The 71343-nt window shown below is 33.9% G+C and overlaps 1 protein-coding gene and 1 long non-coding RNA gene across 2 annotated transcripts; both read right to left on the bottom strand.

Moving 5' to 3' along the window:
- Positions 1 to 16978: 16978 nt before the first annotated feature.
- LOC132630653 (uncharacterized) lies at positions 16979 to 20481 on the bottom strand. Its single transcript, XR_009578649.1, has 3 exons — positions 20087 to 20481; positions 18464 to 18530; positions 16979 to 17529 (listed from the first exon to the last, which is right to left on the bottom strand). It is a non-coding gene; the product is annotated as an uncharacterized LOC132630653 (long non-coding RNA).
- A 6976-nt stretch (positions 20482 to 27457) lies between these two features.
- LOC132630652 (protein TORMOZ EMBRYO DEFECTIVE-like) lies at positions 27458 to 37785 on the bottom strand. Its single transcript, XM_060346209.1, has 14 exons — positions 37343 to 37785; positions 36490 to 36672; positions 35967 to 36125; positions 35018 to 35235; positions 33916 to 34198; positions 32030 to 32164; positions 31752 to 31870; positions 30404 to 30560; positions 30038 to 30284; positions 29866 to 29942; positions 29448 to 29567; positions 28818 to 28948; positions 28523 to 28694; positions 27458 to 28029 (listed from the first exon to the last, which is right to left on the bottom strand). Exons 1-14 carry the CDS (start codon positions 37646 to 37648, stop codon positions 27661 to 27663), a joined length of 2676 nt encoding a protein of 891 aa, XP_060202192.1. The 5' UTR covers positions 37649 to 37785; the 3' UTR covers positions 27458 to 27660.
- Positions 37786 to 71343: the final 33558 nt, after the last annotated feature.

Raw genomic sequence — 71343 nt, 5'->3', positions numbered from 1 at the left:
CTACATTTTTATTTCGTAGCTACATGATACATCAAACGGTCGGGGTTGGAGTGTTTATTAGGTGTGGGCTCTGGCCCTTCCCGCACAGGTTCGAACCTAGCCGACCACATTATTTTTCTTACATATTTTTCACAGCTTCTTCTCCTTGTATTTGAGTGTATTTCATCATATGTATTTGGCTCATATGTCTTGTATCTCTACCTCATAGGTATTTGGCTTCTTATCTTGTATCTGAATGTATTTTTGCTTCTTTTCTTGTATCTGAATGTTGTATTTGGCTTCTTGTCTTGAGATTCAAATATCAGAATACATTTAAATTCGCGGCAGCTCGAATACGTTCAAATACAGTCAAATACATGTGACATCAGATAAGGTTAGATACAACTAAACAGTGTATTATGGATGGTTAATTGCTCCCAAAAGGCAGCTATTTAGGTTAGTTGCCCTAAAAAAAAGGTACCTTTTTTTTATTTTTTTTGGTTCTTTTGCAATACTATCTAATATCTACCATTTTTTAACTATAAATCACTACTTCATTGTGTAGCTAAGAATGTTTTAACTAATGGAGTATGTAAATGTTGTAGTCTATGAAAAATAATGACTTGTTTGAATACAAAGATCAAACTTTTAAAATTTGGGGGTCTTAATATTTTCTTAAAAATAAAATAAAAGTACATATTTATTTAAATACTACATAAGGACTAGTAATATTTAAAGGTCTTTACCCTATTCAAACTTGTGACCTGAAGCAATTCTTGAACCACATTTATCACTATATTTAAAGTTTTCCTTATGTGCAGGGAATCTAAAAAACTTGTATGTATACAAAGGGTGTGTTTGATATGAAGAAAAATGTTTTTTGGGAAAATAAGTGTGTTTTTTACTTATTTTCTAGTGTTTGTTAACTGAGTAAAAAATTATTATCCCAAAAGCATCTATATGTAATCTAGTCAAATACTATTAGGGTGGGATGGAGAGAGTGGGGTTCGGGGGTGGGGATTGAGTGGGTGGGGAAGAGACAATAAACTTGAAATGTCACTTATGTAATTTGCTTTCCTACTTCCGTTAGGGGAGTCATTTTCCTCATTTTTAAGGAACTTATTTTTTTAGAGAAAATGTTTTCTTAAAACTTTCGCCAACTAAACATGAGAAAATTGAAAAATTCCTGCATATCAAACTCACCCAAAAAAAAACGATTTTTCATATTTATGCACTATATTTTTTCGATGCAAGGAATTCCATTGAACCCCCTTCATTGAACTTAGTTTCGCCGCTGATCAACCTCGTTGGACAACAACCATCATAAACATTACAACAACAACATACTTAGTGTAATTCCACAAGTGAGGTCAGGAAAGGATAGAGTGTACACAAACCTTACCCCAACCTTGGGAGGTAGAGAGGTTGTTTCAACACCATCATAAAAATTAGTAAAATAAAATGAGATAGAGGGTAGTGTTATTAAATTGAAGATATCTGATGAAATATTATCTATGCTACTGGTAGTAACATTTCAGAGTAGCTTTGGACTTGTAAAATTGTTGTGTGATGTTGTGCCGGCCTTGGTGCTTGCGTGTTGTCATTTGATGTACTGTAGTATTATAGCATGTTTGGCCAAGCTTATTTTTTCTAAAAGTACTTATTTTCTAATAAATGTTTATTTTAAAAAAAAGTGAGATGTTTGGTTAAGTTTTTGGGAGAAAATAAGTGCTTCTAGAGAGTAGCAGAAACAGTTTTTTAGAAGCTAAAAATTTTTTTGCCTAAAAACACTTTTTTGAAAAGTATTTTTGAGAAAATAAACTTTGAAGCACTTTTTAAAAGCTTGGTGAAACACTAATTGTTGTTCAAAAGTGTTTTTAAAAATAATTGGTCAAACACAAACTGTTTTTCGCCAAAAGTACTTTTTTGAAAAACACTTATGAATCAAAAAAGTATTTTTCAAAATAAACTAATTTTAAAAATTTGGCCAAACAGGCTATATTAGTGTTTTATTAGTATTTTGATGTATGGTGGTATTAGGATGTTTTATTAGTATATATTTGATGTACGGTGGTATTAGGATGTTTTATTAGTATAGTAGCAATACATGCCCGTGTGAGGCACGAGCCGAACATGTCTATTCATTTTAATTAGCCAGTTTTTAAGGTTTGTATTTTGAAAATAACTTTTAAAAATATTGTAATTGTTATTATATATAGCAATATATACAAAATGTATGTACCATCACTTTAGTTATAATTAAAAAATGGAGTTGATGGAATTAAGTCTTTGAGATGGAAAGAGTCGGACTTTTTCTAAATTTTTTCTTTTAAATTCTTTAATATTTTATATGTATACCAAGATTGATATCTATTTCTATTAAGTAACTCTTCAGATCCAAACATAAGAACCATTGTTGTATATATTGGATTTTTTAAAAGCAAAACTAATAAAATATTTTTAGTAAATTAATTAAAATATATATTATAATTTTTTATGTTAACAATTATAGATAAAACAAAGTGGTACAAAGAAATCAAAATTAGAAAGATATATGTTATATCGTTAATCACCAAATTTTAATTCTGAAATGAAAATATAAAGAAAACAATAACCAGAGACTGCAAAGGAGAGTAAATAAATAAAGTATTGACAATGAAGGAAAACGGGGATAAAAGTCACTCCCTCCCTTCACTTTTACTTGTCGACGTTAACATATCAAGAAAAAAAAACTTTTTTATTTTACCCTTCACATTAATTATTCATTTTCAAATCATTTTTTGAGGCTATTGAGACTATACACCAATAAATATGGATATTATGATAAAATATAGTATACTTTATTTATAAATTCTCAAAAAACGTGAAAAGTGAACAAGTTATGTGTAAGCAAATTAAAATAATTTTTGGTACAAATTTACATTGCTACTGTTCGTCATCTCTTCATGTTTAAAGTATTGACAAAGAAGAAAAACAGAGATAAAAGTCACTCCCTCTGTTTATTTTTACTTATCCACGTTAACATATCAAGAGAAAGAAACTAATATGGTAATTATTAATTAGTATGAAACTTCAATTATGTTGATTGTGTATAAAGATAACGACTACGCATATATTATAGGCATATATATTTGTATACATGTCATCCTTTTTCTTGTATTCTTTTATTTATCACGGTGACCATCAAACTAGACAACGCAAGAAAAGTGAGGAGAATCATGCAGAAGGGGCTAGCCATTAATTTCCATGGAATTAATGAGTGAATATTTGTGTATTCTTATTATTAATTTTACCCTTTAATTATTTATTTTCAAATTATTTTCGAAAGCTATTGAGACTTACACCAATAAATATGAACATTATGGTAAAATATATACTTTTTTTGTCCCATATTACTTGTCACTTTTCCTTTTGCACGACCGTTAAGAAATCATAAGTAAAAGATGTATTTTACTATATTACCCCTATTTCTCTTCAATAAATACATTTATTTTCAAGAACATTTATTACTAAAGGTAAGATGGGAAAGATTTAATTAATTTTATCTTGGTTTTGTAAATGAACAAGTAATTTAGACATATATTTTTAGTTATATGGCCAAGTAATATGGGACGGAGATGATAAGATGTAAAACATTTAATTAATTTTATTTTGGTTCTGTAAATGAACAAGTAATTTGGACATATATTTTTAGTAATATTGAGTACTTCATTTATGAACAAGTAAAAGTGCACGGACGAAATAAATATATGTCAGACAATTAAAATTAAAATGCATACTTGTATACATGAGCATAGAATAAATATTCAGTAAAAAAATAGTTTAGCAATGTGGCCAAGTAATATGGAATGGAGGGATTACTTCATTTATTAATTCTTAAAGAGCTTGAAAAGTCAAAAGTCAACAAGTATAAGTACACGAAGGAAATAAATGTATCGGAGAATTAAATTTGAAGTGCATACATGTATACATGAGAAGATATAAATATTCAATATTATGACATATGACCACATGGGATAAAAAAGAAGTTGGTTAAAATGTACAATTTATATAGCTTGTGGTACAAATTTCTATTGTTGTGTTAGTCCTCTCTTCACACTTAGATCTTCACACTTAGATATATTAGAAATAGAAAAGAAAAAAAATATAGAATAGAAAAATAGACATATATTTTTAGTAATGTGGCCAAGTAATATGGGACGAAGAGAGTACTTCATTTATTAATTCTTAAAGAACGTGAAAAGTCAAGTAATGTGGCCAAGAAATATGGGACGGAAGGAGTACTTCATTTATTAATTCTTAAATAACGTGAAAAGTCAAAAGTGAACAAGTAAAAGTGCACGCAGGAAATAAATTTGTGTAGGAGAATTAAAATTGAACGGCATATGTCTATACATGAGAAGAAAATAAATATTCAGCTAGAACACGAAAAGTTAAATGTGAACAAGTAAAAGTGCACGGAGGAAATAAATGTGTCGAAAAATTAAATTTAAACTATATACGTCTATACATGAGAAGGGAATAAATATTAAGTATTATGACATATGTCTATGTGGGATATAAAAATAGTTGGTTAAACTGTACAATTTATATAACTTATGGTACAAGCATTCATTACGTGTATAATTTTTAAAGCCCATAGTACAGTCATGGGAAGCTTTGTTCGTCCCTTTACCACATTTATATATAATGGAAATATTTATTTTGGCATGTGTATTTATGTTATCCCGGATAACATAGTGTTGATTTAGGTACTATAGAAATATATTTGTCAAATTTAATTGCTTAAGAATTGTGTCCCCCTTGTACATATCTTATCTAGGCTATCTAGTTTATGTACCTCTTTCCTTTCTGGAACAAACTTTTACATCTTTTACTTTGAGAGCTAGAAACTAATTACCCTTATCTTGATTCTGGACTGATTACTTTTCTAACTCAGATCAGCCAGTAGTTTGCCAAATGATTTGAGCCTTACAAGTTAACTGCTTTAAAATGGCTAACGAGCAAGACACCAAGGTTCTGTTGAAGCTTTGGGTGGATGAAAAGAAAAATAAAGTAGTTGCAGCTGAATCAAAAGTAGATTTTAAGGACATACTCCTGAGCTTTCTCACTTTACCACCGGGAACAATAATACTACTCATTAAAGCAGAGGCCTTTGCTGTTGATTGTATGAAGAACTTGTACCAAAGTGTTGAAAACCTTGGTGAGGAAAATCTGTTCGCAGAGTTTTGCAAAACCATGCTGCTAAATCCAAGAAATCCCTATGCAAAGTATTGCACGAAATTGAAAGTTAATGTGGATGATTCAGGGTTCGAGAAGCAGAGGCGGAATCAAAATTCTAAGCTTGTGGGTTCGGAGTTTTATTTCTTTAAAGTTATTAGGTTTTTAATTAATAAATTGTATGACAAAAAAAAAATACAAATATATAGTTCGGGCAACACGCTCGAAGGGCTAGCTCCGCCCTACCGAGAAGTATTTTCAGTGCTCAACTTGCTCATATAAGTGTCATTACAAGAATGTTAAGTGCATTTGTGGAGGGATAACTACTCTGTTAGAAAATTAGATATCAGAAGTGGGGAAGAAATAATCTGATTCTGATAGAGTAACCTTTGTCCTTCAAGAATTTAAGCCTCCCACTTCGTTGCCGCAGGATGGTAGCAAAATTCCTCCAGGATTTTACAAAGCCTCCGAAATTTGGATACCAGCAATTAATTGGAATTTCCCACAAGAACATAGTTTTGTGATTTGTAGTGAAAGTGAAAAAAATCTTATTCATATTTGGGAATAATCAGGTATTTATAATACCTAGGTGTCTGTTCAAACCAACAAATACATCTCGCAGCAATAGCCACCTTTTAACTTAAACCTTTTCAGAATGGGTACATTTTAATCACATGACTGAAAGCATATTCACCAAACCTCTTCTCAATACTTCCCCATCAATACACTAACTAATAATAGCAATCCCTCACTTAGTTAGTGATTGATGTTGTTTATGAAATTTATGCATATAGTAGGTCTCTTTCGAGTTGAACCTTCTACTTGTATAAACGATTCAAATCCTTGTCGAAACTGATAGTTAAATTAATTCTATTGAACTACAATTCCTTAATGACAAAGACGGAAAATTTTATACACATAAATCATACCAACTTCACAACTTGTTCATCGTGACTTTTTAGCACCCGATTATGGCCTTGCGCTTCCTCCTGAATTCATTAACACTTTACCAAGTTTGTCTCCCAACTCTAGCTGAAGCGGCAGCACTTCAAGTGTTTATATAGGTGAAGTTTTAAACCAAGTCCTTATCTTGGACTTACCAAGTCCTTACCCTGGACTTTATTTAGTTCTTAATCCGAACTCTGGTTTCTTCAGTAATAGCACTTTTGTACTCACCCTCCTTTTTCTAAGTACTAAATTTCAGTACTTGCTAACTGTCACGGATAACTTCTTGCTACCTTTTGAACCTTTAGTATTGTTGTAGATCAATAGTAGAGGTAAGGTTTCCATTACCCGTGACAATTTAATTTTTCCTTAGACCCACAACACTCATAGTGTTATAATCATACCTCTCGAGAGTATATTAGACGTCAATAGGTCGGCATAGTCATTTAGACATCATAAACAACTGATGATAACTCCACCGTTCAGTTGTCTTATACATGATTCAAGCAATATGTCTAGATTTCCATTTTTTGCTAAATGCCTTAGACACAGTTGCTTCACTATAACAGTGCAAAGAGAACAATTGACTTCCGTTGTGGCCACAATTTTTTTAATAACTTTTTCAGCCATTTTATCTCTCTTTCCACATATATAAATCCAAATTTCATGAAGATACGAGTAACACACGTCTGTTACTTAGAAGCTCGTGAAACTGTTTCTCCATCCAAAATATGATCCAATCAGACGTTAACATATTATCATTTGCACTAGTTATCCAACTAGTATCACAAAATCCTTCAATGTTGAAGACAAAATCCTTCAATAAGGCAAATATTTTGTCCTGCTAATATAACCAAGTATCCCTATGATATTTCTCCAATGTTCACTTCTAGGATTATGAGCTTCTTTCGATATTTATAAATAGCGAAGGCAAAACCTAGTGCAATTAAACTCAGGATCCTATTAAATTACCACTGCACTAGCATAGTCGTGTTGACTAATAAATCTTTTCCCTTTCTCAATCAGTTTTATATTTCCTAATACCCAAATGATTAAATAGCACGGAACGAACCTTTTCAATGTAGTAATATTCACACCAATAAACCCCACTACATTTTTAATTTGATACCTAAGAGATAGTATAAACTTCTCTCAAATCTTTCATCTTAACTTGAGAGTTCAAAACTTCTTAGTTTCATTCATGGCATATTAGTTCTTATAGCATGTCACCAATATAAAGATATACTATTACTTTATAATCCTTTATGAACCTGAAATCCTTTCATCTACTCTGTTATGTTTAAAACAATTTGATAATATTATCTTATCAAATTTTCATACTTTTTGGAGCTTGTTTAATCCGTACAACGACTTTATAATAATCATAAAGTACAACCTGAAGCCATCTTTTGAACCTCATCCAGATTCAAGACAAAATTATTTGTTAAGCCATGCTACCTTGTGTTTTTGGTGTTTTGATGACTTGACAAACCTACTCGAGGAACCAGTTACGATGATAGGAAGACCAGATCTCTTGAAGTGTCGTACAGTCAACTCTACAGTTGTAAAGTTGATGTCACTGTATTAGTACAACAGAGCAGTATACAGCAGCAGAGTTACTTTATGGGCTGTCATCTTCACGTTTTCTCTACATATTCAAACATCATGCTAAAGTGAAGATTTGATTCATGCGAAATCCAGAAATTATTCAGATCTAAACGTGCAAGTCTCCACACATCAAGGTGTGTTCAAGAATAAAAAGCTTCAACAAATCCAAGGACCGATACTTCTACAACTGAAGTTGTGTTAAGTCCTAGGAGTGTTAAGTTTCTGTTCTTTTGTTCTTAAACTTGTAAACCTACTCTTCTCGAAAGGAAGTTGTTGTAGGTACTCTGAATTCTCAGTAGTTTTGCATAGGTATTTTACCTTCATTATATTGAGTGGTACTCTTGGCTAGAGTTAGTCAAGGTGTATTAGTGTGTTTGGTTGGAGGTAGTCAAACAGTGTTGAACTCTCAAAGATTGTTTGTAGTAAGTGAATCTTCACAAGCGTTTGAGTGGTACACTAGGCTAGAGTTAGTCTAGGTGTATTAGTGGCTTGGCCAGAGGTAGTCAAGAGTTCCTTGCAGTAGTGGTAATGTAAGGGTAAAGGGATTATGAGAGTTAATTCCTAGATTGCAAGAGTCGTAATCTGAAATTGATCGGTGTAGTAGAGTTAAAATCCTACGTGGTAGGTCGTGGTTTTTAATCCCTTGAACAAGGAGTTTTCCACGGTAATATCCTGTGTTATTTACTTACTGCACTGTATCAGGAAACTAGTAAGCAATCAGGTCTCTCATATATTGTTTGGTGGACACACAGCCTCTATCAATTGGTATCAGAGCAGGTTCTTTTTAAAAGGTTAACACCTAGAAAGGATTGTCCACATGGATGCTCTACTAAACAAAGAAGAGAAGAGAAAGAATTTGAATGCTGAGGGAAGAAGTGAGCAAGTTATGATGACGAATTAAAAATAGCATACCTCACTCACACATTCCAAAGAATCGTTCGGAGAAGTGCTGAGTCCCTAAAAAGGAAAAGTCACAGCGAAAATCTCAAGGACAACTCCAACAAGACATCTACAAGAAATCTGGTGCTCGATAAAAGGCTCAGAAGAAAGGAGGCAACTGAAAACTTGATGAGGCAGGCTCTTACCGCATGGAGAGACTCGATGAGGGAATCTAAAGACGAAGCGGACTCAAGTGATACAACCAAGTCTGGAGTCAATAATGAATTCTCAACAAGTGATTCAAATTGTAGTCTCTTAAAGAAATCTTGCGCTGAAAATAAAACCAAAGAAAAGGTGAAAGACCCTCTTAAAGATCAAACCAAACTGGAAGATCACTCCCACAAAAGGCTGGTCTCCTTGGTAAAGATCTGATAAATGAGCTTCGTGGACTCACTAAAGATAAGGAGGAGCTAGCTGAGAAACTTAACTACACAGAACAAAAAAAAATGATATGGTCATTTGCATCGTAGATCTACAAGAGCAAGTTGAGAAAGTTACTAAAGAAAACTTTCTTCTAAACAGCCATATCAAAAAACTGATGAATACACCTTTTGAGAGAAATGAGATAGCAGTCAAAGCTCAGAACGAACATGAGAGCTATTCTGAGCAAACCAAAGTGGATCCTATAGCTGAGATGAAGAGGTATGAGGACACAGCTAAACAGAAGACAAAAAAGGAGGGACTTGGTCCTTACTAGGAAGGAGAAGACCTGCTTGAATGGAGAAGAGGAAGCCTAGTTCATCATATTCACCACTCCAAGGGACCCAATTCTGTATGGGTTCCCGATTGGAGTCAGTAGTCCAGCCAGAAGACTTGAGTGAGAAGAGGGCAGTCAAAAGGAAATATATGAAACTTTGACTATCCTTTGATAAGTGAAGAAAATCCTTCTCACTCAAGGGTTCCTAAGGAAAGTTTATGTGCTTGAATGACACCTTCCCGTGTTTTTGAAAATGGAACTACGGAAGAAGATATGTAATCAAAAATGCCGTGTTGAATGAACATGATCCCTCCTACCTCTCAAGAAAGTGTGATGTCCCTGAGCACAGTTGTTGAGTGCATAAACTTATTCAACAAGGCAAGAATTCTATGCAGTATAAATGACCGGGCTGCTAACACTGATTAGACAGCAGTTCTAGAATAAGCTTCTTCCTTTCTACAATGGCAATGACAAGAGGAGATAGTGTCTGCCCTGATCTCTAAGATAGCTTGTCTCTACAACTCAAATTAGTAGCCTCTTCAGCACCTGTATGAAATTGACATTGGCATTTAAGTGCCAAGTCACCAAAATCTTTTTATTTTTAAAAAACTCGTTAAAGGCGTTACACCTCTTCTAAACCCTTTCGATCAAACGACTCGCAACCCGACCTAGTCATCACTCTACCAAATTAAATACCCTTAAAATAAAATTCCACTTTCCCTTTCCTACTTGAAATTAAAATCTCAACTCATTCCATACTTTTCTTTCTCAAACCACAAACCTGCTCTCTCTCTCTCTCTCTCTCTCCTTCTTTCACAGAACCCTCTTCATCCTCTCCAACAAAATCTTATAATGTCCAACGAAGAAGTCACCACTCAAGCCCCTGTTGAAACAAACCTTGCCTCCTCACCATCTAAAGCCAGAATTCCATTCTAATCGAACCAGCCTACTTTTTCCCCAAAACCCCAAACTCTCTCAGATCAAAATCCCATCATCACTTCCTCTGAGTCTCCTGTCACAAGTTGCAGTCCTAAAACATCAGTACCTCAATCAAAGATGTTAGACTCAGTTGAAAAACCTGACTCTGACAGTAGCGAGCATACCGCTTCTATCTCAAAATACTTCCAGAATACTGATGAGATGGAAGGACAAGACAATAGAGTAGAAGTTACCGGTCAATCCATTGAGAAAATAGAAAAGTCGAGTCAAAGTAACGAAAACCTGGTCTCTCAAGTCATGCATAAGGAAGAGACTGTGAGTGACAAGGGGAAGAAATCTGTAGAAATCAACAAAGAAACTGAAGAAGCCAAAAATGCACAAAAAGGTAACTCTCTTTCCTCTGAATGTCATAAAGAGATAGAAGAATCTCCCATAAAAGTATATGGCACCATTTCTAGGATGGTTCATAATCAATCTAGTGAGTTGAACAGGGATGCGTCTCTCATGGTAGATTAGCTTGAGTGAATTGAGGGGTGTAAGACCTTCCGAAGAAGTAAAGGAGAAGGGTCTGAATTCGAATTCAGGACAATTTCTGTGAAGGATAAGGCACCAGGTTCTTCCAATCCAAACTTAGAGTTAGTCATTAGCTCTAAACCTGTATCCTATGATGTTGTACCTTTGGCCAAAATTTCCCCTGAAAGGGATCACGGTCATAATGCTCATAAAGATGAATCTGATGAAGACAAGGTACCACTTGCTTTTGGGATGAGAAAACGATCTAGGAGTAAATCTGCATCCACAATAAAGACTTCATCCGCTCGAACAGTTCCTAGAACCAGACTAAGGAAGAAGGCTGAAAAAATGGCTCTAGAATCAGCTCTTAAGGCAAATAAAGCAAAAGGTACCAAAAGGACCAGAAGTTCTCTGGTAAAAAGTCGTTTGATCGATGAAGTAGAGCCGATAGATGTGGAAACTGCAGCTGCAAATAACAGCGATGAATATTTAAAGGAAAAAAGGGATGATGCTCCTCTTGAGAGGAAAAACTCTAAAAAAAAATGAAGAGTAGTGAAAAGGGAGTCACTTATGTTGAGGGTGATCAGTGGAATGCGTCCCATGCCGAAATATCACAAGTACCACCTCGTCCTGGGCCATCTAGAAGAATCCAAAATTTCAAAAAGGAGGAAAAACAGAAACAATGAGGAGTCATACTCCTCAAAGAAGCAAAGGGTGGATAAAACTGTGGCTCAAAGTGAAAAGGAAATAAGAGAAAATATGAAGAAACAAATGGTGTTGTTGGGTAGGGTGTTTGATCCTAAGACCACTGACAACTTTGGAATGAGAGGACGGCTTGAAATCATTGAGTTTTAAAAATGGGGTCTCTGTTTGTCCCACCTGTTCCAAGTGTCTACGAAGCACAGATGGCTGAGTTCTTTGAAAAACTCCAATACTCAGATGACCATGGCACTCTCTTTTCATCGATCAGCGAAACTAGACTCAAGTTGACTAAAGAGGTACTTGGAGCAATTCTGGAAGTTCAGGAGGAATGGGAGCTATTGAAGGCAAAATGAAAGCTTCAAGCAACTTCAAAATCATAATTGCCAAAGAGGTAGTAAAATATGCAGGTGCAAGGGCAAGACTAAACAAGAAAGAGCTAAAACTAGGGTACCAACTCTTATTTGAACTGGTCAACAAAGTACTGCTTCCCGGGACCGAGGGTCTCACCATTGCCTCCATTGCAGACATGGTGCTTATAGAGGCATTGGCTAATTTCCAATTCATAAACCTTCCTGCAATCATGATTCAGCACATAATCAAAGTGGTGAATGTACCAGATGGAAAACATGGGCTTTCCTACGAATTCTTTCTGACCAAAATGTTTGCACACTTCAAGGTTAAGATTGACAATGCTACAAAAGGATCCAAGAAGCATATGTTCTATATGGCCACCTTAGAAGAATGTGATTGTGTACCTAGGAAAGATGTCATTAGAAGTACTTCCACAGTCTCAACTCTGCTTGAGACGCAGGATAGGATCACTAAAATTGCGAAAAATTAAGGTCGACAATGCTCTTCTTCAGTCGCAACTAACTGAGAAAAAGAAAGCTGCTGGCTCTCAAAGTGCTTTAGAGGCTGCAAGAAGTGAGATTGAGAAGCAAAGCAGAAAATGAGAAATTGACGCAGAAAGTAGATAAGCTCAAGGACCAGATGCTCCAGGACTGGCGTGTCCATAGTGAACGCGTGGATAAACTTCTGACTGCTCTGACTCAATGCTCCTAAGATCTCCAGCTTCCCTAGTTTCCTTATGTCAACATTTCTTCTCCCTGTTTTAAGTTTTTTTTTATTTGACAATTGGCACCTATGACAATCTGTATTTTCATACACTTTCTGACCTGTCTACTATGCCTTGCTTGATTATTTGCTTGACTAGTTTTCTTACATCTCATGTTGTGTTGTTCTTATGGCTTTGAGTTGATTAGTTTGCTTGACTAGTTAATCTTTTTTTATGATGCCAAAAGGGGGAAATTACTTTGGTTGTTTCTATGGCCTGGTTCTCAGGTGGAATAGGTAGTTTACCTTCATTCCATTGAGTGGTACCCTTGGCTAGAGTTAGTCAAGGTGTATTAGTGTGTTTGGCTGGAGGTAGTCAAACAGTGTTGAACACTCAAAGGCTGCTTGTAGGAAGTGAATCTTCACAAGCGTTTGAGTGGTACACTAGGCTAGAGTTAGTCTAGATGTATTAGTGGCTTGGCTAGAGGTAGTCAAGAGTTCCTTGCAGTAGGAGTACTGTAAGGGTGGAGGGATTATGGGAGTTAATTCCTAGATTGCAAGAGTTGTAAAATGAAGTTGCTCGGTATAGGTTGAAATCCTACGTGGTAGGTCATGGGTTTTAATCCCTTGAGCAAAGAGTATTCCAAAATAATATCATGTGTTATTTACTTACTGTACTGCATCAGGGAACTAATAAACAACGAGGTCTCTCATATATTGTTTGGTGGACGCACAGCCTCTATCAGTATTTCATTTAATACTTTATATGTACAACCTTCAACTAAAACATAATTTGCTTGAGAAGAAATAAAAATCAGAATTTTAATTTTTATTCTTGGTAAGTCTTTCATTCCTCCTAGGTTCAATAGGAGATTCAATCTCTTTTTTTTTATCCCAAAAAGAAACAAGTTTCATACTACACATAGTCCAGAGTTAGTAAACTTTTATTCATAACTATCATAGTATCATTTTAACTTACTATATTCTGAATTGTCGTCGTTGTATTATCTTGGGTTACTTTCCGATTAGAAATTTCTATATCCTTTATTGGAAAGGATTTCACTTCCTCGAGCACTTTGTAGGATTTTAATTTCCTTTCCAATGGCTATGTAACCCATATACATCAACAGTTTGACATTTTGCTCAAACGAACATATATATATCTTCACTCATCCAAACTAATATACAAACTATTTCACGATCTCAAGAATAAATATTTCAAGTATTAATATGTAAGCATAATTTACAATCTTTCACATATTTCATGTATGCTACCAAATTGTATATCAACAATTAATTCTACGCACACAAATAGAACATACCTTGAGATCATCAAAAATGAACATCTGCCCTAACATTCATAAAAATAAACTTTCATAAATCATAAATCATAGAGTGGAAAAATAAAAACGAGTAGAGTGAAGAAAGTAGAACCCGATTTTTGTTTACATCAAACCACCATCTGTGAACAATGAAACGATGCAAGACAGTTCCTTAGATATGAACCTCTTCGGGATGTTTACCCTTTTTACTGCGTTGTATTTGTGAAGTTCAAAATTATAGCCACTGAATTCCCACATTTTGTATTGAGCCTGTAGGTTCATACAAGAAGTATAATGGCGGTGATTTTCAGATTCATCGCCAAAGTAACCATATATTAGTCCACGCGGATGAGACTGTTGGAATGCTAAGAGCCATTATCAAACCAATCTATTGTGGCTTTAAGATACCAATTTAATCTTGTTCATTCCACTTTCGAATAACCAAGAAAACATGGAGATTAAGTTCCGTGTCTTGTAACTCAACCTTCTGATAAGAGTTTCAGTAGTGTGTCCCCATATGTCGAGGCAGAATAAGATATACTAGAGAAACTGAATTCGCAGCGCAAAATTCATGGGGCTTGAAAGGAAAAAAAAAACAGAAACAGCATCCGCGACCATATTCACTATTATCGACTTTTCCCAATTATCAAATTAGTTCAACGCTACCACCCCATCATATGTAGTAATTAAACAACAGCGCTTGCAGCGATGTAGAAACCAGTACCATATTTACTGTTCGACGCAGACCATCGCTACTTCTCCTACCAGTTTTTCCAGTTCATAAGTTCATTGAATAATTAAATTCTTTAAGATTGTTAGAAAATTAGGTTCCTCCCACTTCGTTGTTGCAGGGATGGTGGCAGAATTTCTCTAGGATTTTACAAAGCCTCCGAAATTCGAATACCAACAATTAATTCGAATTTCCCACAAGAACATAGTGTTATTTGTAGTGAACGTGAAAGAGAGGTGTTATTTGTAGTGAACGTGAAAGAGAGTGAAAAAAATCTTATTCATATTTGGGAATAATAAGGTATTTATAATACGTGAGTGTCTCTTCCAACCAACAAATACATCTCGTAGGAATAGTCACCTTTTAACTTAAACCTTTTAGAAATGGGTATTTTTGAATCACAACCAGTCATTTTAATGACCGAAAGCATAGTCACCAAACCTCTTCTCAATACTTCCCCATCAATACACTAACTAATACTAACATACTAAATAGCATTTTTGGAGAGATTCATCTGAAAATATTTGTCGTGATGAATATGTATTTCTCAAAGGAGGGATATCACTTCTAATCAGTGACTTTTTGCAATTCAAGTGTGCTTCTCCAAGCTCTCTTGTTCAGATGCTTTCTAATGTTGGCCTGAGTGAGACGAACCAAATTAAGGAGATGTATGTAGAAGTTGGCTATGATGAGGTAATATCCTTTACCATATCTTTGCAGTAGGATCAGGAAAATTAATGATTACTAACTCTGTTTTTCTGGTGATTGGTTTCTTTTTTGTTTTATATGTTTTATTGTATTTTCAGTAGATTGTCATTTGCAGCTAGTAACATGTTCCTTTTCTCGACCATTTAGGTAATTGATCTACTTGCAGTTCATTGATTTCAAAGACTCCCTTCTCTGATGTGTTTCTTCCCAAAGAAAAACAAAAACGAGCAAGATTAGACACCATAAAAACGCCCGTGTTTGGAGATCCGTCCACCAATTCTGAAAATGGAACAAGTAGTAACACCAAGAAATTAGATCTGAAGCTAACACCAAGAAAGTCTACAAACATGGTCTTGTGTGCCTCAGGCAATGAATTCATTGATTTTCTCTTCAACTTCTTGACCATCTTAATTTCCTATAGGATCAATTGAAGATGCTCTAAAGGGAGTTCTGGTTTGGGATGCATAGATAACTTGTACAAAAGTGTGGAGGCTTTAGATTCGAAATGGTTCAATACCTATCCAAATATCAACGGTTATGAAGGTGTGGAGAATCATGGTCTGAAGAAGATATTACTCAAGCCTGGTATTGCCCTTTACCATAAATCTGAGAATCAGCTGTTGCAAATTTCTGAAACTACAGAAACTCAATTCTTTGACCCAAGGGAACCTGTAAGGAGTAGATACCCTCGGAAGTTCGGAAAGTTTGCTAAGGCACCCTCCCTTTTCTATGTTATGGACAATTTAGAAGTGAGACCTTTCTCTTCTGCATCAACTATGCGCTTTCTCAAAGAGCTAAATGTGCCTATGTATGACGTTTAAGAGCAAGTGATCAGTGTTGCGAGTCAGAAGTTAAGCCTGCTCAAGGCGTCTTGAATGTCACCGGCAGCTTTGACAGTGAGCCTAAATCACATGTTGAAGAAGCAAACAGAGGAAGATGTGAAGTGTAACTTGATATTTTCTCAGGCTGGTTAGCAAAGACTGAAAGACATGTATAACTTTTTGCAGTACTTCCATTGTATTTAGACTAACTTGCCTATGCTTCTTGAGTTTAACTTCAAAACTTGGCCCCACTGTACATCAAAACCGTAACGCAGACTTGAGTGCTTCCTGACTGAATCAGATATGGATCACTGTATTGTAGTTTTATCAATTTTACCGGTGCTAGAGGTTCTTTCAATGGATTATCAGTCCACAACATTTTTTCTCCTAGTTGGTAAATCCATTTCCCTGCCACTGGGCTCTTAGCTTTCCTTCAACAGTCTCAATAAGCCACTCAATTGAGTGGTTGCTTGACACTAGTGACACATCATGAAATGCCTAGTGATAAAGTTTTATATTTTCCACCTAAATTTTTGTTAGTGAAGCTATTTATTTTGTTTTACTTCTCAAAGGTTTTATTGAGTGGGTCCATCTCTCTCTCTCTCTCTCTCTCACACACACACACACACACTCTCTCTCTCTCTCATGCCCATTTTCTAGTGGTCATCAACTCATGTTAATTGAGATTTGAATGTGATATATCTAAATGATCAATTCTACGCCAATGGTTTACCACATAATTTCATTTGTATTCCTGCTTAAGACACTAATCCGGATGGAAACCTTGATCAGGCATGTCACGACCCAGCCCCGTGGGCCGCAACTGGTGCCCTACTTGGACACCCAGACAGACAAACATATCAAATCGTAACACACTTATCCAAATCGAATCACAAACAGATAGCATATATGGCTATAACTGCTATATGTCGTCTCAAACTATATCAAACTGCATCAGACACATTTCAGCGCAACATATACATAGACATATATCAAAAAGCCGGCAAGGCTGTCAAATGGCACAACGGCCCAAAACACATATACAAACGCACGCCGACAAGGCTGCCATATACATATACAAAATGCAAGCCGACGAGGCTGCCATAGCGAATAGGGACATATACACACATCTGTACAGAAGCAGGCACACACACCCACAAATACGTCTACAGACCTCTAAACAGACCAAACGAATCATATGGCGGGACAGGGCCCCGCCGTACCCCTGAACAAATACACATATACATAGCGAACAAATATATACCAAAATGTATGCTCTGGAATGAGAAGAGCACTCGAAACAGCAGAAGGGGATGTCCTAAACGGAAGGATCACCAAACTGTGCGTCTGTACCTGCGGGCATGAAACGCAGCCCCCGAAGAAAGGGGGTCAGTACGAAATATGTACTGAGTATGCAAAGCAGAATATACAGAAAACAAACCTGAGACATAAACGAAACAGAATTGTCGAACATAAGTGCAAATCCAATCATATCAAAATGTTTAGTTTCAAATATGTAAGTCATGCATAGGGTACAGAAGAATATGGTCGCCCGCCTGTCGATGGCGCCATAACACAGCATAACACCAGAAAGTTTCAAATCTCCGTATCCCCGTCACATATCACCTCACAACATAACGCCATACACAGCATAACACCAAATATAAGTGGAACCCGACCCTCTTTTGCGAGTAGCTCGGTGAACCATAAGCACAGCATAACTCCGGAGTATATCAAAGCGCGCACGATAACAGAACCGGCCCGGGAACCGGCGAAAGATATAACAGAACGCACGAGCAGAGTCATGAGTAACCATATGCATAAAATCATTATCATAGACTCAAATATAAGTAAATGACCATACTTGAAATTCGAAATGATAATCATACCAAATTCTTTCAAAAGTCGTCCAAAGTACATAACGGAAAGTCGCGGGACCCACGGACGGGTATTGACCCGAGTCGGGCCCGCCTATGGAAAACATAATCATTATACATCATGCAAACTCCTATAAAAATATTGGAGCAATCCGAGCCTTTATGCGAAAGATATGGCATTTCGTAGTTACGGAATTCTTTAAAATAACTTTTTGTACAAAGTTTGGAAATCAATGCTTTCGAAGACATAATGGTTCATACTTCATCACAACATACATAAGAATGCCAAGAATTATATATAAGGATCATAACGTGCTCGGATTTCGAATTTGGAATTTCCTCGAGGCTCGTGATATAGCCTATTGAAAACTAAGGCATGCCAAAAGAAAGAAGGGTTGCGCTTTACATACCTCGAACGCACTTCCAAGATAGCCAATCTAAAGCTAATCCAAATCTACGCCTCGGGCTCCCCAAGGTCTACAATTACGCCAACGAATACCAATCATTAGCTAAGGGCACTTAAGCCATTCATTCCAAACTAATCATTAAATTCTACAGAAAATTCGGCAGCATTTCCCCTGTAAATAGGCCAACCCGAGAATTTAACTCGCTCAAAATCAACAACAACAACCACAATAACCAACCTAGCAACTCCAATAACCAATCCGAAAGACAATATTACATTAATACTCTCTTTTTCATCATTCAACAACATTTATAATAATTAACTCGACGGCTTACATTCGAGCCACCTTATCGCTCATACATTCAATTATCAACCCGAATCTTTACCAACAATATTCAAGGACATAACAAAATCAGCCCCATATGCACTACCTACACCATTGTTATCATTCTTTCTCTTTACATCCATGGAGTACAACAACAAAGTGATTAATACACTAATTCTGTATGTTTATCCAGCCCCTTTAACAATGTTAGACCAGCCATCAAGAACAACCCACACTCCAGCAAATATACTACATATATTGTACATAATCATAACTATAATCCCAGCATTTCGACTCAACAAGAGCAGCCACGAAAATTACAACAAACAGCCCCCAAAATGTCACCACAAAACAGCCACGAAATTTATAACAAGCAGCCCCAAAACAGCCACAAAATCCATCACAAAACAGCCATGAAATTCATTACAAAACAGCCCTTATTTACCACATAACAATGACCGATAATCTCACGAACATCTAAGAATATACCAAGCAAATCGCACACACTTCGCATACGATATTTTATACGCCTCTTTCCTCCAAGTTTGATGATTCACATCAGCAACAACATCAACCTCTATATGCAAGCAAACTATCGTAACATTACAACAAGTTCTAAAACAGCCCCATCCATTATGACGTCACAATACAAATCTTAACTATCCTTAGTTCTCCAATTCCTCAAGAACAGCCCCTAACTACGATTTAACCATAACAATGACAACCTCAAATAGCCATATAATCACATGAGATTTTCCACCAAAAACCTTATCAAAACAGCCCACAACAACAACAACATCGACTATTATATGCAAGGAAACTGCTCTAATTTCACAACAAGTTCTAACATGATTTAAACTTTCCTTTCACCTTTTACACGTAATCCATAAATTAATAACAACAACCATCCATGTACAAGAAATTCCTTCAATTTCGTTTCAATAGCAAACCCAAAACAGTCCATCAACACTACAACATCGAAATACAATTTTCGACCTTTATTCCACAAAATTACAAACACATGGAATCAAGTGTAATTTTTACCATTGACAACAGCCCCTATACATGTTAATAACCATATTTCCAGCCCTTCAACATAAACAAATTATCTACAAATATCATACCATAATTATGACAACACTAATCAAACTCAACCCAATTAAAACAACTCCAAATCTGCCCACTTTTAATGCCAACTTTAATCAAACAGTTTTTCTTACTTCCAACTTCACATAATACAACTTAATAGATCCATTACAACATCATTAACTCCAATCTTATAACAAAAAACCGAAATCTTACCTCAAATTAAATTAGGACACTTTAGAAGCTTAAGTTGTTCCAAAAAAAATCTGCCATGGCCGTGAGTTGTCATAACTGTTGTAATCCTTGCTTTCTTCCTCTAATTGGACTTGGAAATCATCAACTTAATTGTGTAGAAGGGGGGAAGAAGAGGAGCTAGCCGTGAGCTTCCTGAAGCTACTGCCATGTCCATGGCCGTGTAGCTCTCTCCCTCTTTCTTTAGTTCACTTTGTGGAGAAGATGAGTGCCTCTCTCTAGATTTTCAGATTTGTGGTTGAAGAGGAAATCCCCCTCTCTCTCTAAATTTCGAATTTAATGAGTATTGGAAGTGTGAGTCATCCACTAAGACCTCACATGTTGTCTCATCTCTCTAAATTTTCAGATTTGGGAATGAAGTGTGGAAGATGACAATGTGATGAATGAATTATTTTAGTCATCAAAGTGTTGTTTATGGGCAGCATAATGCTCCCACACGTGCCCACTATAGAATGTCTTCAAGATCAGATTTTTTTTTTTGTTATAATGCTTGGTGGAGCCCACTTAATACACTAATTAGCCTAATTAATCCTTAATCCCCACGAATATTTCTACACTAACTGCAATTAATTAACAAGTCGTGCACTTATTAAAATCGGGGATTAAAAGTCTTTGTCTCATATCCCAAAATAATCTTGTCCTTGAATTTATGTCCATTAGCTCACAAATAATCCAATGTACAAAATTACGGGATATAACATCCTTCCCCCCTTTAGAAACATTCGTCCTCGAATGTTACATTAGTGTTGTATAAGAAAACTTAACCTTTCACCCTTCCTAGTCAATTTTATCCTTCACAACTTCACAGCCTGTCTTACCAATACATTTGCATCCGTCACAATTCTTTTTCTTCTGTACTTTTGTCGTAATCATACTATTACTTCTTTTAACTATAAACTCGTCATAATTTATCCCTGCTTATCAATTCAGTCGGTACCTCATATAACACCCTATTAAGTTTGCCAGCCTTTTCTAAATCATCTCTTATTATCACAAACCCTTCCAAATTGCCCTAGCATTTCCTTTTTACTATATCGATATCGATCTCATAATTACTATTAACATCAATTCAACGATTAACTTATTTCTCGCAGTCAACTACACTCACCACTTAGTCAACTCTTATCATTACCGTTGACACGGCCTTTCAATACATATTACGAACTAATATCTCATTCCTTTTATACTTGTGGAAAATTTTAGCAGAGTTCCCTCTGTATTTCTTTACTATCCCAGAACCTGCACGCAGGAAATACCAACAATGCCTCACAGGGCCAACATATATATATACACACATCATATCATATCATAGCCATGCAGGGCTCCCAATATTAACAACAGTATGAAAATGATGGACTTACCTCGTATGTCTAATCCAAACTGCACCTGTTACACTTTCCTGTTTACCTTCCCTTTCAATCTTTAACTTTACATTTCAATCGTACTTCAAATACCTTACCCGACATACATTCTTCATACCGTTGCTTACCTGCGTACTTTGTAACTTCCAATATCATCAGTCACTTTCTTCGGTCGATGCCGTTCTACTGCTGAAATCAAGGGTTAGTATAAGGAATTTCATTTCCTATGACTGGGCTCTATCGCACGATCTAAGATATGAAAGAAATGTAACATCCTAAATGTCCTGTAGCTTCCTGTTTATAGATGTGGTGCACAACACACCGATAAACAAGACTCTACAAGACACGGTCTGTAGACATCCCAAGGACAAACTGCTCTGATACCACTTCTGTCACGACCCAGCCCCGTGGGCCGCAACTGGTGCCCTACTTGGACACCCAGACAGACAAACATATCAAATCGTAACACACTTATCCAAATCGAATCACAAACAGATAGCATATATGGCTATAACTGCTATATGTCGTCTCAAACTATATCAAACTGCATCAGACACATTTCAGCGCAACATATACATAGACATATATCAAAAAGCCGGCAAGGCTGTCAAATGGCACAACGGCCCAAAACACATATACAAACGCACGCCGACAAGGCTGCCATATACATATACAAAATGCAAGCCGACGAGGCTGCCATAGCGAATAGGGACATATACACACATCTGTACAGAAGCAGGCACACACACCCACAAATACGTCTACAGACCTCTAAACAGACCAAACGAATCATATGGCGGGACAGGGCCCCGCCGTACCCCTGAACAAATACACATATACATAGCGAACAAATATATACCAAAATGTATGCTCTGGAATGAGAAGAGCACTCGAAACAGCAGAAGGGGATGTCCTAAACGGAAGGATCACCAAACTGTGCGTCTGTACCTGCGGGCATGAAACGCAGCCCCCGAAGAAAGGGGGTCAGTACGAAATATGTACTGAGTATGCAAAGCAGAATATACAGAAAACAAACCTGAGACATAAACGAAACAGAATTGTCGAACATAAGTGCAAATCCAATCATATCAAAATGTTTAGTTTCAAATATGTAAGTCATGCATAGGGTACAGAAGAATATGGTCGCCCGCCTGTCGATGGCGCCATAACACAGCATAACACCAGAAAGTTTCAAATCTCCGTATCCCCGTCACATATCACCTCACAACATAACGCCATACACAGCATAACACCAAATATAAGTGGAACCCGACCCTCTTTTGCGAGTAGCTCGGTGAACCATAAGCACAGCATAACTCCGGAGTATATCAAAGCGCGCACGATAACAGAACCGGCCCGGGAACCGGCGAAAGATATAACAGAACGCACGAGCAGAGTCATGAGTAACCATATGCATAAAATCATTATCATAGACTCAAATATAAGTAAATGACCATACTTGAAATTCGAAATGATAATCATACCAAATTCTTTCAAAAGTCGTCCAAAGTACATAACGGAAAGTCGCGGGACCCACGGACGGGTATTGACCCGAGTCGGGCCCGCCTATGGAAAACATAATCATTATACATCATGCAAACTCCTATAAAAATATTGGAGCAATCCGAGCCTTTATGCGAAAGATATGGCATTTCGTAGTTACGGAATTCTTTAAAATAACTTTTTGTACAAAGTTTGGAAATCAATGCTTTCGAAGACATAATGGTTCATACTTCATCACAACATACATAAGAATGCCAAGAATTATATATAAGGATCATAACGTGCTCGGATTTCGAATTTGGAATTTCCTCGAGGCTCGTGATATAGCCTATTGAAAACTAAGGCATGCCAAAAGAAAGAAGGGTTGCGCTTTACATACCTCGAACGCACTTCCAAGATAGCCAATCTAAAGCTAATCCAAATCTACGCCTCGGGCTCCCCAAGGTCTACAATTACGCCAACGAATACCAATCATTAGCTAAGGGCACTTAAGCCATTCATTCCAAACTAATCATTAAATTCTACAGAAAATTCGGCAGCATTTCCCCTGTAAATAGGCCAACCCGAGAATTTAACTCGCTCAAAATCAACAACAACAACCACAATAACCAACCTAGCAACTCCAATAACCAATCCGAAAGACAATATTACATTAATACTCTCTTTTTCATCATTCAACAACATTTATAATAATTAACTCGACGGCTTACATTCGAGCCACCTTATCGCTCATACATTCAATTATCAACCCGAATCTTTACCAACAATATTCAAGGACATAACAAAATCAGCCCCATATGCACTACCTACACCATTGTTATCATTCTTTCTCTTTACATCCATGGAGTACAACAACAAAGTGATTAATACACTAATTCTGTATGTTTATCCAGCCCCTTTAACAATGTTAGACCAGCCATCAAGAACAACCCACACTCCAGCAAATATACTACATATATTGTACATAATCATAACTATAATCCCAGCATTTCGACTCAACAAGAGCAGCCACGAAAATTACAACAAACAGCCCCCAAAATGTCACCACAAAACAGCCACGAAATTTATAACAAGCAGCCCCAAAACAGCCACAAAATCCATCACAAAACAGCCATGAAATTCATTACAAAACAGCCCTTATTTACCACATAACAATGACCGATAATCTCACGAACATCTAAGAATATACCAAGCAAATCGCACACACTTCGCATACGATATTTTATACGCCTCTTTCCTCCAAGTTTGATGATTCACATCAGCAACAACATCAACCTCTATATGCAAGCAAACTATCGTAACATTACAACAAGTTCTAAAACAGCCCCATCCATTATGACGTCACAATACAAATCTTAACTATCCTTAGTTCTCCAATTCCTCAAGAACAGCCCCTAACTACGATTTAACCATAACAATGACAACCTCAAATAGCCATATAATCACATGAGATTTTCCACCAAAAACCTTATCAAAACAGCCCACAACAACAACAACATCGACTATTATATGCAAGGAAACTGCTCTAATTTCACAACAAGTTCTAACATGATTTAAACTTTCCTTTCACCTTTTACACGTAATCCATAAATTAATAACAACAACCATCCATGTACAAGAAATTCCTTCAATTTCGTTTCAATAGCAAACCCAAAACAGTCCATCAACACTACAACATCGAAATACAATTTTCGACCTTTATTCCACAAAATTACAAACACATGGAATCAAGTGTAATTTTTACCATTGACAACAGCCCCTATACATGTTAATAACCATATTTCCAGCCCTTCAACATAAACAAATTATCTACAAATATCATACCATAATTATGACAACACTAATCAAACTCAACCCAATTAAAACAACTCCAAATCTGCCCACTTTTAATGCCAACTTTAATCAAACAGTTTTTCTTACTTCCAACTTCACATAATACAACTTAATAGATCCATTACAACATCATTAACTCCAATCTTATAACAAAAAAACCGAAATCTTACCTCAAATTAAATTATGACACTTTAGAAGCTTAAGTTGTTCCAAAAAAAATCTGCCATGGCCGTGAGTTGTCATAACTGTTGTAATCCTTGTTTTCTTCCTCTAATTGGACTTGGAAATCATCAACTTAATTGTGTAGAAGGGGGGAAGAAGAGGAGCTAGCCGTGAGCTTCCTGAAGCTACTGCCATGTCCATGGCCGTGTAGCTCTCTCCCTCTTTCTTTAGTTCACTTTGTGGAGAAGATGAGTGCCTCTCTCTAGATTTTCAGATTTGTGGTTGAAGAGGAAATCCCCCTCTCTCTCTAAATTTCGAATTTAATGAGTATTGGAAGTGTGAGTCATCCACTAAGACCTCACATGTTGTCTCATCTCTCTAAATTTTCAGATTTGGGAATGAAGTGTGGAAGATGACAATGTGATGAATGAATTATTTTAGTCATCAAAGTGTTGTTTATGGGCAGCATAATGCTCCCACACGTGCCCACTATAGAATGTCTTCAAGATCAGATTTTTTTTTTGTTATAATGCTTGGTGGAGCCCACTTAATACACTAATTAGCCTAATTAATCCTTAATCCCCACGAATATTTCTACACTAACTGCAATTAATTAACAAGTCGTGCACTTATTAAAATCGGGGATTAAAAGTCTTTGTCTCATATCCCAAAATAATCTTGTCCTTGAATTTATGTCCATTAGCTCACAAATAATCCAATGTACAAAATTACGGGATATAACAAGGCAGGTGACCTAACTAACCTAACATCCGTCAGATATAGATGCATTTTGTTGCAAGCTACTACAGAGGCACATAATTCTTCGGAGTGTTCAGAAAGATATTGAATCAAAAGTAGACATGATTTGCTCACTGGATTGTTTGTACCTTTGTTAACTCTTTTGCCTATAAGGAAACTTGAAAGAGGAACCGCTCACTCTTCCCTAAGTCAATTAGATGTAAATAATCTTGCATTTCTCATCTATATTGTAAAGTCGATGAATATAATCTTATTGTTTCCTGCCGTTTAAAATACTTTCCAAATGGAATCAATTTTGGCTTTCACCCTTTCTGCCTTTTTTTCTCCCCCGAATGAGGAAAGGAGCATATTCAAGTAATTGATGATCAAATAATCTAAGTCGACTACAAGAACCACAAACTAAAATTCCTAGATAATGAACCAGAAGTTTAAATATCCAAGCGTAAGATGCAGCACAACAACAACCCGGTGAAACCCCACAATTCCTTTGAGATCTTCAAGGATTGGCTTTCAGGAACACTGTCTGCATCTTCATTAAGGATGGTCTTCAGGAGTAGGAGTAAAGGTGCAGAGGAAAGTATAGACCTTACAAAAAGCATTTCAGGTCTTGAACATGGAAGTTATCTATTTTCAATTGTTCAAGCTTGCTAAGTCCTAAGGGCTAGGGCTTTGTTTGAAAAACATCAAAAACCTTGTTTTCACTTTTTCACTTTCATTACATTCTAACAACCAAATATTCTTTGCAAAAACTATAACCAAACACAACTCCATCTTCAACTCCAACTTCAAAATTCCAAATAAAGTGAATAGTTATTTATTTTCATGGCCAAAAGTTTACCTAGCGTCCTGTAGGAGTAGGCTAGTTGTTGTAGCTCCATCAATAGATTTTAGATATGGTAGCATACTCCCTTTTTAACAAAATTTACCCCAAGGCCAAAGTACCAAGGTCTACGACCAGTTTTATTAATCGTGATTTGTTTTTTCTGAATGACTCCAAGAAATCAATGGGGTGAAATATCGATGGAGGACAACATGAAATTCCTAAAAGATAAAAGTAATTTAAGGAGAAAATTGTTGTATTGTTGTTTTATTCGACCTGGATTCCTCTGCCTGGTATCGTACCGGAGAAACAGTAAGAAGATTTATTTTCACTGATTTCTGCATTTGAAATAATTAGTTTCATAAAACTGGGTCATATTAGAATGTGACAGGATTCCATAAAGAACCTGTTTACGCCAAAAGCTTTAGAAGCTGAGAAATTGATGCTTAAAAGATTTATTTTCACTGATTTCTGCATTTGAGATAATTAGTTTCATAAAACTGGGTCATATTAGAATGTGACAGGATTCCATAAAGAACCTGTTTACGCCAAAAGCTTTAGAAGCTGAGAAATTGATGCTTAAACTTGTATCGCTAAAAATATACTCTTCCCATTTTGCCTTACTTTCCTGTTTTAATGGAGTGGCTTACCTTGAACTATGATTTTAATCTGTTGAGAGTAATTGCTACAAAACATGTAATGCGAAATGATGTTTCTAGGAAAAACAACAATTAACATGTAAAAGAAAAATTAGTGTTAGGTTGAATCTTCAGAGGAGAAAGAAGTGGCGGCCAAATTATATCTAAAATCCTCCAGAATAATAGAATTAGTCTAATACTAATAAATTATGATGAGTTCTACTACTGTTACGCCATAATTGGGAGAGAGAAGAAAAAAGAAGTGGAACCTCAGTAATTAGAACATATATGCAACTTTGTAATGGGAAAGAGTGGGAGGGAGATTTATATCCCTTATAAATCCTCAATCTCACACATATAAATTATGATACGTTCTACTAATACCCTTTACTCTCCCAATAATAAACCCTCATAGAATTAGTCTAATAATAAATTACAATTCCCTGTATCTGATATCTAAAATTACTTTAACGACGACGTACAATGCGTGAGGCACTTGGCCCTATCACTCAGCCCCTTCACTTTCTTACCGGCGACATCTGTTGATATATGCAATTTTCGCTTTTTGGATGATTTTTTCTCTTTTATATCTTCATGGTGTTGATCTTGCTCCGTTGGAGCAATCTCACTTAACTGCTCGCTATCTGCAGCAGTAGAAAGTGTGGCATCCTTGTTCTCAAATTTTTCCTCATTCCCTTCTGGCTCAATGACCGACATACTAGCTAAAATGTAGTCCAGAATGAAACTTTCCCTTTCTAATCTATCTAGTCTATTGAAATGTCTCCGAGTATAAGCACTAACACCTTCAAGCAGTTCTTCACCGACCTTTATCTATAAAATAAAATGGCAAGGAAAAGGGTAAGATCTCTAAGGAAATCATTTATAAGTTATAGTTCCAAACTTAGCAAAATGACTAAGAGCGGTGCCTAGAGAACAGCATGGCATTAAAGAGTAACACAAATAGATTGATGCTAGACATGCTTAAGTCAATTGTATGTGTATTCAAGCATTAAGAGCAAGCAGTGAATCAACTAAATGAACTTTCTTGCCATAAAGAATGATGGAAATGCCAATACAAGACCGATATACCAAGCTAATATATGAAACCCACTTTTTCTTGATAGAGATTAGCATGCAAGATGATAACGATTTGAAGGCCTATCAAAGCAATGGAAAAATATTTACGGAGGTCTCATTGGGCAGATAGTGGACTTTACTTGTATGGTAAATCTTCTGGACTGTAATTCAATGAACCTACTAAGCATTTTAACAATTTTTTTAAAGCCCAAATTTTATAGTATTTCTGGGGAAGACACAATAATACCTTAACAGTCCCAGTAGCAAGAATCTTGAACAATTGGGAAAGAATAAACTGTGCAATATGATATATCTTTGGCTTCGTGTTCCATTCCCTGACATATTCCCAAAGCAAACAGAACTTTTCTTTAGAAAGAGCCTCAAGTGCTTTTCCTATCAGATCTCCAGCATCTCTCTCCCTGCCAAGAGCTAGATGTCAGACGAAAGTAGGATACAATAACATTTACATCAGCCATCAATAACCAAAAAGGGAAGACAAACTTAGAACCATCACTTTAAAAAAATGGAGAAGTCAGGACTACCTGTTGATTTCACCAAATATATCTAGAAGGTCATGCGGTCTTCGAAGCTCCAATGCTATCTGGATGGCTCTGTTGTAGTCAGCATCTATTAGAGCATTTTTTAACTCTTGACTCCGTAGAACGCATTCCTCCTGCACGAGCAACATAATATTATGACATAAAAGTTTTGTGGTAATTTTCAGTATAATTAAACGAAATAATAGCTAATAGCACCTAATTAACTAATCCACGATATTCATAATATGCCTGTAAACACATGGCATCTTAAATTATTACGGAACTAGTTCTCAAATTCCCTCAAAGATTTTAGCAGACAGAAGCACATAACAAGGTTATACCGTTAATCAAGTAAACTAACTGCATGCAATTACAAACTAGAGCACAAGCAGCATCCTTCATTTTCTTTTCTTTTTTGAGAATGGTAAGAGCAAAAGCAGCACCCTTCAAAATTGCTTTAGACATTTGAGAGACGAAACAAATGTGATCAAGCCATTAGGACCCCACTGGGGCATTTTAAACGCCCGTAAAACATCTTTTCTGCCACAGAAACTAATGCCTTCGTAGAATTATAATTATCAAGGAACACCCAACAATTGCTGTTCGATGAATATGATTTCAAGACACACTTACTTCTTTACGAAAAGCTTCCTCTTTATCTAAAGCTGTTGAGTCATGCCACAGATTGATCACCGCATCACCACCGCCAGTTGCAAGCATTTCTGTTTTCTTACCAATAGCAAGGGCCCATATCTGGATTGACAAGAGGAAAAAACAGCATTTAATTATCCTTTGTGTGGAAAATATATGTCCAGAAAATGTAAGCCAAATGCAAATGGCAGTTGTAAAATTTATTCATCGAATCTTTGGTGATGCAGTCAAATGTCGCTATATTAATGGCAACCATAGCAGCGCTCAAGAACCAAATTAACTGTGCTCAAGTCGACTCATTAATTTAGATCAACTAGTCTTTCCAGGATGGAGAGATAAAAAGATAGCTCTATTATAAGAGAATAGATATTTAAATTAAATAACATAAATACTTAATCACCTTATCCTCATGTTGGTCATATGTTGCGATACACTCATTGGTCCTAACTGTCCACAACTTCACCAAACCACCAGCACCTAGAGAGACGGTCATATCTTTTAGCAAAAGTAGGCTATGAGAAACAGAAAAATCAACACAATGAAGCTGTAATGGCTTTGGGATGTCAAGTTACCACAAGAAACAAACTGTGTTCCACGGGTAAGAAACGATGCTCTTAACACACTTGATGTATGCCCTTCAAATGTTGTAAGACATGATCCATCAGATATGGCCCATATCTTTATCGTCTTATCTCCAGAAGCTGTTATCACGCATGGATCAACTGGAGAAAACTCCACAGACCATATCCCCCTTTTATGCCCTTTCAGTGTAACCACTGACACTAGGTCTGGAAGTCTCCATATGCAGGCAGTGCGATCCTAGTAAAATATGACGAAATCGGAAAAGAACAAAAAATATACAAGCAAAAGATGCAAATTTGTCTCCTCTTGGCAGCTTTTTATGCCAAGATTTAATAAGATGTCTCAATGTTTCAAACCTGGGAACCACTGCAAACAAGACTGTCAGTTGGTGCTACTGCCAAAGAGTTAATATCCTTGTCATGTGCTGCTACAACTGCTTTTGCTTTCAGAGTTATAATTTCTTCATTGTTGCCAGAGACACTGTCCATATTCCATACCTTCAGAGTACGGTCACTGGAAGAATGTAGAAAGATAAAAGATATAACTTCTAGAAAATATGATAAAGATACATTTAGATTAGTTTGTGTTAGGATTTCTAGAGAAGAATCGAGTCATAGGACGATGAACAGGAAAATCTAAAGCTGTTGACGTGGAATTACCCTTCCATTTGTTTGAGCTCTTAGATCGACCTATTTTGAGTATAATTCAGCTCGTTAAAGGGAAGTTGAACCTTAGAGCTCAATGGAAGAGAGAAATTTAATCTCTTATTTTGGTTGACATATGATGTAGGGTTCAAAATCCCCCTTTAAATAGGGAGTCTTGTTACAGCAGCAGGAAGCTTAATCCTTCAGAAACTAGGAAACGTAAACCTTATTCTAGAGTAATATAAATAACAGAACAGAAAGCTATCAATAAAATAAAAATCAAATACTTAATTTAATTGACTTCCCTTCGGCCATATGTCTTGCCTACCAATGCGTCTACAAAAGTTTGCTTCAGTGATCATCATTTAACAGATTTTGCAGCCTCAAAAAAATACGATTTAAGGCTAAATAATAAATCGTTTACAGATACAAAGGCGATTTTTATCTTATTTGCACCCAACCAGTAAAAGAATTATCAACTCAAGTCAGCAGAACCGAGGGAAAAATCGATTCAGCTTTAAATCCTCATTCGTGGTACATAATACAACTATCAAGTAAGCAGAAGCATCAGAGTGGCATAAATAGATTAAAAAGAAAAAGAAAGAAGAGCACTGTAATTCAGAAGAGAACCATTACCGAAGTATCTAGGAGATAAATGGGCTCATTCAAGGGCCAAACGATAGCATAAATATTCACAGAGATTTGATCAATCCACTTTACAACATGAAGGCTTGAACCACTAAAACATTTTTTAGGAGATTAGACAGTCACATTTCACCTGTATTTTTTTAGGCCATATTTTTTACAACGCACAATAGTTTTAGTTGTAATGGACAACGGTCATGGAAAAGACACTATTATCAACTATATTCTAAAAAGCACGAGATCTCGAAACTGCGCCTTTGTCAAAATTCAAGACTGATGCTAAACATAGACTTCTAGGACACATAACTTTGATTCCTGAAAATGTAGTTTGGATAAGATGCCGGCCCCACAAGTTTATACCAGCATATGCAGAAGAAGGATAAGCTCACTGCAGAGTTCAGGGATAATCACTTACCTACTACCACTCACGAAGAAGTTCCGTTGCTTCTTTGAAAAAGTAACAGCACCAACAGCTCCCATGTGACCTATGCCTACGCCAACACAAGCCTTGTTCTCGCAATCCCATAACCTAACCTATGGAAACACCAGAATTAAGAATAGCAGAAAACATTGGTCTTAATCTTGAATAGTGAAGTAAAATCTTGGTAAACCAGCACATAAGAGAAAGGGAAACGGCATACATCAAGTGCTGCATATTTGTCTAAAGAGCAGAAAGAAATATGACAAACTTACATTGTTGTCCTTGCTCCCCGTTACTATAAGTGTTCTTCCAGAACTTGATACACAGGTATCAAGACACAAAATAACATCAGTGTGCCCAGACAATACATAAGAGCACGACATTGATTCAAGATCGTACACCCGTACCTGTATATATATGCAACAGTTTAGAACCTCAGAAAAGAGTCTAATTTAAAGTGTGATGACATGAATGCTTTATCCAAACTAAATTTCAACTATTACTTAGATACATGCACCAGTTTTACACCAAAGAACGCAATTTCTAAATCTATGTCACAATAAATGAATCCGGAAGGAGTAATACGCATGCATGTTATCTACTCAAATAAAAGGCTTGTACAATAAATGAAAAACCAAAGAACTGTTTAGACTATTAAGGCATGTATGTACCATGAGAGGATATCCTCAGTTCTTATCTATATTATATTAAAAGTGGGAAGCCCTTAAACTTAAATTTAAATTACTAAAATGCCCTTCTAATTATTAACCTAAATATCTTATTTGATTAAAAAAGAAAAGAAAAAAAAAGTTAATGGCTACATAATCAAAATACCCCTTCATAATAGTCAATGAAAGTCATGGGAGAGTGAGGAATATGTGGTGGATTTACCTAAACTTCCATCCACAATCATGACTTGCTGACACAACGTAACAGTGAGTGTTGCCATTTTTCATCAATAGGGTAATCAAATTATTTGATGGTAAATTTGTTTTCCTAAGATTTTAAATAATATTTTACTTGTCATACTTATTGCATCAAAATATTTAACAGAAATATTCTAACAATTTAATGTACTGAGCCTATTAAGTTGGTACTTTACACTTTATTTTTTCTTCCGTTGATAAATGACAAATAATGTTGACTCGCCATTTGTCAGTTATCTTTCTTTCGTTAATTTTGTCCAGATTGTAAAAAATTCACAGTAAAGATTCGTAATGTAAATTTAAAGTTGTTTGGACAATGATAGGGACCCGTAGAGACTGCATTACAGAATAATAAAAATGCTCCTCACAATGTTGGGGAAAATTACTTCTTAGACTGCCAAGTTTTTATCATATTCTGGGAGAATTCAGCTGATCAGAAGTGTATTACGTGCCATTCAGAAGTGTATTACTTGCCATTCAAATGTACAGGTCTCAAATCTTTATCCTCCCTAAGAAGATTGTGAAAGTCATTGAAGCTATTTGTAGACAATACCTTTGGACCAGTAATACTAATGTGTCAAAGAGGGCTTTAATTGCTTGGGAAAGCTTAAGCTATCCCAAATGTGCTGGTGGCTTAAACTTGACAGACAGACAAAGCTGGAACAGGGCTGCTATATGTAAATTGCTATGGAATTTATGTGCTAAAAAGGACAAGCTATGGGTTGCTTCCATAATTACTACATCAAAGGGGGTTCTATTTGGGATGCTCAATGCAAGCAACCCTCTTGCATCATTCGTAAAATTCTTGATGCCAAGAAATAATTAGATATTACCCGCAAGGGTGGCTCAGTTGGTTGAACATGGGGTTTCCATAATGAGGTCTCAGGTTCAAAACCTGGGTCGACCTCGTCGCACGGGGCTTTCCTAGTGCGGGTTATCTCTCCTGTGTAGTTTGTGGGCTATTGCACAGGAGCGGGGTTTACCCTGTGCGCACCAGGGTAGCGGCTGCGGGTTCCCTTGTCATAAAAAAACATTTAACTATTGTTGGGTGGACTGAAGTAGACTTGCTCTCAGTCTCCAAATTCACTATCAAGAAGCTTTACACGGAGATGAGAGGAGATTTCATTAAAGTGGAATGGAGAAGGTTAACTTGCAATAACCACGGCTGTCCTAAATGGATATTTATACTGCAACTGGCAATCATGGAGAGACTTTTGACATAAGGAACTTACCTGCTCTACACTTGTTGCGACGGCAAGGAACTGTTCATCGTCACCCAAAAACTTCATATCTGCAATCTCTTCATTGTATCCAACAAACCTCTTCCTAAGAAATAGATTCATACTACCTTCAGATTCCTCCGGATAGTAGAGAAAAAACTGCTGGTCTGCTGTAACACAGAGCAACTCTTGACTTGCAGGCAAAATCAAAGCAGAAATAAAGCCCCTCTTTGAATCTTCATTGTCAGAGCTTATGGTGATATCGGAGTTCTTCTGCTCAAAGAGGCACAGTGCCCTGTTACACAAGCATATCGAGTGATTTAGGAGGATTGAAGCAAAAAAAATATTGAACATAGAATGGTTTTAAAGTTCTGAGTTTCTCGTCACACCACTAATATAGGCAACTATTTTGATTAACCAATCCTCCTTCTCCCTCTTTACATACCAAAATAAATCTCTTAAAGTCTTTCTATAAAAAGTAATGGATGCCTTAAATACCTTCTACTTTCACAAATTCTGAGTACTTATTTTTACAGTGAATGCCCATTCTAAACCGTCTATCTCGCATTGCCTCTCCCTCAATATGGATAATCAAACTAAAGAGCCCAAAAGTTATTCTCCAGATCTGCACAAACTATGCCTCTTCTTTTCTTTTTGAGAAGGAAATCTATGCCCCTTCGTTCCGCCTAATGTTTATTTTAAGTTGTCATAATATCTCACAGAAATGCAGAAATCGCATGACTGAAGTGTCTACTATGATACATATTGAATTTATAAACTACAGGCATGATAATGGATAGGTTATTTCTAAAATATGATTTCCCAGAGAGCTGTTCACATGAGTAGCACGTGGAAGGCTCTAGTTACTCACTGCAAGAGAAATCAACGATAAATGAGAACACTTTAGAAGACAACAGATCAAAGAAATGAGAAGGCAATTTTTATTTTTATTTTTGATCAAGTAAAAGTATTTTCATTCATAAACATGGCCAAAGAACAACCGTATACAAGGGATATGAGAAGGCAATTAAAGAGATGAATTCCTGTATCTTTCAAGTTTCGACTGGGTTGAACGTTCAATCTTCTTAAGAACATTAAAGTGATTCTCACGTACCTATCAGAACTCCATATCCGCACCAATCCACGCTCACCAACAGTGATGAAATTAATTGATGGTACATCACTTCTCTTCTTTGCCTGCGGATGTTTTGATGAAGCTAGGCATGCAGCAAAAGGAGACTCTGAACCAATTATACAAACGGTTTCAACTGATTCAAGTGTTGGTATTGTGGTCAGGCAGCTGTAGTCATGCAAGTTACACAAATTCACAACCTGTCATTAGTATCAGTATCAGCAAGTGCCACAAATGGCGTTAAAGGAGTTCCCATGAAGAACTAGAAAAGAAAAGAAAAAAACCTTCCAACCTGATGACTTTAAACAGGAACATTCAATTAGTTACCTGCAATCTAGAAGTATCCCCTAGCATGTATAATACAGGTAACTACTTGACAACAAGATATTCTTTAATATTTTCTTGTTTTGGTGACTAAGACAAATCCCGCTTAGACAAAGCGTGAAAAAAAATACCAGGTACTCAATAAGACCAGGATATAAAAATGCTCATTGACTTTACAAGTCCCTCTTGATCAAATTTTGTGGAGCATACCTTCACAAGTGACTCCCAACCCAGACGAAAAAGGAAAGGAACTAAATTCATGTCTAGCAAGTTGACAATGGTGTATGTTCAAGCCTTACATTCTGAAGGTTGACTGTCCTTGTTGATAACTTCATATCAATCTGGAAATCCAAGTTTTTTTGTTTGGACGGGAAGAGGGGGGAATTTTTTTTGTAAAGATAGTTAGAAGCTCTATACCGGTTTATACATTGTGGTTCAAGCTACTACTTCCTGCTCGGATTCTTGGAGTCATCTTTCAAAGGCCTCAAGATGGACAAAGTTTCCTGTAGTCCTTGTTACTTTATTTATGACCTCAGCAGCAATTATTTCCTCAACCTACCAGTCAAATAAAAAGTGGGAGAAAAAGATGAGTAAATGGAGAACATGCCTTGTCTCTCCCTGCAGTGATCAAAGTCCATCCATCGTCGGATATTGCCATGGAAGTGACGGTTGATTGATGTTTCTCTAGTTTTGCCAGGCATTTCTTTTTTGTCTTTTGTGTCAGATCCCAGACCCTTACTGAACCGTCATCACCACCGGAGAACAACTATAGACAATTACAAAACACTTAGTTCAACAAGAAGAGAAGAAACACACTAGAAGCAGTTACTTTAGCATTAAAACCCCTTTTTAGCAAATATGGAGAAGAAGTAGCACAATGACTCAACTAACAGCTACATAAAAATGGCTTACTATATAGCCAATCATAGTATAGACGATGAACAGTTTGGTTAAAAGCAAAAATCACCTAAAATCTAAATAGGAGTTTTTTCACAACTTTTTCTATTTGATCCTCAATATCTAACACTTAATACAATATGCAGTTTGCAAGTGATATCACAGGCCACAAGAACATCATGAATTCATGATAAAACGTATAACAGCAAAAACTGCGTAATATTGGCAATCACCTGCAGGCGGTCCGGGTGAGGATGAAACACAATGGTGGCGACAACCCCTTTATGACCTTGGAACTGATGAGTGCAGAATCCCCCATCCACATCCCATACGCGAACTTTCCCGTCAGCCCCTGATGTTGCCAGCAATCCACCTGATGCATCACAAGCCATCCCCATTACAGGTCCTTCATGCCCCTGTAAAAACCAGCCACACAAAGGTTTCATTGTTCTTTTTCACTCAAAACTACAACTTGGCTAGTCCTGAAGAGTTTTAGGGCCCGTTTGGCCATGAGAATTATTCACTTTTTTCCAGAATTTTTTTTCACTTTATTTGAAAATCAGCTTTTGGTCATGAAAATTCCAAATACAACTTGAAGTTGTATTTGGAATTTGGAAAACACATAAAACCGTATTTTCACTTTTTCCACTTCAGTGCATTCCAACAACTAAATATTCTTTGCCAAAAACTATAACCAAACACAACTCCAACTTCAAAATTCCAAATAAAGTGAAAAATATTTGTTTTCATGGTCAAACGCCTGCTTAGAATTCAGTTCAATAGAGGAGGTCAAGAATTTTACCTTTAGCATTTAGTATCACTTCTCCACAAAAGCAACAACAACAATAAAGATAATTAATACGAACCTTTTCGGATCACGAGGGTTAAACTCTATAACTTTGATAGTAAATTTTGATATAGATTTTTCAAGTTTGTAAAAATAAAATTTATATATTTAGAGACGATGTAAAATGTACTATCAGTCATGAGAATTTATAAGTCAAATAATTTAGTCAAAAGAACACCTTGTACACTCCTCAAATAGTAAAAAATTCACATAAATTGAAACACAGAGAGTCTACATACCTTCCAGGAGCGTAGGCATTTGAGGGTGGAAAGGTCCCAAACTCTAATTAGGCGACTATGGCTAGCAGAAAACAGAATATTATTACTATCAGGGTTAAGAGCAAGTGCTGTCACTGGTTCAGAATCGCCTTCTATTGTAGATGTTATCATCGAAGAGGATAAATCCACCAGCTTAAGTGTCTCATTACACGCACATACCATAAACGAACCATCCGAGGCAACCACATAAGGCCCTCCAGTGTAGAATTGCTCAAGAGACTTCACACTCTTGTAACTCTTCTTCAATTCTATCTTCTTCAATTCCATTTTTATTATATTGTTAAATTAAATTCACTATAATCGAGATTTTCCACCAGTTTGCTCAACACAAACGAGGAGCACAGGGGTTTTGGGTTTTATATTTCAACGAAGGTCAAAGCCATTTGTTATATATTATATTATATTAGTTTTTCTTTCGACCTTTTATAAACTGGTTACGGAAAGCCGTACTGGGCCCGAATTCGAAATATAAAAGTAGAATCAGTCTGCTAGCTGTCACACCCAAAAAAAGCTACTACCCTAATTCGACGAATCAACAATAAAAAGGTTAAAAGGTAATCGGAAAAATGGTCAAAAATCCCCCTCTACTTTCATAAATCGATTATTTTTACCATCCGTTACAGGTTGAGGCCAAATCTATCCCTCCCGTTACAAGTTGGAGCTACATACCATTAGCAAAATTTTAAAAATATCCCTCATTTCTAACATATTTCCCACGTAAGCAAGTCTAGTCATTGAAATTCTGTGACATGACGCCATATGGCATTTAACTTATTATATGTGGTGCCTAAGTGACAAACTTTTTAAAAACAATCTAGAAAATTGATTTTTCTAAAAATAAATCTGAAAAAAATGACTTTTATTAAAAATCAAAAAAAAATTGATTTTATAAAACTCGCTTTTCAAAAATATTCTGGAAAATGATTTTTTTTAATCAACTTTTCAGATTTTTTTTTAAAAATTAATCCAGATTAAAAAAAAAGATTTTTAGGAAACTTTTTAAAAAAATATACTTTACAGTTTTTCATATTAAAAAAATCATTTTTGGAGTTTTTAATTAAAAAAATCCAATTTTTGAAAATATATCTTTAAAAAAACAGGTTTTATAAAATCAAAAAAGCTTCAGATTTTTAATAAAAGCCATTATTTGCATATTTTTGTAACAAAAATCGATATTCCCGATTGTTTTTAAAAAAATTGTCACGTAGGAACCACATAGAATAATATAAATGTCATGTGGAGTCCATGTCACCCAATTCCAATGGCTAGGTTTGCTTATGTGTGAATATGTTAAAAATGATGGGTATTTTTGAAGCTTTACTAATGATAAGGGTATATTTAGCCCCAACTTGTAACAGAGGGTAAAAGTAGCCAATTTATGAAAGTAAAGAGGTATTTTTCACCCTTTTCCCAAGATAATATTATTGACTTCCAGGAGCGTAGGCATTTGAGGGTGGAAAGGTCTCAAACTCTAATTAGGCGACTATGGCTAGCAGAAAAGAGGAAATTATTATTATTAGGACTAAGTGCAAGAGCTGTCACTGGTTCAGAATCACCTTCTATTGTACATTTTATCAATGACGAAGCATCAGCTTTGGATGATAAATCGACCATCTTAATTGCGTCGCTACATGCACATACCATAAACGAACCATCTGATGTCACAGGATATGCACCTCCTGTGTAGAATTGCTCCAGTGACTGCACACACTTATAATTCTTCTTCAATTCCATTTTTATTAGTTAGCAAAAATTAATAATGGAATCAGTTTTCTTAACACTAGGGGTTTAGGGTTTTATAATATTATTATGTGTTACGTGGTTTTTCTTTGAGAAAAAACATACATAGTTACACTCGTGGTTGGGTTTAGGGTTGGGGGTATATGTATTTGGCCTTTTTTTCCTTCTACCCATTATAAATGTATGTCTATTATGCTACCCCAAATGTCTTAAAAATACAAATTGGTCCAAGTGTAGTTGCTGAAAGTAAGGGCGTACAAATAATAAATGTATTTCGTGTGTATATATTCTGATTAATTATTAGTGTTGTCAATATATAATTGGAGTACGATTTATGGGTTAGGTGTCTTCAATTTGCTGACAGATAGGGGAACCTGGGGAAGAACGAGGCCAAGGCATGCTTAGGTTAGGTGTATGCTCGACCTTTGAGAGATACCGAAGCTTTTGTTACTGGAGAGAGGATTAGGCATACCCACTGTTGGTATTGGTGATTCGGTTATATTGTAGGCATACCCACTGTTGGTATTGTGATTCGAAAATATTGTTGGCGTACCCACTGTTGGTACTTGTAATTCGGCATATTGTTGGCATACCCACTGTTGGTATTTGTGATTCGGACATATTGTTGGCATGTTGGTACTTGTGATATAAATCAGACTGTTGATGTCGACACATGCATTGCACACATTCTCATCCATTCATGACACATTGTTGATATCCTGATTATAATGGATAAAACTCTTTTACTTGATTGCATGGCCGATGTCCGATGTTCATCCCGAAATCTTTGACTAAGTGAATTGATACTTGATAAAACTCTGTTACTTAATTGCATGGCCGATGTCCGGTATTCATTTCGGAATCGTTGACTGAAGGAATTGGTACTTGATAAAACTCTTTTACTTGATTGCATGGCCGATGTCATATGATCATTCCGGAATCGTTGATTGAGTGTACTTGATAAAACTCTTTTACTTGAGTAATGCGAAAGGCCGATGTCTGATGATCAATTTCAGAATCGTTATTGCATGGCCGATATCCAATGTTAGTTTCGTAATCATTGTTAGTGCATGGACTTCGCGGGTCCCCCAGAGTGGTGCCGATGAGAACCCCCCGTGGGCAAAGATCCGAGGTCCCGTCTATCTGTTGGGCAAAGATCCGAGACGAGTGGCGCTTAGAATTCGCGAGTCACACTGGGTCGTGCTACCGAGACGTCGATATTTCCGTCCGGAGTACATGTGGACACCACATTTGCATGGCATCACATTTCATTCATACACTACCACATTGCATTGCATTCATACACTACTGCATTGCATTGCATTATGGCTTGATTCTGAGATGCTTTGGTGTTGTACTTGTGATGTTGGATTCGGATTGATACATTGAGACTTGGAATGGAATTGGGATTAAATGCTATTTAAATAATGATGTATACTTGTCTTGATTAGAGTTGATTTTACTGGTTGGTTGTCTTGTGGATCGTTCGTAGGATCAGTTGTATGTTGACCTCTAGGGGGATGTAGAATAAAGGATTCTTAATGATGAGTTGACTTCTAGATTAAAAGCGTAGGTATAATGACAATGATTTGGTAAGGAAGGTTGTGGAATTGTCTTATGATTATTAGAGAGGAGATAAGGATTTAAGGATCTTGATGTTATAATGAGCGGTGCATGGATTATGATTTGATTTAGTTATTATCATGTTTATTCGAGAATTCTTTTGTTGATATATGCTACTAACCATTGTCGGCCTATGATGCCTACTCAGTACGCGTGGATTGTACTGATATTGCGCTTGCTACACCCTTTTTGGGTGTAAAGTGTTCCAGCTGATTGATTGTAACATGTCCGGAGATGCACGGTGCCTAATCTGAAGGCCTCCTCCTATTTCATTCCGGGACGGAGGTTGGGTCTTATGATGTTATTGTAATATGTGTCTTTTAGTCGCTCTTGTACTAGTCTAGACCAGGTCGTGGGAACCTGAAAAAGTCTTATTTATTTAACGGTTGTAAATACTTTCAATATTGGAGTTTATTATATAATTGATTTCCGCTGTTAATCGTAATTAGTTATTGGAATATTCGCATTGTCTTTACTTGATTTCTATGTTATTGATTGAGGATTCGCTTACCGAGGAGGGAAAGGTAGGTGCCCGCGCGATCCTATATTAGGTCGTAACAAGTTGATATCAGAGCCTAGGTTTTCGGTCTACTAGGTACAAGAGAGAATGTGTAGTAGAGTCTCGTGGAATGGTATAAGAGGTGTCATCTCGGTTCAGATGCGTGGCCTAGTTCAAGTCTAGCTTAGGAAGAAGGTTTCAACTTCGATAAGGGTTGTGATAGTATGCATGGCACATGTGAACTTAGGGCAGACAACGATTTCACAATGTTTAAGTTTTTAGTATTGGTATGCGAGGACGAGAGTGAGTTCGTTAGAGATTACTAGATTCGACGAGTATAGTGATTGCGTGTGGTAGATAAGAGAAGTTGAGAGTAAGTACTAACATGGCAATATTGCAAGAGAGCATAGGGAATCCGAATTCTTAAAGGGATTGGTATCGGTACTTGTTGCGTGCATGGAATTGAGTCGTGATAAAGAGGAATTAGATAGAAAAAATCTTGAGCACTAAGAAGGAAATAATTGGTATCTGGCATGCTTACGAGGATGCGTTTGTGACTATTAGGAGAGTGAATTCCGTATTCTAGTGCGATGAACCGAGTTAAATTATGACGTGATTATATGTTAAGTGGTTCGTAAGCCCTTTCGGATAAAGGTGTGTCTTTGGACTTTCGCGTTTAGAGAAATGATAAGGATTTTATGGAATCAAGGTTTAGTAGTTTGAAGGTAATGTTACGGATACGCGTGGTAGATGTGCAAAAGGATTATGTGTCGAGGTTTATGAAAGTGGTTACACCGTGGACCTATGATTGATAGTTAATTGAAAAGATGATGTTTAGGGTTGTACGAGAGTTATATTCTAGTAACCAAGCAACTGTTAAGAGTTATGTCCAGTATCAGATTAAAACTGAGAGCCCTGTACTTGTTGTGCAGCTTCAGAGAGTTGCTATTTATCGGTATTGTTATCTGGATGATTTGTCGGTATAGTCGCTTGAATGGTTAGGTGTGTTTAGGTTCGACAATAGTGACATTCTAATTTAGTGAGTCAGAGATGAGGCTTAAACTTTTTCGAGTAATAGGGATCATTTTGGAATTCAAAATAAGGAATGGAATAAGGGAACCTTGGTAGAGGAGAGTGGGTTATTGTAGACCAAGTATGTGCTTCGTTGGATTTAAAGTTTAGTCGGTTTAGACTTCGATGCGTTGGAAGGTAACTCTAATGTGAAGAGTGTGTGGTGTGATTCTAACTCCAAGGTTGGTTCGGTAGCGTGCAAGACTTATGATTTACGGTAATTGATTTAGTGGCATCGAGAATTGGTTAGTGCTAGTCGAGAGTGGCAAGAATTAGGTGCGTCCTTTAGAGTACTTGAATCTATTTGACTGGTGGTATTGTTGTCTAGTATGGAAAAGACGAGCTTGTGATTGTTGTGTTATTTTGAGAGAGTAAGTTTACGGAATGGGTACGTGATAAGAAGTTGTGGCCAGTGGCTGAGTGAGAAGTGAGATTTCAGATAACCAACATGTTGGATTTATAGGAAGTGGCTTGTGTGGTAACCCTTGGATAGTTTCGCAGTACTTTGCAGTGAATGAGCTAGTGTGTGTTTAAGAGAAAGGATTTGTAGAAATTCTTAGTATGTTATGGCTATCAGTGTAATTGCTTATTTATTAAATCAGCTTCAGCACTTAAAAGTACTTATCAGCACTTAATGCTTATCAGCTACTTTAAATCAGCTAAGCCAAACGGGCTCTTAATTTAACTCTTTCAAATTCTTTTGCAATTTCAAATTCTTTTGCAATTTAATTCTAGAACACGGGTCTTCATTTGTGATATGTCAAAATTTAATAGTAAAAAAGAATATGTTAAACATACTAAAATATAAGGAAACTAGAAAGACTCCTAATTGTAAAAGGAAAGAGGTAGTGAGTTGGCGAAATTTTGTGACATTCTGTGGAAAATAGGGACTTTAAATCCTAAATAAAAAAAGAAGAAAAAGGACTTTAAATCCCAGACGGTATAGGTAAAAGTCCTAAAGTTTAGGATAAAAATTAGAACGATTTATTCCTAACATTAGAGGAACAATTAAATGACTAATTTATCTAGCGTGGAACTAATTCTTAAAAGTTAAAAAAGACAAATGATATTTCACAAAAGGCTATCGTACTTTTAATATAACTAGTTTCTACGAACGTGCGCTTGCACATTAATATCGCGTCAATTATTAGCAAGTGCTTTAAATCAAAAGACGGTTTGCAAAGTATAGAATTATAATTAGATAGTAATCTAAAGTACATTTTTATATTAACCAACAAATTATTGTAGGAAGTTTTGGTCCTTAAATTCTTGCACTCACATGTAATAGCTAAGTTATGGTGTTTTTTAGTTATAATATTTTATTGTATAAAAATTTATCATTAGCAAAAGAATTTCTACAAGAACCAAAGCACAATAATACCAGGAGAACGTCTAGAAACATACGGAAACGATACGACTCACAAGGCTACGTGTAAATATGACTTGATGAAAAAAAAAAGGTGTAAATATGACTTCACAACTTCAACAAAAGGGAGGAGACTGGATTAGTTTTAAAATTTCAGACAAGTTCAACAATAAAGTTTGGACCAACATGTGATTATCTTTTTAAACAAAAAATTAGTCAAATCTAGCCTTTTATTTTCGAGAGAACTTCTTTAGTTGTTTTTTTTCAAAACTAAGTTTTTATTTTCAGATATAAGTATTTCAAGTTTTAACAAACTTTTCAATTAAAAAAAAAAAAAACAACTCTGGAATATATGCTGTTAAGCATTTAAGCAATTCATCTCTATTTTTATACTAAAACGTGATTATTTACATAACTCCCATCATATACTTTAGTTTAATGACTCTTATTCTATCTTTTAAAACCACACATATAAAGTAATCTAAAAATACCTAAGTCTATCAAATTATGGTCTTATAATTACCTACTCATTTCTTTGTAAGACTTAAAATTCTAACGTGCACAAATAGCTTTCAATCACACAATTACTTCAAGGGAAATAAGGGCATTCGTTTGATGCTTCCTAATCTGAATGTGAGAGCAATTCTTTAACTAATTTGATTCAAAACTGAAAATTAGAAGTAGTATTTGCTTTAAACTCTATTTTTAATTGTGACACTTATTTTATTGACAAAGAGAGTCAATAGAAATATAGTAGAATTAGATTAAAAGGGTATAAAAATCGTTTAGTATTTAAAGGTTATTTTGAACAACTAACATTTATATTCATGCTTTTAAAATAACTAGTCTCTATACTTATGCGTTGCATGATATCCCCAGCTAAATATCACATAATTTGTACAAAAGATAGTAAAATTATAATCGCATATATATATTCAAATAGTAATTTGCTAGAGTAAAAAAATGAAACTAATTATTTAATATCAGTAAACTATATTTGAATTCAAAACGTAAATGCCCGTCTCTTGTCACTCTAAAGGAACACACTTAAATGAAACTAATTATTCAATAGCAGTAAACTAATATTTGAATTCAAAACGTAAATGGCCGTCTCTTGTCACTCTAAAGGAACACACTTAAATAATTTACATATTATTTGTAATTGCATTACCTTTACTTATAAGGTACAAACATGCTATTTGGTCATATCTTTCTTAATATTTCTTTGTTCTTTGTGTATATCTGTAATTGCTCTTTCTTTGATATCATTTAGGTGGAATCGCTCATAAGCTATTTAGTAGTACATCTTATGTTCTATTTTGGCTACGTCGTATTATTTACAATATCGACATTTGCTCTTTCAAGTCCTTTAATACTATAAATGTTTCATTCTTCACAACTTTAACCTAGAACGGAATCGAAATCGCGACACCGGAGAGCAAGACTTGACTCTCCACCACTGACACTTTGCGTTTGTTTAACTTTAACCTATTACACATTAATTTGAAGAATTAAATATGTATACTGTTAATCCAAACTACAGTAAAACTCTTGGTGCGTATTTGACAAATACAAATTTTATCGTAACACATCAATTTCAGTCACTGATACATGATATACATAGCTGAGATCATCCATGTGATGCACCTTTCTTTTAGTCATAATACCTCGGGATCCCCTAAAGTTCACGCCTTTTATTTGGTGTACACCTAAATTTATGTTTGGTCCTAATTATCTCAGAACTTGGCAGTTTCACAGCATCCCATCATAGCAAAGAGCATGAAGAAGAATTAAAATTTCAATTTCTAAGTAAGCTATTTTTCAACTGTTAATTGTCACATAGACATACATTTACTCTGTAATATACTTGTTATTACAGGTTCCTTGACACAGTTCAAAAGCAGAGACATGCGAAAACGTTAATTAAAATTATATATTTTATACATGGAAAATTTTGGAGAAAAAATAATATTATTTTAAACCCGACCGCTAAGAATATTCTTATTCCCTGATGTCCTCTTCCCTGTCAAAAGAAAAAAATAATAGAATTTTCTCACTTTCTGCATGACTAAAAAGTCAATCAATAGTTGTTGGAGTAAATTACTCTGATTTCCAAAGCTTGAATGCTACTCTGATATTTCTCCCTCCGACCTTCCTCCCTTGTTTGAGGCTTCTTTTACATCTGAACCTGCTAAGTTAGATACATACTAGTGTACGCCTGAATACTAACATTACAAGATTGTGTATAAAATTATTTGACGGAAAAAAATTGATGAGAAGCATTAGAAAAGAAAAGAATCTAAAATGCAACTCCCATAAAAAAATTGTATGAAATTATTAGAAAACAAAACAAAACAAAATAGTTTTCGGTGTATATCAAGTCATTAATAGTTCACATTTATCAAAGAGTTACATCATACATGCTTCTTTTTTCACCGAGGTTTTTATATCGTACCAAACTACCAAGTATCATGAAAATTGTCATTCAGAATGCTTAAATGTTCTATGCACTATATATTGCTAGTAGTTGATCCCTGGATTTAATTGATGGACATGAAATCATATAATTTTTTGAAAAAAAAAAAAAAAAAAGGTAGGAAAAAAGAGAACACACAACGTAGCTAAATGAGTCCTCTAAAAAAAAAAATTAAAAAAAAAAATGAGTCCTCTAAAAAGTTTCAAATTTAATAGACAGATGAACAATATTGGCTTGTTGTGAGTTCTGTTGAAACCTGCTCAAATTCAATTTCGTGATCTTACAAAGTAAAACATAAAAAATCAGTTCAAATAATGTAACAAACAAAATAATTTAAGAGATTCAGTAAGAAGAAGTTAGAGAAAAAGAGTGTTGCTTGACAAAAGGATAAAAGGTTCACCAAATTTGAGTGGCATTCATCTTTATTTTTCTCGCAAATACAGAAGCTTCTCAACGAATTTCTATTGTACAAAGCAATGGATAGTGAATACACACATAGATATCTATAGCAATCACAATAAACATACAACTCTATAAAAGCTGGAAAATTTGCAAGAGAGGGGAAGCTATGGTCATGTGCAGTTTTTCCGAGTTCGGCGTCAAAATGACACTTTTTTGGACCTCGAAGACAAAAATGGTATGTCTTTTTTTTTTTTATACCAAAAGGGGCTTTTCGTTGGTTATCCAACGAAATGTTAACCCCATTTAACATTTCCGTCAAATGTGTAAAAAAAAAAAAATTGTATTTCGTTACATACCTGGCGAAATACAATTTTTTTGTTTATGTTTTTTTTTTTGTATTTCGCTAGGTTACTAGCGAAATGTAATTCATTTTGTTTCCTTTTTTTTTTTCAAATCCACTTTTTTGTGTGTTTTTTTTTAAGTTTCCTAAAATAAAATTATGAAAATATAAATTTTTTAGGACACAAAAAAATCAATTTTCCTGATTTATTGTTTCAGATATTTTAATTAATTAAAAAAAATCCAATTTTTCATTTCTTTTCAAAAAGCAGGTTTAAAAAATGAGATTCCTTTTTCCTGATTCTAAAAAAACTATTTTCCAGATTAAAAAAAAAATAATTTGCCAGTAATAAAATGCCATAATTTACATATTTTTTTAAATTTTTTTTTAGTATTGACCGTTAGTCAAAGGGCATAAATGAGCCAAAAAGTTGAATTGAGGGGTATTCGTAGCAAAATAGATGAATGAAGGGTATTTTTAGACCTTTTCTAATAGTTCAGGAGCATTTTTGCCATTTTCTGTTAAATTTTTAACAAAATATTTGGGAGTTAACTAAAAGCACACCACTTATGCAAACATAATGCTCCATGTAAGAGAACGTATATAGTTTTAGGTCCAAACCTAAATGTAATATACTATTTTGATCCTTTTCTCGAAAACTAAACTGTAACAGCGCGGTTAAGTCCAATAACACAGTAAAATACTACGTTAAAGATTATTTTTTGTATAAAGCAGTATTTTACTGCAGTAGTTTTGGAAACTTTAGGTTTACGTGCTATATTTTTGTAAGGTTATTTTAGAACTTTATATGTCGAGAAAATTAGTCAGCTTTATTTTCAAAAATTGAAACCACATAAGTGAAATTGACATTCACAGCTACATTACTTCGAAATTTTTATGTTGAAGTCTATTGCGCATCATCATATTATAAGTAAAGAAAACTGAAAATTTCCCGCCAATTTGGGGGAAAATTAAAATTGGAAGGGAAAAAAGAGGTTTTCTAGAAAATCGGCCCGGCCAGCAGTTTGCGCTACTAGATCTCGGAAAAATATGCAAAATCATTTTTATTTTTTTTTGCATAAATCGGATATCCGAGCGCAAAGTTATGACTGTTTAAAGTTTCACCAATTTACAACTACTCTTTCTCCTATATTTTTTAACTATGTTTTTATCTAATTGAATTAGATTTATATTCAAAATAAAGTCATGTCTTGAAATGAAAAATTGGATTTTTTTAATTAATTAAAATATCTGAAACAATAAATCAGGAAAATTGATTTTTTTGTGTCCTAAAAAATTTATATTTTCATAATTTTATTTTAGAAAACTTAAAAAAAAAACACGAAAAAGTGGATTTTAAAAAAAAAAAGGAAAAAAAATGAATTACATTTCGCTAGTAATCTAGTGAAATACAAAAAAAAACTTTAACAAAAAAATTGTATTTCGCCAGGTATGTAACGAAATACAATTTTTTTTTAACACATTTGACGAAAATGTTAAATGGGGTTAACATTTCGTTGGATAACCAACGAAAAACCCCTTTTGGTATAAAAAAAAAAAAAGACATACCATTTTTGTCTTCGAGGTCCAAAAAAGTGCCATTTTGGCGTCGGACTCCAGTTTTTCCTGTTAATTTCTTCATTATTTATACCAACTATACCAGGGACGGGAAGAGACCTTTGAATTACTTTTACTAAAGACTTTTGGTATTCTAGCATTAATACTCATAATTTTAGGAATGTAAAACGGAAGCACTATTAAGGAAAATAAAGAGATTGAGGAGAACAGTGCATGAGGCAAGAGAAACACCGGGTAATTTTAAATTTCTGCACAAGAAAGTGCTCATTAATTCATTTGGTGATTATGGATACTACTAATTATTACTATAATTAAAATAGAAGTTATGAAGATTAAGAGAGGTGAGTTATGAAGATGATTTTCTAAAATAAAATAATTAAGAAAGTGAGAGAAAAAAGGAGAAAAAAAAATGTCAATGAAGGCCTTAGAGAGGTGTCACATAGGATTGACTATGCCTAGCTTTATTATATATATTTATTGATTGATTGATATTGATGATTGATGATTCGCTAAGGTAGCATTCGTCGTTTGTCTCGATCGGTAGCAACAATATAAGTTCATAAATTATATATTAATAATAATAATAATAATAATAATAATAATAATAATAATAATAATAATAATAATTACAACAGGTTAGATAAATAAAATTTATTTAAAAAAGGAGTATCATTGCATTTTAATATAGATACAATATTCAGAAAATTTAAAAAGCATCCATAAAAATTGTGATAAACTCCCTACCATAAAAAGTGTCTCTGTTTTTTGCCATCCAAGTGCACATGCAATATCCGCTCAAATTTTGTGCAAGAACTAAAGACACGAAAAAAAAAAAAAAAAAAAATTAATGCAAAACTTACATCTCCCCATATAGACAGAGCAACGCTTTTCTCACAATGATTTGTCCGCATATTATCTGTCAACAAATCTTTGTCTTATCTAAAATCCTGCACGTAAAAGTTACGCAAAGCAATATATCACATACATATTTATGTCCATATCACTTAATATACAGAGAAGGAAACACTACACAAATAAAAAATAGAACCAAAACTAACTCAATTAAACCCAACCTTTAATAGAGGAAGCCTCACGTGAAAAGCTTGAACAATTCCTTTGTACCGATTTTGTTAATTTCGGGACTGTTTGGTAGTATATATAGTTAATATAAAGAGTTAATCTTATTTGGATGTGTGCATGTGGACTCAAACTTGGAGTCAACTCTTTGTATTTGTGTATGTCTTGCATTGCAATTTCCGTATAAATACAAATAGTAGTCTATCACAAACTCTTCATCCTAATGTATATTTCCAATTGTGTCCTTTTTTTTAGGGGAAATTTTATAAATATATGATTGGGTCACTTACATTTTAAAAAAATAGCTCAAAACTTACATTGCAAAGCTCCAACCCAAAACTCCTCTCTCTCTCCATTGCCTCATTTTTTATTTAAAAAAAAAATATTTTTTAAATTTTTTTAATAGAGTATTATAATTCATATACCCATATACACTCATATACAATATTATACAACATTATAATCCATATACTCATATACAATATTATGCACTCATATACAATATTATACAAAAATTATAATCCATATACCCATATACATTCATATACACCTATATACAAATATTATACACCCGTATACAATATTATAACCCTTATATCCATATACACCTGTATGCAATATTATACACCCGTATGCAATATTATACACCCATATGCAATATTATACACCCATATACATTCATATACAATATTATACACCCATATACAATATTATAACTCATATATCCATATACATCCATATACACTCATATACAATATTATACAATATAACACACGCATATACAATATTATACAATATTATAACCCATATATCCATATACACCCATATACACTCATATATAGTCATAGCCGGAGTTCCGTTCTCCGGCGTATACACCCATATACACCGACATACAATATTATACACTCATATATACTTTCATATACACCCATATATAGTCATCGCCAGAGTTCCATTCTCCCGCGAACTCCAACACCACCACCATAACCAACTGTTCAAACATCAAAGATCCGGCGTGGCAGAGGGAGAGAGGAAATTAAAAACATTAAAACAATTTTTTTTAAGAAAATTAAAGACCCGGTGTGACAGAGGGAGATGGGAAATTAAAAAAAAACTAAAAAATTAAAAATTAAAAAAATAACAATAAAAAAAAATTAAAAAAAAGAGAAGGAGGCAGTGGCGAACTCAAAAAAAAATTAAAAAATTAAAAATAATTTTTTTTTTTAAAAAATAATAATAAATAAATAAATAAATTTTAAAAAAAGGAGGCAGTGACGAACTCCAAAAAAAAAAATTAAAAAAAAAAACAAAAAGAAGGAGGCGGTGGAGAGAGAGGGGGAGGAAGAGGGGAATGGGTCATTTTTTGAAAAGTAATTTTTGTTTAAACTGAAGAGGGGCTACTGTGGGCAAGAAACTCAAATATGGGCCAACTTTGGTAGTATTGGTACCCCAATTGATATTGAGTGTAATTATCTCTATCTTTTATTGGTTCTTATATAAATTAATGTAACTAATTAAGGGTATAAAAGTCGATCAATAGAATTAGAGGATATTTTCATCGTTTAACATATAGCGAAAATTATTCATGCTTTTAATATATATAGATATAGATATATTAAGAATTATGTAATTTAGTTAATAGTTTAGATTATGAAATATTTTACTCATTTACCAGCATTTATGTAACTTCCCCAAAACAAAATGATAAGTTGAAAAAACAAATCTAATGGTTCAGATGGATTATAAGTGGAAACAAATGCAAAATCCCAATAAATTAGCCCACCCAAATCTAAGGTATATAATCCGGGGGCTCAAGAAATGAAAAAATGTTTTCACATCAAAATTTCACAAGCAAGTTGTCCCTGAAATTAGGATATCTCTTCCTTTGTTCAGAAATCAGGTAAGAACTTGTGTATCATATTTACGAGTCAAAATTGTAGAAAATATCACAAATAAATCACAAAAAATATTTCTAGGACATAAAAAGTTTATTGTTTCTTCATGTATGTAAATTGTTGTTTCTTCATTTATAGCATAAAGTTCGATACTGGTCTCACATTTATTCCCAAAAAGATATTAGTAACTGATCTAATATGGCAATTTTGGTGCGTCTTTACTGATATCTTTGAGTTAATAGTATTGTTTACTACTGTCTTTTGAGTTAATATTGCTGTTTACTAGTATCTTTGAGTTAATATTATTAGTATCTTTGAGTTAATATTGTTGTTTACTAGTGTCCTTTGAGTTAATATTATTGTTTGCTAGTGTCTTTTAGTTAATATTCACACCACTTCATTTTCATAACCTCTACTTTTAATGAGTAGTAATATCCCAAATTTTTGAATGTTCATTCATTGTGCATTAGTTTTTGTATTTGTGAAAGAGAAACGTGCATGGTTTGTTTAAAATGTTGCCTTCCACCACAGCTAGCAAAACAAATTCTAACTTTGATTTTTCTTTGTTCATCTTTTAAATGTAAAGAAATCTTATTTCTTTATTATTTTTCTTTATTTTGGTGGGTGGTTACCGGTGATTTGATAGATCCTTAAAGATTTGAATATTTTTGAGAAGGAATTGTTTCATTGTATAAAATTAGTTAATTCTTTCATACATTAAAGTTGATCTATATATTTTACTTGTATGTTAATTAGCAGTTGTTATAAGATGAAAATTATGTATTTTAATTTTAATAAGCCTTATTATTTTTTAATACTTCAGGAATCATTCTTAGACCTCATTTGTTTTCATCAAAATTAAAACGGCTGAATCTGAATGTACATCTGAATGATTAAGATATTGTCTCTAGATCTGAACACTGAATGATTAAGACTATTTGTTTTCTAACATTTGAATGCATAATAATTTATTTAAACACAATAAACATACAATTCAAATAAGAAAATAACTAAATATTAAAAATAAATACAAATTTAATAAAAATAAAAATCTTATTTGATAAAAAAGTGAAATATTTTTATCTGCCAGTAATGGTGGAGATGTTTGTAGTGGTTGTACGATTTTCGATGGGGGGTTGGTAGGTGTGGTGGTGGGAGGGTGGAGATGGTGGAGGGGTGGTGGTGAGAGGGTGTGGTTTAGGGTAAGGTAGGTGGGTAATGAGGTTAGGCGGGGGTAGTGAATGGCGTGGGGGTTGGGTGGGTGGGTTTGTAGGGTGGGGTGGCTAGTGGTGGGTAGGTGGGCTTGGGGTGGTGGTGAGTGGGGGTGGGTAGTGGATGGTTGGGGTGGTGGTGGGAGTGGCCGGGGGTTGTGTGGAGCCGGTGATAAAATATTGTCCATACAAAATACTTCTTAATGTTATTAAGACTTTGTTCTAGATTTAAATGATTAAGACCTATTCAAACCAAATAAGTGTTTAGATCTCAATGTAAACAAATGCATTGAATGGCTTAAGGTCTGAAGCATTTAGATGCATAACTCTAGGGGTGTACAAAGGAAACTGACAAACTGATAATCCGAATCAAACTGAGAAAAAAAAAACTCCGACTGGTAGTTTGGTTTGACTTGATTTGGTTTTAGAAAGAAAAACTCGACCACTATTGGTTTGGTTTGATTTTAACAAAAAAAAAAAGTCAAACCAAACCAACCCAACATTACATGTATACAATTTTAAAAATATTTTATACATAAAATCTTTATTGATAATGTAATTTATAAATATTTCTTAAAATTTTTCATAGTTTTTTTTTTCTTTTTTGTGTTTTAACATATTATTTGAAGCTTGGAATTAGAATTTTGAATGATCCAAGTTCTATAGCCCGTGAATATTAGTAACTTAAATAAAACCCAACAAAAATCAAATCAATACTAATTTTAACAAAAGAAATTCAATTCTAACACTAAGAATGACAATAATGTTGGATATTTATACTTTAATTTTATATTGGTTTAGACGGTGAAAATAACTTAATGTTTTTATCTTTAATATTTAATCATATAATTAATACTTATTAGCCGTACTTATGTTAGAATAACCTTGTACTTTTAGATTATGATCATTTTCTATATGCTTTATAAATTAACCGTGTTTATTATAGCATGACTTATTACTTTTAGATTTAGTATTTTTAGATTATGATCATTTATTTTATGCGATTTCAATACTTTTTTTTGTTGTTGAATATTTTAATACAATGTCATCTCTCATCTCACATTTGTGTTATTTTCTTAGAAAACATCTTAATTAGATAATCGTATCTTACTAGGACTAAAGAAATATTTGAAGTACAAGTTATATATTTTGTATAAAGACTATATAAAAAAAAATCCAAAAAAACCGAGAAAACTCGAGGTTGAAAAACCCAACTTGTGCCGATTTGGTTTAGTTTATAGATTTAAAAACCAGATGCAATTGATTTGGTTTGGTATTTGAAAAAACTGAACCAATCCGATCTATGTAAACCTCTACATATCTCCATTAAGTGCAAACAAATGAAGCCTTAATTAGTTACTACTTAAACGAGCTTCATTGAAGATATATAACTAACTATACTAATGTATGAGTTAGTTTATGGATTAACTCAAAATATACGTTATCTCCCTGAAAATAGGGATAGTGTGGATCCATATTCATTATTGGGTTGTTGATCATTTTGTAGATATACCAATACTTTATCTGTCTCAATTTATGTGATAATTTTTCTTTTTAATATGTGAAAAAGTTAAACATTTCTATATTTAAAAATAATTTAACTTAAAATTTTACTTTTTACTCTTAATAAAATGATTTACAATCACACAATAACTTATTTTAGACCACAAATTTCAAAAATCTTTCTTTCTTTTCTAAACTCCGTCTAATCAAAATATATCACATAAATTGGGACGGAGGGAGTATTACTTTTAACCAAGCGGCTACATAACAATAGGAAAATTAAGAGGGTACAGTAATGCTCTTCTAAAAATATGGGAATCAAAAATGCCTTTTGCCAAAACACAAAATTAAAAAACCAGAGGCATTAAGGACAAACTGGAATGCGTATATGTGTCTAAGGACCTTTACATACATTTTATCCGAGTATTATATACCTCTTTCTAATCTTGCCGTATTGGATTTTGCCATTGAAATTCAAATTTAATATAATGCTATTTTACTGCAGAAAACTATGGAGAACCTGCAATGCCCTTTTTGTGACGCGCTAGGATTTAGATCACTTGATGAGACATTCCAGCACTACTTTCATTGTGGGGTGAGCAAATTACATACCTCTTATTTTCATATTAAATTATCACTTATTTAGTACCTCTTGAGAGTTAGAAATGTTAAGCGTCGATTGTTGAATGTTGCGGTTATAAATAAAAGACACTACTTGCATCACTAATCCAAGATTATACTCCTGTAACTAAATAAATGAGTGATTGCGATTGCAAATATTTTTTTCACATGAGTATTAAAAAGAGTTAATACTTTCCACACATGATTTCAATTTAAGATAAGACTGCACCTAAGCGAACTTAGATTATCAAACTTTCCTCGTTTGTTTGAACAAATTCTTCAAGCTTCATACAATTTTCCAGTGTGTTACGTATTTGCCAACTCCAGGTAGGACTGCTCAAAATGGACAAAAAACAAATAAGTGGTTGATGCTATCTAAACTTACACAAGAGAAAAATAACACTATTTTGATAGAATAACAATAACAGAGGGGTAAATTTATTCCACACATAAGAGGGGACAAAACTTATTGGTAGAGGCACAATGAGAACGAAAAACAAAAACCTGGTTTAACAATGGCTTTAAAGCATAAAATTTAATTTAGTTACATACAAAAACATTGGAATCTATTGTTGTATACATCTTTGACAATCAATTTTATAGCATATGCCTTGAAACCTATTGTTGTATTTACATCTTTAACAATCAATTTCATAGCATATGCCTAGTAAATGCTAACCGATGTTATTTAATCAAGCAATTCGGAGAACGCACACCCGAGGGGATGGCACATTCAACGATAATTGCAATAGCATCTATGCAGGAACAGGCAATAGTGAATGTTGGCCACGCACAAACTCAATATGATGAGAACCCTACAGATGATAATCTTAAACGTCTTAACGACGCTATGATAGCTCAGATAAGCGTGAGCAACTGGAATATTCGAGCACATATTAATGCAGCGGCCTCAGGAACAACAGAATGCTGCGCAAGAAGCTGCTTGGCCTCCCCCATGGCCTGAGTCTGATGCTGAGGACGAGAATGGTGAAGAAGCTGAGGGTGGGCAGGCAAATACTGAGAGTGGAGATGAGACTGGAGCAGGTGCTGAGAAGAAAGATGAGCATGATGATTATGAGGGAGCAGATGCTGCGGATGAAAACAATAAGCATGATGATTCTGAGGGAGCAGATGCTGAGAAGAAAGATGAGGATAATGATTCTGAGGGAGCAGATGCTGAGGATTCAGAGGATGAAGATGATTGAGTCTATGGTTGAACTTTAAATCTAGAGATTGATTTCTCATGTTAGAACTTGATTTCTCATGTTAATTACTATGTTTGGACTTATTATTATCTACTTCTTATGTTAATTATTGTTTAAATATTTGTTATCTATTCTGTTTGAACAATCATGTCTAAAAACATCTACTACTAGGCTCAAAGAAATTAGAAATTTACTTATCTCAGTTGTATCTCTTCTTTCTCTCTCTCTCTTTTTTTTTTAGTAATAGGAAAAATATCGATAAGAACAACAAAAAAGGAAAGAACTTCAAATACCTGAGATTTAAAGCACAATCTTGAGGAATAAATGATCAAATCAGCAAAAACAAAAGAGTGAAAGGTAGAATTTTGTGTTATAAATTTAAGGATATGAATTGATAGCAAATTTCAACAACAAAAAAATAAAAAAGCTTCAAACTGTAAAAGTTAGATCTTATAATAAACATCAAAGAAAATATTAATTAAAACCAAATTCTATTTATTTAAAATTTAAGAAGAAGGTAAAATCCAACCTTAGATACAAAATGTCAGGGATATGAAGAAGTTGATGGATGTAAAAACACAAATTAATAAAGAAACTTAACAAAATTTAAACCGAAAAAATAGGTGAAAAGTTGGATGAGGAACACAAACAACAAATACAATATTAGTGGAATATACGATTTGCAGACCTAAGGATTGTTTTTACATATATCTTGGCTTTTGAGAAAACTCTGGACATGTGTTATGAGAGACAGAGAGGGGTTCTAAGATGAGAACTAGAACATTGAAAAAAAAAAAAAAAAAAACTAGAATAGAAATGTACACCCAAGTCTTTCGGCAACAAGGTGTGGGTTGTTGCTTATATTGAGGGGCTAGGTTAGCTTGTGTGTGGGCCCACTCTCATTTCGGGGTTTAGTATTAAGTCCGGAACCAAAATGGCCCCAAAAAAGATTTTTTGAACCAAAATACCCCAACGACAAAAAAAAAGGTGACATAAGTACCTTTAGCGCAGTAATTTGTTGCGCTAAAGGAGTTAACTGTAACGACGATGTTAACTCCTTTAGGACAGTAAATTACTACGCTATAGGGTGCCCTTTTTCTTTTCTTTTAGTTAACTCCTCTTTCTTTACCCTTTTTAACGTACTTTAGCCATAGATTAATCATGCTTCGGGACCCCGAAACTTCAATATTTTATATAGACCCTTACTTATTTTTGTGCGATTAATAAGGTAGGCTCAATACATCAAGGATAAGCAAAACTTCAGATTGCCATTTTAGTGGTTGAAAAGTGCTCGAACTCTATTTTTGTTTGAAGACTTGGTGTCATTAGCTTTAAGTTCTAACAATATGAAAATACTTAAACTGTTCATTAATAACAAACCGAAAGTAGTAAAAGTACAATCATCAAAAAAAGAAAAAACTTAAAATACATTCATCAATTCGTGCCCTTGAGTTGAGAAAAAACGAAACATATTAATATTCTTCAAAATAACAACATCATCATAAATTAAACATAAAACTAAAATCACAATATTCTTAATCATCATCAGTCCTTAATATCGTCCTCAGAACAATATTTTGGGTTTCTTAAGACATATCTTTTTCTGTAGATGTTAATTCCCTATCGGTTGATGATGCTTGTTCTTCGGCCAACTATAGCATGTAAAATCTACAACGTCTTGCTAGCATTCTGTTGTTTTTTTTCCTAATCCTTTGTACGACAGCCTCGCAAGTTTCTGAACCTACTTGAGGCATGGTTATTGAGTACCTTGTTGGGATTTGAGAGTTGAGATTTTGCAAGTCACGAACAAGACATTGTGATTTGAAGTATCGATATGCCCATTCATGAGTAAACCACAATAATATTCACGTGGATCTATATATTTTAGCTCGCGAAAATCGTCGTTACACTCTATTAAAAGGCGGGGCTTGAAATCGTCTAGCACGAATTCACTGTTATCAGTTGAGAAATCACTGGAATAGTTGCTTTGATTTGAGTTCTCATCCTCACTGCTATTCGAATCCAGTGGAAAAAATACCGACCGATCTATATTTCTACTATTTGACATTGAATTTTAAGTAGATACTAAGTAGCAAAAGGTATTGAATTTTAAGTAGATAATAAATAGCAAAAGGCTCTTTATATAGAAATCAAACTCAATAGGTTGTGGGATCATGACTATGACCCCACCAACTTTATTTAATATAGTACAACTATTAATAATCTCATGGGGAATCATCTTTATCGGACATCTCACAGTCTGAATCCCACTTGGATCTGAATCTGACGTAACTATGTTGACCATATTCTACCTAAGGCAACGTATTTTCATCCGATTGTTCTCTTCCTGAAAACGGTTAAGAGCAAAATTCAACTCTTGTAGAGTGCCACGAGGCATTGACATAGCACGTCTTTTTGGGCGTTTAAGCCCTAGTGACCTCAAGTTTTGTTCCAGTGCTGAAGCCTCCCTGACACGTCAATCCCTCTCCTCTATCATCATATTGTTGTAACATTGGTTGTATCTCTCGTTCGGGTTGTTCGAGTATTCAAAATCTTCACGCAATTCTCATGTCCTACCCATTGCGTCGAATATGTCTCCTGGAGAGAACGATATAACACAATTAATATCTCCAAATTGGTTAAAAACTGCCATAGTAACTCAATTTTGTGTGGTTGGTAGTTATTTGTCAAATTACGTTATATAACACTTGCCTTTCATGAAACGCAAATTTTGGATTCGAATTATGACGTTTTTCTGTATGACAATTGAGGGTGAAAACACATCGCAAACATAACGCACTAATTTACTAACATAACGCACTAATTTACTACGTTATTCTGCCATACACTGACATAACACAGTTAATTCATGCTTTATGCAACTCTCCATACTTGATTTGATTTGACGTAACACTGCAAGATACACTTATTGGATGCATGCGTTGGTTGAATATTCAAACTTCGAACCTTATTAATACAGATTTTGTGAGATTCCAAGAACATGCACATGTGACAATCATATCACATGCCATGTTCTCATGCCTTCAAGTGCTTTATCGCAATGGGAAAGAACGCCTCCACGTACATGGCTGAGGAATATATAGTTCAAAATTATGCAAAAACGTATGCTGGAAGGTTCTACCCACTTGGTAGTGAGAGTTATTGGCCACCGGATTCATTTTCCATGGTTGCAAATAAAGCATTTATCCATAAATTAAAAAAAAAAAAAAAAAAGCATACTCCCGTACGCCTAATGAAATGGATGTTCCACCAGGGAGATACACTCGAAAATGCTCATTTTGTAATTATGTTGTTCATGATAAGCGCAAGTGTCCCTTACGGCATGGTGGTCAAACTACATCTCGTGATGGAAGTACCTCTCGTGGTGGAGGAAACTTTCGTGGTAGTGGCAGATCTAGTGGTGGTGGCACATCTCGCGGTGGTGGCGGAAGATCAACTCAAGGGCATGAATTGATGAATGTTTTTTAAGTTTTTCTTTCTTTCTTTGATAATTGTATTTTAAAAAAGTTTGGGTTTGTTATTAATGAACAAGGTTAAGTATTTTCATATTGTTATGAAAGATGCAATTTAATTATTTTGAGTTTGGTATGAATTCTACAATTTTGACTAAAAAATAGCACACTTAAATCTAAACCCTAAAACATAAAGAACTTAAAGCTAGTGACACCAAGTCTTCAAACAAAAATAGAGTTCGAGCACTTTTCAACCACTAAAACGGCAATCCGAAGTTTTGCTTATCCTTGATGTATTGAACCTACCTTATTAATCGCACAAAAATAAATAGGGTTCTGTATAAAATATTGAAGTTTCGAGGTCCCGAAGAATGATTAATCTATGGCTAAAGTACGTTAAAAAGGGTAAAGAAAGAGGAGTTAACCAAAAGAAAAAAAAAGGGCACCCTATAGCGTAGTAATTTACTGCCCTAAAGGAGTTAACGTCGCCGTTACAGTTAACTCCTTTAGCGCAGTAAATTACTGCGCTAAAGATACTTATGTCACCTTTTTTTTTATTGAGATATTTTGGTTCAAAAGGTCTTTTTTGGGGTCATTTTGGTTCTGGACTCTTTAGTATTCGCCTATAATACTACTACACTACTATTAGGGGTCGTTTGGTAGCTAGTAAAAAACATTTTTGTTCATGATTTATACCACGTTTGGTAGCTAGTAAAGAGACCTCTTATTCATGTATTAATTTTGTATACTTATACAACGTTTAGTAGCTAGTTAGGAAGTAAGTTATTCATGTATAAAATTAGTACGACGTTTGGTTTGTAATTTAAAAACCCGCATAACTAATACATATATAAGTTATGAGAGAATCTTTGTATTATATTATGAGGGGTAGAAAATGGGATAACTAATACATGAATAACTAATACATGAATAAAAAGTTAAAATGACAATATTACCCTTATTACTTCCCACTTAAATACTTTTTTTTTTCTAAACAAATATTCTCTATATAATCTTTTACTATAATATTTTAATATTTATTTTTAAAAATATAATATCTTAATTTTACTTGTAAATAAAAATATTTTAATTTTATAAAGTATATAAGATTTATCAACGTTTGCTATAACAAACCAACATCCAAAGAAATAATTTATGCATAACTAAACTCTGCATAACTAATACTTGCCTAACTAGTACCTGCATTATAACTTGTATATCTAATACCCACATTACTAATACCCGCATAATGCTAACCGGCTACCAAACTATCCCTTAGGGGTCGTTTGGTACGTAAACAAAATTATCCCAGAATTTTATTCTGGGACTAATTTATCCCATCTCTTGGGACTAATTCCCATCTAAGAGATGCGATAAAATAATCTCAGGATTAATGGGATAAGATGGGATATCCATCTTTTAAGTTTGAGATGCACTTTATACTTTGTTTGATACAATTATACCTTCTACCAAACATGATACAAAATTAATCCCACAGTTAGTACTGGATATCCCAACTAATACCGTGTACCAAATAACCCCTTGTGTTTAGATATTTAATGGCTGGCAAATGACATTATTTACAAATAAATAAATTTAAATACAAGTTTATTTCTTCCTCTTTTCGTGTGTGTTTTGTATGATGAATAGTGAATGCAATCAGCATCAGTTGTCAAGACAGCATTTTTTGTGATCCATATTAGCTGTACCCACTTTGACGTTTCTATTTCATAGACATCCAATAACAAATTATTATTATACTCTTTTCTACCTATTCAAAAATAGTAATTTTATCCGTCTCAAATTATCTATCTTTTTTTATTTTACACATTTTTTAAGAAATATTAATTAAAGTATTTGACTCATTTTATTCTTATTTATGTCTAATTTAAAATCTTTCTCTATTTATGTGTTTCATCTTCGTTTTACAAATGGTAAAACTTTACGCACTTCCCTGTACTCACTCGTTTCTATACAAAATTACAAATATACTACTCCCTCCATTTTATAATAAGTGATTTTTTAGGTTTTTATTTTGTTTTAAAATAAGTGCTGCTTTAGGATTTCAAGAAGAACTTGATCTTCTTCTTTCAAAACGACCCTTATTTACATAATCAAGAATCATTAAGCTTTTTTTTTCCTAGGCATTTAATTAGGGGTAAGTTAGGAAAAATACTCTTAATTATCTAGGAGTGAGCATTTTCTTAAGGGGTGTGCTTATAAAAACACTCTTAAGATCTTTCACTAAAAGATAGAAAAACACTCTTAAGATCTTTCTATGTTTATTTTGTGAAGATTCTATTATGTCTAATATTCTAATGTTATTCTTATTATTTTCCTGAGATTTTTCACTAAAATTTATACTAGATCTATTAACGCATTAAGTTGTTTGTCTTCACTATGTAATATGTGCTCTCCGCTACTAAAATTGCACTTTATAATGGTATGGTCTTTTCGTATTCCATATTTGTTCTCTAGATATATTCTTAAGTCTAAATACTCTAAATTCTTTAATGAATCTATCCTGGATGATGTATCGATAATCCCAGTGGATCCAAACTTTACGTTCTTTATGTTCTATAAATCTATGTTGAAGTAATTTCTTGTTATTATGGATCTGTCACTCTTAGTATATGGTTATTCTCTTAAATTCTTAATAAACTCGATGGATTAATCTGTAAATTTCTAGGTGTTAAAAGACCATTAAAATGTCCAAAAGATGATAAAGGACGAAAGGTTGGCCATGTCCAGGGTGTGGTTAAAGAAGAGGGTTATTAAGAACAAAAGTTAAGAGAAAGAGATGAAAAGTGTAATAAAATCCTGACTGGACAGAGTCCAGATTTTTTTTTTCTTTAAAAAAAAAGAGATAAACAAAAACCTAGAGATTTAACTACATGATAAGAACATAATCAGGAGTGAGGGAGTATCGAGTAGGATTGTTTAAAAATTTGATATACATCACAGTTTCTAGTCATAAACTTTATATTTTGAATTTAAAAAAATTGAATCTTCTCTTTTTCTATCCCCCTATCCATTTTCCACCAAGGCTATAGTTAAGTTTCATAAAAAAAAAAATGATAAATATAGTAGTAGAAGAATAAAGATGGAAAGAGGGTTCCCTTTCAAGGAACCCATAGTATATTACCATTCTAGCCTTGCCTCTTACTATTTCACTATGGTTTGCATTAAGGTATGGCTGTCACTTTTTGGCAAAGTGATGGCCATTAACGGATTTGATGAGTCTTTACCGGCTACCGTTTGAACCAGACTAGCTGTATTTCTATCCGATACAGTGGATTTTACTGCATTCATTAGGGAATGCACACCCGTCTCATCCATTTTATCCTAAGATGGAAAACTCTGTGATTGGGCCAACTCGAACTTGACCGCTTGGAGTCTGTGTTCTAACATTCTTACTTGCTCCATGAGTCTTGTATTTTCTTGTATCAATGTCTCATTCTTCTGGTTTATTCTTTTGAATGCCTCAGTCATGGAAGAACAATGGTCACAGAAAATTATTTTGTTTGTGTCTTTTTGGATGTTGTACTGAGGAGTTTGATTTGGATTTTGTCTAAGAGTTGGAGAAATATAATAATTTGGACCCACTATTCCTCTAGCATAGTCGTTCAGTAAAATCATTAAAACCTTTAAAAAGGGGTTTTTCTATATCTTTAATTGAATCTATAACCTCTGGCCAAGTTTGAAAAATGCCGTTGGTCTTGCCATGTATTACAACATAATATTTAAAAAAAATTGTCCCGGTTTTTGTCTGTAAAATATTGGCCTAGGGCATTTAAAGTTGCTATAAAATGTTTTTTTATCTTTTTTATTATATGCTATCCATAGATTGTTTACCAAGCATGTCTGTGGTCTATCTATTACACATTCTGGTAATTTTCTAAATGTCATATTTGACGGTGGGAAAGAGATTAAGTTATGCTTTTTCCCAAACTGTATTCTTTCTAAAACATTACTTCCTATTGAAGATTGTGGTCTAAAATGAAGATTACCTAATACTGTTTGTCTGTAAGCGTCTGAGGAGGAGGCTTGGACGGCTTTTCCCTTGTGTGCAGTCTGTGGGATTGTTGGTCTCATGTTGTCAATATAAAACATTTTTATTTGTTAACAGTAATTTTTAACCTACTTAACTGGTCTGCTAAGTTATTATCCTTTCCTTTAATATGTTCAAAAATTAAATTATAGATTGATATAGTATCTATAAAGTTTAACCATCTTCTTCTACTACTATTTTTATCATTTATTTTTTTATGAAACTAAACTATAGCCTCGCAATCCGTTCTAATTAGTATTTCTGGTTTATTTAAAATATATAATCTGAAACTATTTAGTCCATAAATTACTGCTAGAATTTCTGCATCTATACTACTCATATTACCTTTTTTCTTATACTTACCACTTTGGTAAGCACATATTTTCTCTTCATTCTTATCACTATATTTATTAGGTTTTACTTTTAATACTGCTCCCCATTCTTCAAAACTTCCATATGTCTCTGTGATCAAATAGTCTGTTTCTAATGGCATATTTAGGTGAGGAATATTTTTTATTTTTCTTTGATTTTTTATACTAATTTAATATCTTCTTTATTAAAATGTTTCTGTCCATTAGAACCTGTCTTAGAGTGTGTGTATATATATATATATATATATATTTTTGTCTATCTCCCAAAGTTTTAGTTTTCGTGTTTTATTTTTTTTTAAAAACAGTAAAATGAACAGTATTTTTTTTTTTAAAACTTAATCTGAACTTTGTCCAGTCACGAATCTTGTTATACTGTTCATCTCTTTCTCTTAACCTTTGTTCTTAATAACAGTCTTCTTTAACCACACCCTGGTAACCACGGCCAACATCGTCCTTTATCATTTGGACATTAAAACGGCCTCTTTAAAACCTAGGAATTTACAGGTTAATCCATCGAGGTTATTAAGAAGTTAAGAGAATAACCATATACTAAGAATAACAAATTCATGATGATAAGGAAGTAATTACTTAAACATAATAATCACAAAATAATTTACATAATAGGGAGATTAGTACAGAAAACATAGTAAATAAACTTACATGGTTTGAAGAAGGAGAGAGCGGGAACCCCAAAAACTACTTCACACTAGGGGGTAGTTATTAAAAACTTAATACTAATTTACAATAGGAGTTTATATTACACAGTTTTTTGACTGGGCAAGGGATTGGAGCATTTGATGAAAGAGAAGGGGAATATGGAAGTTTTCTAGAGAAAGGTGGTTGATGCTCTTGTTGGTGACGTCTTTGCTTCTTCACAAATGCTGCTATTTATAGGCGTCTGGCGGACTTTAAATCCGGATTTCAAAATGCTGAAGAATCTTTTGAGTTCAGCCGGGTGCTCTTTAGGCCCCATCGTCACGTGAACTTTTTCAAAAGAAAACTTTATTTACTTGTCTGTTAGCTGATCTGTCCATTTACTGTGGCTGCTTTATTAAAGTTTATTTTAATAACGCTTTCTTTTTCTGCAAATGTCTTCTAGCCGTTGCTTTTGTTCAACGAATCTTTCAGCTTTTTGTCTCATCATAACTATTTCCTCCACTACTTCTGTCTGATTATTTCATACACACACAGACACACACACACACACACACACACATATATATATATATATATATATATATATATATTTTTTTTTTTTTTTTATGCGTCTAAATTATGTAGTGCAATAGATTCAAAACTCATTCCCGAATCGTAGTCGTTTGGGTCTTGTGAATCTTGAAATGCACTATTCTGGAAATTTACCATATCTCCTTCTTCTGAATTATGGACTGGAGACATCCTTGGGCTTGGAGATAATTCTGGACTAGGGTTCTTGATTATATGCTTGTCTTGTTCTGCTTTTGTTTGGAAAAATCTTTTCAAAGTCTCTTTAACTATACTTTCTATGTTGTCATTTTTTTTTTTTTTGCAAGTATGCTTTTCTTGGTAGAAGTAGCTCCTTGCGTCAGTGTCTTTGGTAGTATTCGTCTTGTCTGGAGAGATGGTCATCCCTCATCTTCACTTTTTGGCAAAGTGACAGCCATCAACGGATTTTATGAGTCTTTACCGACTACCGTTTGAACCGGACTAGCTGTATCTTTATCTGATACAGTGGATCTATTTGCATTCATTGGGGAATGCACACCCGTCTCATCCATTTTTTCTGAGATAGAGAACGCTGGGATTGTACTAATTCGAACTTAATTGCTTGTAGTCTTTGTTCCAACAGTCTTGCTTGTTCCAAGAGTTTCATTTTTTCTTGGATGAGTGTCTCTTCTGCTGGTTAAGTCTTCTGACGGTCTCAGTCATAGTAGAGCAGTGGTCGCAAAAAATCACTTTGTCTGTGTCCTTTTGTATATTGTATTGAGGGGTTCTATCTGGATTTTGTCTGAGAGCTGGAGAAATATAGTAGTTTGGACCCAACACTCCTCTAGCATAGTTTAATGCATCAGTGAAATCATTAAAGCCTTTAAAAAGAGGTCTTCTTATATCTTTGATAGAATCTAAAACTTCTATCCAGGTTTGAAAAATACCATTAGTTCTACCATGGATTACAACATAAAATTTAAATTTCTTATCTGGATTTTTGTCTGTAAAATACTGACATAGTGTATTTAGAGTGGCTACAAAATGACTAGTGTCTTTTTTGTTATGCGATATCCATAAATTGTCTACTAAACATGTCTGTTGTTTGTCTATTATATATTCTGGTAATACCTTAAAAGTTAAATTAGATGGTGGGAAAAATACTAAATTATTGGTTCCAAAATGTATTCTTTCTATGGCGTTTTTGTCTAATGCAGATGTAGGTCTAAAATGAAGATTACCTAGTACCTTTTGTATGTAAGTGTCTTGGGTTGAGGCTATGCCTTTTCCCTTGTCTGCTGTCTGAGAACTTGATTGTCTCATGCTGTTCAAATAAAAAATCAGTTAGATGTGATTTTTAATCTACTTAATTGGTCTGCTAGATTATTATCTTTTCGTTTTATATGTTCAAATGTTAAATTATAAATTGAAATAGTATCCATAAACTTTAACCATCTTCGTCTACTGCTACTGTTATCATTAATTTTTTGATAGAATTTTACTAGCGCTTCACAGTTTGTTCTTACCAATATTTCTGGTTTATTTAGTATATATAGTCTAAAACTATTTAAGCCATATATTACAGCTAAAGTTTCGGTGTCTATACTACTCATATTTCCTTTTTCTCGGTACTTACCACTTTGATAAGCACATATCTTTTCTTCACTTTTATTGCTATATTTATTTGGTTTTGCCTTTAATACTGCTCCCCATCCCTCAAAGCTTCCATCTGTTTCAATAATTAAATAGTCTGTTTCTAGGGGCATATTTAAGTGTGGAATATTTTTTATTTTTTCTTTAATTTTTTGTACTAATCTGATATCTTCTATGTTAAAGTGTTTTTGACCATTTGATCCCGTTTTTTAATACAATGGCCCTACTATTTTTCCTAAGTCTTTTATAAAACTTCTAGCATAATTTACTATTCCTAAGAATTTTTGTAATTCTTTAACATTATCTAGTTTATCTGGCATTTCTAAGGCCTTTTTAGCTATATGAGGTTGCAATTTTACTTTGTCATCTCCTAGCACTACTCCTAAAAAGTTTATATGATTTTTACATAATCCCATCTTTTTCTTGCTAATTATTATTCCATTTTCTACGAATAATCTAAATACTGTCTGTAGGTGTCCTAAATGTTCTTTCATGTCTTTACTAAATACTAATATATCATCTACATACACTAGGACAAATCTTTTATAGTCTCCAAATATACTATCCATTTTTCTTTGAAAAATTGGTGGAGTTGTCTTTAATCTGAATGGCATTACTAACCATTCGAAATGCCATTCAGGACAGGTAAATGCAGTCCATTCTATACTTTCTTCATGCATTCGTACCTGCCAATATCCTGATTTACAATCAAATTTACTAAAGATCTTTTTACCTTGTATTCTATTTATTAGTTCTGTTTAGTCTGGTAACTTATATCCATCTATTCTGGTGTTATCATTAAGTCTTTTGTAATTTATTACTATTCTAGCTTTTCCTCTTACTATCTCACTATGATTTCTTACCATAAATGCGGTAGATCTATGTTTAGAAGTAGATCTTCTTATTACTCCTAAATTTAATAATTCTTTTATTTGTACTTTAAAGTCTTCTATATCTTGGTTAGTTGCTTCTATTGAGGCTGTTTTAATTATATATTCTGGATTTATTATGTCTAATTTACATACAATTTTGTTATTTTTCCAATGTTTTAAAGGTTTTTCACCTATAATTTCTATCTGATCTAGTATTCTTATTATATTATCTAAATCGTTTTGGTTTTTTATTACTCCTATCCTTTCTATCCCTGTTTTAAAATTATATAATTCTTTTTTTATGTCTATTAAAGTATAATTTTTTCCTATTAGATTATCGTCGTCTAGTATTTCTTCTTCTTCTAGAATTAAATTCTTTATTTCTCTTTTGCTTTTACAGCATGTATTGTTGTCTTGACAATCCTTACAACAACTCTCTTCTTTCTTTTGCAGGTTTATTTGGTCTGGAGTAGAGATCTTCTTATGTCTGATTCTAGTTTCAGTTTTATGAGCTTGTACTGGAGTATGAGTAATCTTTTTTAGAAAGATTACTACATCTCTTGTAATCATGCAACTTCCATTGTTATGTAACATAAAGTCTAATCCAATGACAAAGTCTATTTATATTCAAGTCTCTTACCCATATTTTATCCATTTTATAACTAGGTTTATAAAATTCTGAACAAGTATTGATAAAGCTAATGTATGCCTTATGAACATAATGTTTATATATATTATGAGTTCCATCCATTTGCATGGCTGCAACTGGTTTGTCTAGAACTTTTATTAAATTTGGTGGAACTATTCGTTTATTTATTATACATTTAGTACATCCCGAATCTACTAATGCTAATGTCTCTATTTCATAGTCATCTATTTTAATTCTTGCAAGTATTTTTATCGTTCCTAATTTTTTATCTTCATTACATACTAGGGCTCCATGGTCTTCTATACTCATTATTTCAACTGTTGAATCTTCCGGTATTGTTCTTAGTGGTTGTATATTAGATAAACGTATTTCTTCATCTTCGCTATCTGCTTCTTTTTGTTTTCCTTTTTCTAATTTATATAACCTGGTTTATAATTCGTTTATTCTAGTTTCTAATGTCATTATTCTTATACTAATAGTAGGGTCTTCTATTTTTTTATGTCTTTCTTCTTTGTGTATATTTGTCTTAAATTCTTTTTCTATACACATGATACATCCTTCTATAAAACAATTTTTGCATTTTGCTCTTTTATCTCTACTAGGAAACCATTTACAAGAGAAACATGCATTACTATCTAAACCTTTATTTATTTCGAAGTCATGACTACGGTCTTCTGATATATTTGCTAGATTATCCATTTGAATTGGTTCTAGATCTAGTTTTTCTAATCCTATCTCATTAACTAATTCTTCTGCTTCTGAGTCTGTTTTAATTTTTTCTTCAGTATCAACACTTACTTTGGAGTATATACTTTCTGTGTCTGACATATATTCATCTACATTTATTAAGGTCTCTTGAAAATCTTCAATTAGTTGTGAATTTCGTGTCTTATTATTTATTCTTTTTGGACATGTATTTGCTAAGTGTTCTACACTTCCACAAGTAAAGCATTCCAGTTTATTTTTATAATTTCTATTTGTTCTGTATTTTCTTATATGTCTATTTCTTTCTAAATAGGGTTTTCTGGCTGATGATTTTCTAAGATAGTATTTCTTTCTATTATATTGAGGGTAGTTTCTATTATATTGGGTTCTGTATTTCTTATACTTTTTCTTTTTATAATTGTCTTTATCATAACTTTGAGTAGTGTATACCATGCTTTTACAAAAATTCATCTCATTTTATTTTAATTGTTTTTGTATTTGTATATGCGTGCATTTTTCTTGTAGTATATCCATTATATGTTGTATTCTATGTCCTATTGACCATTTTAAATTAGGATTTTGTACTACCCCGTCTCTTTTATTCCATCTGTCTTCTATTTCTCTTCCTAGAGCTCCTGGTAGTTTATTAAATAATTTCTTTCCTAGTTCTTGGTCAAAAGCATTTCCACTAATTGTACAATAATAAAAATAATCATTTAATTTTTTTTTAATATGAAACCAACTACTTATACTTAACTGCTCTAATTTAATTAAAGCATTTCTTTGTAGTATTACTAATCCACTATTTGGATCTTCTCCTGTAATTAAAGTATGTATTTTATTAGTAAAATTGTATGGATTTGCTCCCATGGATACTAAGTGTTGAAATTCGATCGGAAAATCTTCCTTATATGCTTCCCATAGAGCTTTAGTTGATTCTCCTAGAAATGTCTCTAAGTATTTATACATAGTTTCAGCATCTGTATCATTATAAGTTTTTATATAGTCTGCTACTACTATTCCTTTCCAAAGGTCTATTACTGAATTTCATCTTTGTGGATCATGAGCTGTTATATTTAATATTTTTCCTTTATTACCTCCTTCTTGGAGAATAATAGGTTCTTCTATAGGCATTCTTTTCCCAGATGGTTTTATATTGTCTATAGGTTCTCCTGTTGTTCTAAAAACTCTTCTTCTAGGTACATTTCCTGTGCTCGTGTCTACTGTGTATTGTTCTCATGTTGTTCTTTGAAATGGACTAGAACTAGATGCACTAGATTCCATTAATTCTTTTTGGCTTATTATTGAGTTTAATTCTATTTCTTCATCACTATCTTGTATATCTTCTAATATTTTATCGAAAGCGTCTGATTTCTTTTGGTGTATATGTTCTACTCTATATCCCCAATTATCGGTTCTAGCTTCACATAATTTAAAGTGACTTATAGTTTCTTCTATTGTTAGATCTCCTAACTTACATCCTTTGCATCTAAAATTTATATTTTTATTTTCTCTATGAAATATTTTTGCTTCTTCTATAGCTATGTCTACTTCAAAATCTTTTTTTATTAATTCTATGTTCATAAGGGTTGACTCAGTAGTTTCATTTTTATCTAGAGTACTTTTTTCTTCTATGTCTCTTTGTGATGTATAATTATAATTGATAAATCTTATAGATGTCTCTCCTTTAGAATTAGTGTACATTAAGTGTGACTCCGGTTGTAAAATATTCTTTCTACTAAAGTCTTCTAATTTCCATTCTAACCCTGCATATTCTTCAGGATTTATTTTTATAGGTTTAATTAAATTTATTCTTCTATTTCCCATTAATTCTACGACATCTTCTACTTTAATTTTAAACTTAGTATTACTATTATTCGTCATTTTTCCTAAAAATCCTATGCACATTAATAAATTATTACCATTACACATTTCTTCGTATCCTTTAGTCTGTATTCCTATTTTTATATGTTTTCCAAATTCTGCTAAATTCATTATAAAGTCTGGATTAATATAAAAAATTCCTCCATTATTTGTCATATCTACCTCTGTTATTCCGATTATTGACTTCTTCATGTCTGACCATCTATCATCGTAGATTACTATTAAGACTTTAGTTCCTAAATTTTTTCTAGTTAATCCCTTTAATCCTATTACTATTAATCCCATATGCATTAGCGTCCTTCCAGTATTTTTTATTTGTCTTAAAGCTTCTGGATTTATTAGATTTATAGTGGTAACTTTAGTTCCTATGGCTGGCAATTGCTCTTCTCTATAATGTCTATATAATTGTGCTGTTCTTGAAAACTGTCCTATGTTATATAAAGTCTTTGGATTTAATAGTTTTAATTGATTTTGTTGGAAAATCTGTATGTCTCGGTCTACATCTATTACCT

Source organism: Lycium barbarum, chromosome 3 (genome assembly GCF_019175385.1).
Source record: "Lycium barbarum isolate Lr01 chromosome 3, ASM1917538v2, whole genome shotgun sequence".
NCBI lineage: Eukaryota > Viridiplantae > Streptophyta > Magnoliopsida > Solanales > Solanaceae > Lycium > Lycium barbarum.
This window is presented reverse-complemented; position numbering and strand designations above follow the sequence as displayed.

What these genes read in the sequence shown, in the direction of transcription:
- LOC132630652 (XM_060346209.1), bottom strand. Translation starts at nt 37,648, where the DNA reads ATGGAATTGAAGAAGATAGAATTGAAGAAGAGTTACAAGAGTGTGAAG. An exon ending in TCGCAACAAGTGTAGAGCAG is followed by an intron (nt 32,165 to 33,915) that starts GTAAGTTCCTTA and finishes ATATATATACAG; the next exon opens with GTACGGGTGTACGATCTTGA. An exon ending in AGGAAGCTTTTCGTAAAGAA is followed by an intron (nt 28,949 to 29,447) that starts GTAAGTGTGTCT and finishes TTGCTCGTGCAG; the next exon opens with GAGGAATGCGTTCTACGGAG.